Source organism: Balaenoptera physalus (assembly GCF_965194825.1).
Source record: "Balaenoptera physalus genome assembly, chromosome: 9".
Classification (NCBI taxonomy): Eukaryota; Metazoa; Chordata; class Mammalia; order Artiodactyla; family Balaenopteridae; genus Balaenoptera; species Balaenoptera physalus.
This window is the reverse complement of record NC_138888.1, coordinates 389,067-458,991: the sequence shown is the minus strand read 5'-3', so window position 1 is coordinate 458,991 and position 69,925 is coordinate 389,067. Positions and strand designations below refer to the sequence as shown.

Sequence of the window (69,925 nt, the reverse complement as noted above, 5' to 3'; positions counted from 1 at the left end):
GTTAGGCCCACCCGCCCCAAGTTTAGCCCCTAACCAACCCCTCAGTGCTACTTCCAAAAGGCCCCGAGAAGCCTCCCCTTCTCTCTCTGCAGCCTCCGCCCTGATTCCTGCAGCTTTGACCTCCACCAGACCATCCTTAAGGAGCTCCCCGCTTCCTGTCTCCCCTTCTGTGACCCACGACGTGCACGTGCAACCACAGTCTGTGTCCTAAAAGTAACGCAGGCGTGGCCGTCTGCCTTCTGTGTAGCCCTTTGTACTTAGAACAAAATCCAGATCCCAGTGGCCATGCAGGGCTGGCCCGCCAACATCTCCAGGCTGGCCAAGTGTCCGCGTCCCACCTTGCTCTCTGTCTCTCCAGCACACCTGCTTCTCCACACCCTGGTCAGCCCGCTCGTCCCTGAGGGGCCAGTAAACGGCAGTTCCGTGGCGGGCCCTCGACCTCACGCAGTCCCCGGTACGAAGCCTGTACTGTTAACCACACTGTTACAAACGCATTTGCTTTATTTGCCTATCGTCTGCCTCTCCCGTTGGGCCAGAAGCTGCGCAGGCAGCCAAGGTCTGAGCTGTCCCCACTGTACACCCAGGACCCTTCCCAGCGCCTGTGCTTGGCGAGGCGTGAGCGGTGACGGGTGACGGGGCTGCAGCACGGTGGACCCAGAGCTGACCGTGGGCGGGACGCTTCCCTGGCGGAAGCTCGAGATAGAGCTCAATTCTGTAAGGATGAGAAGAACCGACTGACCCTCTCCAAGGGTGCACATTATATTATGCAAAGTCTTGAACCAAACAAACAAGAAGGCACTGTGGTTATGACAGCAGCACTTGGGTGCATTGTTCAGGACTTGGGTGTATTGTCTCAGCTAATTTCCAAAGCACCCTGTGAGGCCAGTGTGAAATAAAGTTCACAGTGAGGAGAAACTCATAGGTGGGTATCACTGACTCACAATCACAGATGCATGAAGAATTTCCGAAGGCGCTCGCTTCGACAGCACATAGGCTAAAATTGGAACCATACAGAGAAGATTAGCATGGTCCCTGGGCAAGAATGACATGCAAATTCGTGAAGCGTTCCGTACATTAAGTCCCCTACACACAAATCTTCAAGTTGTGAACTTTCCAAGGTGGGAACGTGCGTTTGCATGTCCAGTTATGTAAGTTAGTTCACGTGTCTGGTGTACATTGTCACATGCAAGTATCCTCTACAAGTGGTTGTGCTTTTGTGTACTTTACTGTACAGTAGTACAGTATCTTTATTTCAAGCCCAGGATGTCTGGAAGCAAGCGTAAAAGCAGCAGTGATGTAGCTGGTACTGCTAAGAAGCACCAAGAGAGACAAGAGGAAGAAGTAACTGAAGAACTGAAGAGATTCACGACGCAGGAAATGGCAAGGGGAATTTTCTTTATTTGAGGAGGCACTGTTAGTTTTCGAGGCACAGGACCCGAACCTAGAACAGTACACAAAGGTTGCAGCAGCCGTTCAGAATGCAATCCAGTGCTACCGTGTCATCTATGACGAGAAAAAAAGAGCTACTACCCAGACATCACTCGATCGTTTTTTCAAGAGGGTAGATAGAACTGAATCCAGCAAGGAACCAGAACCTGTGCCATCAACGTCAGGCGTGAGCAACATTGCAGCTTGCCCTCCGTCTCCTATTGCTGACGATCCTTCAGCTCTACCATCTCCCACCTCCTCTTCCTCCTCCAGTCAGTACCTCTTCTTGCCTGTTCACTCGATGCCAGCCCCTGTTTGCCAGCTGTTGTACTGTACTACTGTACTTTGCAAGGTGCTGTACTGTAAGATTAAAAATGTTCTCTTTTTTTTTTGTGTTTGTTTGTTTTTCATGTATTATTTGTGTGAAAAGTACTATAAACCTATTACAGTACAGTACCATATAGCCGATTGTGTTAGTTGGGTACCTAGGCTAACCTTGTTGGACTTATGAACGTGCTCTCTGAATGAAACATTTGTATGTAGGGGACTTACTGTATTTAAAAAAAAAAAAAAAGAATTTCTGAAGGGAACTGATGAGATGCCCCCTCCTCAGCCTGAGGCTGTGTTACTTTGTGTTCCATGGATTGCCCTTTTGTCCGGGGCACTTGAACTTGAGTATAGATAAATTAAATAAATCTTAAGAGATAAATTTGATAGCTTTGTACATATAAATAGATCTGCTTTTCTGCAAAGAAGGTTGACTGTTTCCTGGGTGTCAAGACAGAAAGACAGGTACAGCAGGACCAGCCCCCAGAAAGCTCGCATCCACCAGGGGGTGAGCATGTGAATAAAGGATTAAAGCACGGTGGGGGACGCCCAGGAAGGGCCAGCCAGGGCTCAGAAGTGGGCAGAGGAGGGCAGTGGACATTAAGATTCATCCGGTCTTCCGCTACCCTCTCTCCTCCACAGCGCCCGCTGTCTCCCTGGGGACGACGTGCGCTCTCGCCGGGCAAGCCTCGGAGGGACAGTGGATCTGGGTGTCTGCCCTCCCCCCGAAGCCTCAGCGCCACCAGCTCCTTCTGGAGTGCAAGCCTGCCCCGCGAAGGGTCAGCACTGGACCATGTCGCCCGTGCCCAGGGCCATCGTCCCCCAGCCTCTGGGTCAAGGCCACCTCCAGGCTGCTCGCACCACAAGACCGCCCAGCTCCCCGGGGCTCGGGCCCACCTCCTCCCAGCTTCCGGTCCATTCTGCGACTGCGAGTGTCCCGCCGACAAATTCCCTTTCACTTTGGTGTCTAAGTCGTCTCCGTTTCGCGCAACTAAGCCCTCTAATTATTAAGGGGGTTGAAGTGCCACGGAGGATTTGGGGAGGCCTGTGCTGGAGGCCACGCCGGAGCAGGGCTGTGCGGGGAGGGCGCACGGGAAGGTCTTGGACAGCGGGAGGCGGGGAGGGACGCGGCTCGGGAGCCCTGGTGCGCGGGCGGCTCCGGCGTTGGCCTGGTTTCCGTGGGCAGTGGGAGAGAGGAACCGCGCTGGGCTCGTTTCAGCTCAGTGTCTGTGCTTCTCCCCCGGCCACCTCCCAGCAGCGGCTCTAATCCTTTGTGCATTTTTTCCAGCCTTCAGGAGATTCTCTCCATGAATCCCATTCCCCTGCCAACAGTCATGACAAACGGGAGCCAGCCTCACTCCCGTGAAACGACGGCTGCGGGGGGCTCCCTGACCGGCTGCACCTCGAGCTGGCGGGGCCTCGTGCGGCCCCCGCAGACCTGTCGCCTGTGCGCAGCCCGCATTTCCTGTCGGCCCCTCAGCCGCCCCTCAGCTCCTGGGCGCCCTCCCACCCCCCACAGCTCCCCGTCCCCGCTGAGCATCCGGAAGGCAGGTGTGTGGACAGGCCTGCGCCTGCGATGAGGGGACCGGGCAGGCGCGAGGGCCTCGGGAAAAGGGAGACCGACCCTCTGCAAGGTGCTTAAGGCACCGCCCCGTCCGAGGGGGTCGGTGGTGGGCGCAGGGCTCCTTCCTCACCGCCCCGTCCGAGGGGGTCGGTGGTGGGCGCAGGGCTCCATCCTCACCGCCCCGTCTAAGGGGGTCAGTGGTGGGCGCAGGGCTCCTTCCTCACCACCCCGTCCGAGGGGTCTGTGGTGGGCGCAGGGCTCCATCCTCACCGCCCCGTCTGAGGGGGTCCGTGGTGGGCGCAGGGCTCCTTCCTCACCGCTCCGTCCGAGGGGGTCGGTGGTGGGTGCAGGGCTCCTTCCTCACCACCCCGTCTAAGGGGGTCTGTGGTGGGCGCAGGGCTCCTTCCTCACCGCCCCGTCTGAGGGGGTCCGTGGTGGGCGCAGGGCTCCATCCTCACCGCCCCGTCTGAGGGGGTCCGTGGTGGGCGCAGGGCTCCATCCTCACCGCCCCGTCTGAGGGGGTCTGTGGTGGGCGCAGGGCTCCATCCTCACCGCCCCGTCGGAGGGGGTCTGTGGTGGGTGCAGGGCTCCATCTTCACCGCCCCGTCCGAGGGGTCGGTGGTGGGCTCAGGGCTCCATTCTCACTGCCCCGTCTGAAGGGGTCTGTGGTGGGCGCAGGGCTCCATCCTCACCGCCCCGTCTAAGGGGGTCCGTGGTGGGCGCAGGGCTCCTTCCTCACCGCCCCGTCCGAGGGGTCGGTTGTGGGCGCCGGGAGCTGGAGGGCTGGGCGAGGGGACCACTGTCTCCAGGGAAGCAGGGTAGTGGAGGTGGTGGGTTTATGTGCTGTTTCCGCGGCGGCCCACAGGCGCCCTCAGGAGCCACGGCGGTTCTCGCGCATCCGGCCCCGGCCCGGCGTATATGAGGACGAGGCTGGCTGCGAGGCCCAGACTCTGGGCCGGGGCTGCTCGGGGGGCGGGTGGTTCACGTTGTGCTGTTGGGAGCGGGTCTCCCCAAGGCCCCAGCCCGGCCCCTGGGGTTCAGCTGCTTGTTTCCAACATTTCTCGCAGGCTGAACCCGAACAGCTTGTCTGCACACCGAGGCAGACCTGCCGCGTGGGGGTCTGAGGGCCTCACGTCGGCTCGGGCAGCTCGCTTTCCAGCGGCCTCGGAGGGTGCTGGCCGCCGGGTGGGCGCCCAGGCCGGGCGCCCAGACCCCGAGTGCGCCCGCCTGGAGGCCCTGCACTTCCCTCTCCCTCACCTCGGGCCCTCCTCTGGGGTGCGGAGTCTCTCCCTCTCTGATGGACTTTGGCCGTTGGGACCGTCTGCTTGTCTCCAGCAGCTGCTTTGTGGCTGATGGCCGCCCGGGCCTGGGCCCCAGCCCCCGCCCCGAGCTGTACCCGGAGGCTCGGAGGGACTCCGGTGACCCTGGGGCTGGGGCTCCCGCCACCTCCCCCGGACCAGGAGGCCCATGAGCGGCCCCGCGTGATGCCAGCCCCCCCGCCGAGGGCCAGGCTGTCTGCTGTGTTGCTCTGACGAGGACTGGGGGCCTCACCCAGGCCACCCCAGTTGCTGAGTCCCCAGTGACTCCTCACTCCCGCCCCCCTCCCCACCCAGTGTCTGGCTTCGGGCTTCATTCAGAGCAGCCATTCTCCTCGGCCGTCAGGCCGGGCCGGTTCCGGGCTCCGGGGAGAAGGGCCCCTCTCGTGGGGGACGCCCCGAGCCCCAGGAATGGAGGAAGCAGGGCCGCGGGGTCAGGGGAAGCTCGTCCTCAAGGGCACGGCCTGATTTTTACCTGACCTGGGGGTGACACCACGTCGAGGCCCACAGGACGGGCACATGTGGCACCTGCACAAGGCCTGAAAAGCGGGTCCCAGGAGACTGCAGAGCGGGACCTCCTTCTGCAAAGTCTGAGGCCAAGCAGAATAGGTGGCGATGGCCGAGGCTTATGTGCGTGTGAGGAGACCACGGGCGGAAGCAAGCAGGGGCTCATGCGGACGCCCCTCACTGGCCGCGAGGGACCCTGGACTCTGCCGGCAGGCGCACAGGTGTCCTTGGTGTCACTGACACAGACATGCAGTAGGAGTCAGGGAGAAAAGGCCACCGGGAAGGGCAGTGACCCCAAGCTGCTGCCCACGCTCTCGTCCCAGGGAGAACTCTTTACTCCTAGGAACAAGTTTGGGATTCATCCCCAGGTAGGGTGGCCACCGGCCAGGAAGCTGGTGGGAGGTTTCAGCTGGGTCCCAGCAAGAATCGCTGTGTTAGCTCCCGGCCCAGCGGCACGTGGAGGCTGCAGGGAGCGTGCCAGACGCTGGGGGGCCTGGGAGTGTCCCAGCTGCGGGCCTGTGAAGGCTCGCAGCCGCCAAGCCCCACGCGGAGTCCCAGATGTTGTCGCGGATGCGGAGCCGCAGCCTGAGGCCTTCCCCGGGCCTGAGCCTGGGTGGTCAGCGCATTCCAGGCTGGGCTGGAGCTTGTGTCCGGGGCAGAGTGAGAGGAGCCCTGTGTCTGCAGAGCCGTGGTGGAGTGGGCTCTGCCTGGGCTGGGACCTGGGATCTCCCACGCAATGTCCCAGCTCCGCTGGGACCACGGGGTCAGGGCCTGAGGGACCCGAGCACTGACAGTGTGTGCGGTGGGGCCTTTCCGAGAGGCAGGGCCCTGGGGAGGCGACGGGGAATGGGGTGGGGGGCGGGGAGGGAAGCCACTAATTTCAGAGCAAGCCCGGCGTGAGCACACTTCCCAGAGTCGTGTTTATTCTCCAGGAGCGAAGGCCTTGGGCTCGGGGCTCGCGGAGCCCTCAGGCGTGGCCTCCGGAGGGGGCTGTCCCAGGGGACAGGTGGCAGGCGGCCACGCTCATCCTGCGTGCACACCGCAGCTCCCCAGGGCAGGGGCAGAAATGTGGGCAGGGTCTCAGACCCTCTGCCAAGTCTGGTGCTTGCCCCGGTCCTCCCGGAGGGCGTCCTCCCCTGCTGTTGACGCCCGGTCATCCCCTTGGGCCCTGGGCCGGGGGGCATGGAGCCACCATCCTGTGTCCCCCTTCACCCAACTGCCCCCAGGCTGCTGGACCTGGCCACTTCGCAGGCCTCCAAGGTGGGCTGGCCGTGGCCCTGCTCTCGCCTCCCCGGGCCCCCAGCTCCTGGCCTCTCCTTGGCTGTCCTGTCTCCATCCAGACAGGAAGCCGTGGGTTTGTGGCAGCTCAGCCTGCGTCTTCATGGACAGCGCACCCGTGTCCCTGCATTTGCAGCCACGGATCCGGGTCCTGGATGGGCAAGCAGCGAGTGAGCTGACGCTGCAGCCTCTATTCTGATTCTTTGCGTCTTCCTGTTTGTTTTTGGTGAATGAATGGAATCTTAGATAATTCTCTTTTTTCCAGCACGCGGACGTGGCGCACTCCGGGCGCGTCTGTCTGCTGCAATGTCGGATCCACGCCGCTGGTGACGGTCACGGGAGCCCTGAGCCCGCTCCGGGGCCTGTGCCTGCTGTGAGCCCATCCCTCCTCCCGGCCCGCGGCCTTCCCGTCCGGGCAGCGGATGCACTCGGCCTCGCGGGCTGCCCGGCTCTGTCACAGCTCTCGACTCTGCCATCCTTGAAGCAGCCACAGAGGAGACACGCAGGTGCAGGACTGAAGCTGTGCCAACAACACTTTATTAACGAAACGTGCGGTTGGCTGGTGCTGGTGCGTCCACAGTCGCGTGGCGGTGGGCATCCAGCTGGCGCCGAGGCCGGGTCTCTGACCGCAGGCCCAGCTCCCTCCAGGGGCTGGCAGAGCTGCATGGGCATCCACATCTTGTTTTCAATTCGTGCCATTTGTGGTCCCATGGGTGGCCCGTGGCCTGTGAGGTCTGGACTCTGTCTCAGCCGTCCCAGCGAGTTCCCAGCCGGGTCTCAGGCAGGGAGCGCCTGTAGTTTATTTCTCACACCCGACAGGTGGGACCAAAGCTGGCCCAGGAGACTTTCTTCCTACAGACCAAGGACATAGTCTCTGCTCCCAGCACATCGCAGGCACTTAAAAAATACAGGTTTAATTAATGAAAAGGGTGTTAGCTAAATAGAGCCGTCTAGTTTCACAGCCTATATTTTTCCTGGGAATTGTTGCCCCAGGCGGGCCTGGAGGTGGCAGCCCTCCCCTTACTGAGGGTCTGGGACCCTCTGCTGAGTCACGACACCTGGACCCACGGGAGGAGACTGGGGCACCCATGTCTTTGACTCTCGGTAACACATTTTGAAACAAACAACAGCTGCCTAGTAACAGCTCCCGCTGGGCAGGTGACCTCTCGCTGTTGAACCGCCGGGGAGGGCCCGGGAGCCGCTCCTTCCTGAGAGGACCGAGCCACACGGACGTGGCCGCTTTCAAGACGTGCGTCCAGCTCACGTGACCTCTTGTTCTCGCCCTTTCTCCTTCCTGAAGCTGTTGTCTTCCTGATGAACAAAGTAAAGAGAAGTAACTTAGTGAGGCCGAATGCAACACAGGGACTAACTCAGATCTCACAGGATGCCTCACCACCATGCCTCCCCGGGGACCCTGCGGCCTTGGCCTTCCTTCTCGTCCCTGCCCACTGGCCGCCACCTACTCTCGGGGAGCAGGTGAGGAACCAGCCCCTTGGGCGGCAGCGTCTGGGGCAGGAGCAGCCGTGAGTGACCGTCCAGTGGACGAGAACTCGGAGCCCAGTGAAGCCCAGATGCTGGGCCGAGTCAGCCGGATGGGCATCAATCAGGTGGTCCAGGGCGGGCTCCCAACCCCTCCCGCCGGCTTCGGTGTTGGATTCCGTGCTGGAAAGAGCGTCCTCAGTCCTTCGATCTGGGGTTGATCAGCTGTTCCCACCTGACACGACTGTCCTGCTCTATTTGCCTTCGAAGGGGTCATTATTTTAGTCTAGTTTAACTTTCATCTATTTTAACTTTTCATCATCTAATGTGAGGAGGATGTAGTAACTGCATACTGATGGCCAGATAATGGATAAGACAGTAAGTTTATCATGAACGTAATACAGCGTCTGCTAAACACCAGCCATCAGGCTGGAGGTTTGTGCATCTCATCCAGCCCGAGAGCAGCCCTGGAAGAGGAAGTCCCTTTGGCTCACTGATCGCTAAGTAAGTAGGGCTTCCTCAGTGCACAGAGAGCCCCAGGGACCCTGCCCGCAGGTGTGTCTCCCAGGGGCCCCGCCCGCAGGCACTGGGTGTTCTGTCTGTCATGTCCCTGCGTGGGCCGTGAGCACGGGGCCGGCGTCCGCCAGCACAGATGCGCCTCTCACCCCCTCCTCACAGTCTTTGCACACAGCAAGGTCTGGGGTGACCGCACTTTGGCACACAAGCACCCAGGCCAAGCGCGGGGGCCGGGGTCCTGTTTAGGCAGGCGGTGATGCCGAGAGGCCTCGGGCAGCGCTGCACCCGCACTCCGCCAGCCCTCCCGGCCCCGCTCCCAGAGCCCGTGGCCCTGAGCGGGGGGCTCTGGCCGTTCCCCTCACCGTCCTGTCACATAACCTGCTTTATGTTGAAGACAGAGCCGGACCGAGTGTGCCCCAGTCGCCCCTGCAGGAGGTCAGCCGGCTGCCCAGCATGGAGACCACCAGGAGGGCTGTCCCCCACCTGCGTCTGTGGTTTATGTCTTCAAAGAAAAGGATATTTTAAGAAGAAAAAGAGATGAATCTGGGTGTCTTTGCCTTCTGGACAGAAATAGTTGTTTTTAATTTTGACACAATAATAAGAGAATAGACTTTGGGGAAGAAATAGACATGAAACACTCATGCCTCCTGAGGACGATTAAGGATTCGGTAACTTCTCTTGGTCGACAGCAAGGACGCTCCTCTGGATATGGTTCCGGGGCTCGGCGACCCAGAGGGCGCAGTCGTGTCCGGACTGGTCGGCAGGCCGGGCTGCCTCAGGCTTTGCAGGCCAGCTCTCGGGTGGACGGGCCGGCGTCTACCTCCTCCGCTGGCGGGACCTGGGGGTCTGAGGGCAAACTGTGCGGGGGGGCAGGTGCTCATCCTCGACGTCAGAGGGAGCCCAGGAAGCAGGCGGCCAGACAGGGACAGGAGGCCAGGAAGGACCCCAGCCCCCTTGTCCCCTAAACAAGCATGACTTAGGATCACGAGCTCAAGTCTGGGCCCAGGCAGCCAGCAGAAGCCAGTGTCCACGCCCACCCAGGGACCCCAGTCACCTCCGGCCACGAGCACACAGGCCCACCCCTAGGGTTCCCTGACCGCTCCTCCAGCAAACTCCCCCACAGAGCTTCTGGGGGAGACTGGTAGGTCGGCTCCAGGGAGACTGTGTAGACGGAGTGTGTCCTGCGTGACTGTGTAGACGGGGTGGGTGTTGTCTGTGTGGCTGGTGGTTGTGCTGTGAATTTACAATGTCCTCCGTGCTCTTCCCCAGCAGGTGCTCAGTCCTGCTCTAGGACGGGTGACCCCGACCCCAGCGTGTATTTGGAGCAGAGGACGGGAATATTTGGCACCTGGAGACGCACCAGTTTGAGTGAGGTGTGTGAATGCCCATCTACACACCTGAATGCTGTGGGTCCTCCAGGCTGTGTCTATGGAGCCCGTGTCCCCACACAGATGCTGGTCCCTGACGATGTTGAAATGCTCAGCTGGTACTTGTTCGCCTCTGTCCTTTGCGCCCTGGATCCGCCGGAACTTTTCCTCCTGAGGATCAGGGGCAGCAGACGCTCCTCAGGACCAGGAGGGTGGAGACGTGCAGACCGGCTGCTTTCCTCTAACGGGATGCGGATGGGAACACGGCCCACGGCCCCTGGATTTATACCTGTGCACGCGCACGTGCGCATGTGCACAGAGGAGGGGCCTGGGAATGTGTCCACACGCACACGCACACACACGCACATGCACACGCACACACACTGGGTGGCAGTGAAACCCAGCTCCCAGCTAATATGTTTGAGCCCCTTCCTGGCAGCTACCCTCTCTGGGTGGCTGGCCCACACGCCCTGCAGGGTGAAGGCAGCCCCTTTCTCAGGATGTCGGGGCCTCTCTGTGGACCTGGGCCATGGGCATCATCTGCCCCGTACTGGCCTGGATGTGTGGTGAGTAATTCTAAGCTGAAAGAGGACTGTTGGGCTGCACCAGGGAAGCCAAGGCCCCTCCCCTGAGAGGTCAGAAGGGGCCCCGTGGGCCTCCTCGAGTGGAACTGCCCCTTAACACGGGCCTGGGCTGGGCTCCGGGGAAAGCCCGGCCCACGGGCTCCTGCATCCACGCTGCTTCTCCGTTTCCCCACCGGTGAGCACAGGTCCGCCTGGCTGGGGGACGGCGGGTTCTGATGGAGGCCCCGGGGGTGGCAAACGGCCTCCTGGCCTCCCACAGGCACCTCGGTGCCCAGATCCTGGCCAGGCCACGCGTGGGCCCTGCATGGGTGGAAACGCCCCTTGGCCAGAGGCGTGGGCTCTTGCTCTGCTGTTTGGGGTGCCGGCAGGGACCCCGGGCTCCACAGATGCTGCGTGAGGCCGGGCAGGGACGCTGACCCCGAGGGGCAGCTCCAGGGCGCACCCCTCCTGCCTGAGGCCGAGGCAGCCCCACTATCCGCCCTCTGCACCTCAAGCAGCCGGCTTAGGATTTTATAGTCAGTGTGAAAGTGCGTCTTTGCCTGTTGCTTCCTGGAAAAAGCTGGTCTGGGGAAGCACTGGGGTTGGAGGGAGACAGCTCCACCCACGGGCGCGGAGGATGGGCCCTCCGCTTGCAGACGCTTCGGTGACAAAGGCGAGATGGCCCCATGGGGACAAATGGGCCCTTTTGTGGGAACGAAGTGTCGTGGCACCCAGGCGTGTCCTCTAGGAAGGGCAGCCACGGGGGCCCGGCAGCCACTGCCCAGCTGCTGGTTCGTGTGCACCCTCTGTGCCTCGGTTTCTCCACCTGTGAAGAGGGGGCACAGGGCTCCCCAGGTCCCCTTGGGCTCTTGGAGGGAGCAGGAGCCCTTTGAGGTCTGGCGGGAAAGATTCCCCCCTGCTCGCCTCTCCCCTCCCCCCACCCCTGCAGGGCACAGTGTGTCCTTCAGGAGCGGCGGAGCTGGGCCACGTGGGCCCCGACCTGCACGCTGGCAGACTGGGAGCGCACTCGCACGTGAGCCCCGCGGTCCCTCGGGAGGCGCGTTCCCGAAGGTCGTGCTGCGCGTCCTGCAACAGGTGGGTCTGAACTGTGGGTCAGCGCACGGCTGGTGGCCCTCTGACCACCTCCTCCCGCCTCCTCTCAGTCGAAGGACATTTTCGATCTTACGCTGTATGACAGGCCCTCGTGGGGACTCAGGTGGAGAAGGGAGAGGGGTCAGGAGGAATCACAGGTCGCAGGGAGGAGAGAGGTTGGACTCGGGCAGCCCGGCGCGTCCGAGCGGGCGTTGGGCAGAAGGGCGGGCCGGGGCGGGGGCTGTGCGTGGTCGGGCTGCAAGTGTGCAGGAGGCTGCGGGGGCCCCGAGTCTGGACTTGACCCCTGGGCTGCAGGAGACCAGGCGCGCTTTCGGCAGAGGTGCCTGCTGTTTTGTGAGGTGAGTGGCAGGATGGCAGCCAGACAAGGGGGGCCCGTGGTGCCCCGTGGCCCCAGCTGCCAGTCAAAGGCTCCTGCCTGGTCCGGGCCTTTTAGGGGACGTGCTTGGGATCATGGGGGGGCAGGTCCCAGTGTCCTCAGCAAGGAGGCACCTTCTGGGAAACCTCAACCCCACCATGAACAGCTGGGCTTCTCCGCACACCCCAAGAGACCCTGATGCTGAGAGTCCCGTCAAAAGTGCTCTTAAAAAAGTGGGAACTCAATAAACATGGTAGCAAGTGAACGGAATGTCTGATTTCACCCTGCTTTTGGTGCTTTTCAGGTCGAGGACAGTGTCAAAAAAACTATTCAAAAATTCAGCAGGAAGTAATTACAGTCAAAGATATGAAGTAGCTTCCCTTTAAAAATCTTGCTTAATTTGTCCTACTGCTATTAAAGGATTAATTAATTCCTACTTATTAAAAATGCTTCTTCAGAGCTATCAAGTACTTTGGTTAATTAAAGGAAATTTAAATTTGCAAAGAATCAGTAGAGAGTCTTACTAAATAGTATTTCCACCAACCTGCTGCTGGATCCATTTGACTACAGCTGCATATTTAGGAAAAACTGTTGAAAAGAAAAACAGCAGGTAACCTTTCATTTAAGACTGCGCAGAAGCTGTCCTTGAGCAAGCCAGAGCATGGCTGGGGCAGGATCCAGAGATCTCACCTGTGGCCTCCGGGCAAGGAAGAGGCCTCTCACTGGGAAGGGGCAGCACAGGGTGCAGAGCCCCTACCAAGCCTGCCGTTCATCAACTCTAAGCATGACTCTGGTTTTCTCCTACCCACAAAGCAATGACTCACACTCTTTCCAGTTGCAAATAATCTGTGTTCCCAGTGACTTCGCTGCAGCACCAGGAGGGGCAGGTGGGCGTCTGGATTGCGGCTCTGGGATCAGCCGTGGTTTGCTGGAGCGACGGTGCGTCAAGACCCTCCCCTCTCGCCTGCTCTGCTGTGGCTGGTCCCCTGCTGGCCCCAGAGCTTCCCCGTCCAAGTCTGAGCTCAGGGACGGTGCCCCGGATGCAGCATCTCCTGGGGGACCCCCCTCACTGCACAGACCTCTCCTCTCCTTTTTCCACGGAGCCTGGTGGTGGGTGGATGGATCCCTCCTCACCCCAGACACAAAGCCAGATTCCAGACGCCTACGGAGATAAACACATAAACAACAAACTCTCACCACGGGAAGATTAACACCGGCGAGACAGTGACCTCGGCACATGAAACGCACTGAATATGCTGGACCCATGAGTTCACGGTAACACTGGACATAGAATCGGTGGCTCTGATTGTTGTCATTTGGTATTATGAACAAATCAACATTTACAAAGCAAGTAAAAACAATAACACAATCAATGCAAATAATGATTATAAAACTTATAAATATGTTAGAAGAGCCGTTCTTGGTAAGCAATATCAAAGGAATTCTTAAAAATCTTTAAGAAAAAATATATAATTGGTTATTCTTGGAGGATGCCACTGAACAAAGTTTTTTAAAAATTTTAACAGATGAACACAGGTAAAGAAGCAAGTGTTAATCTTGTCTTTCTTAGATGGACGGGACCAAAGGGTGGGTGGGGTCCCGGGCGGGCATTGCAGCTTCCCCTTTGTCCCTGACCTTGGCTTACCTTGCTGGGTGGACGCTGGGTCTCCAGGGTCGGGGCCTGTGTTCAGCTCTCCGGGGCCTCCCCTGCGACCCCGAGATGCCGAGCACCGCTGCCCCACCGCTGCCCCACCGGCTGACCCATGTGTGGTCCCACGCGGGTCTCGCGGCTTTCCTCCACTGTGTTTGGTTCCTAGGGCCCGTTTCCTGAGGAATAACTCACAGGCCTGGCCAGACCAGAAGCCCGCCTGCAGCTCCTGCCTGGACAGGGTTGGCCTAGCGTGAGGTGGAATTTCTAATTTGAATCACTGGCCCGTGTTAAAGCTTGGCTGCTGCAGACAGAAGCCTGGAGCTCTTGCTGGAAGCTTTGGCAACAGTTGGTCCGGGCTCCTGCCTGAGGATGGGCCTTGCCGAGCAGTGGTGGCCCTGGGGTCGGGGATCAGTCTCTGCACACACGCAGGTGCTGGGCGGTGATCGCCGCCCCCAGAGCGCTCGCTCCCCATGTGCCGTGCTGCCCGACAGCCCTGCCAAGGGCGCGGCCCCAGGAGATAAGGGCGGAAGCCGCAGGTGTGTCTCCCGCGAGACACAGAGAAGGAAGCTCCCGTGCGGACCCTCTCTGGGCTCCGTCCTGGGGCCAGGGCAGGGCTGTGTCTCCAAGACAGGGCGGTGGACACTGCAGACACTGCAGCTTCCCTTTTCCAGGTGGTATCCAAGGCCTGCCTTCACCCTAAACGCCTGCCTAGTTTCCCAGGCAACAGGCATCACTAAGTGCAGGTCAGGACGCTGAGCGCCCGGAGCGAAGCACAGGGCTTAGCCCCGCCCATGCGGCTCCGCCCCAGGAGACGAGGAGGACACGCAGGCCTTTGAAAGTGAGTGGCCGGTGGGGGCCGGGCGGGGACGACAGCTGGTGAGTTGTGGCCACCTCGTGGAGCACCAGCCGGAGGGAAGGAGGGAGGGAGGGATCCCCTGAGGTCAGACGCTGGAAGGCCAGCAGAAGCCCATGTGCTGTCATCACTCAAGGGCCCCCGGCGCCCTGGAGGGAGTGGAGGACACAGGGTCTGGCCGCCTGGGAACACGAAACCGGCAGGAAGCTGCTGCAAGCGGTGGCTGAGTCCAGGGTGGGATTTAGATCAAAGGCCTGCAGCTGTGACAGCCGCGGGGGGGGCCTCGCAGCCAGGGCACTCGACGGGGCTGCAGCAGCTGAGCGGGGGCGCCCCCCAGGGAGAGGCCTCCGGGCCTCTCCCCTGGAGCCCGTCCCGGGGTCCTGACGGGGGTCCCTAGTGTGTGGCACACGGGTTTGTTTCCCCAGGAACCTGGGATGCTCAGGTCACCCCTCCCTCCCATCGAGGCCCAGAAGCCCCTCGCCCCTCAAATGCCCGCTGGCCTGGCGGCAACGAGCTTCGGTCCTGGGGTGATTCTCTCCTGTCAGAAGCGGCTGCAAGCTCGGGGAGGCCCAGGGCCAGTGAGCTCCAGGCACAGTCCAGGGCGCTGAGGACATAAGCTGCCCCCTTCACCGATCAGTTCCGGCCTCTGTGAAATCGGCTAATCGGGACGTATCGAGTGACCACCTCCCAGGAGCAGAGAGCTGGGTGCGGGGCCACCGGGCAGACCCAGCTCTCTCTGCTGGAGCCACAGTGACGGCACGACTTAGAAGAGATGCAGGCTCCCCTGTCCACCTTCCCCAGGGACGTGTGTGACCAGCGGGTACCGCACTCAGGCCGCCGCTCCGCCGCGTGACCCAGGCTCACACTGACCTCTTCCTTGCTTGCAGCGGGGACAGCGCCTGCCCCTCGGGCCTGGGGTTACCAGCCTGCAGGCATAGGTGCTGTGCGTTTTCCAGAAGAATTTCTTTACTTCTGCCCCATTTGATTCCAAGAAGAGAAAAGTACCCTCAGGTTTACCTTATTTCAGAAAAAAATGCCCTCGGCCTTGAGCCCCTGCCTGGCCCCTGGCTGTGCCCTTTTCTAGGAGAAGGCCTCTCTGAGGGGGGTTTGAGGATTTGGGGTCCGCCCACCTAAGCTCCTCTGAGCAGGAAGCAAACCTGCTACAAAGCCCTTGGCCTGGCTGTGCTGCCCACGCGGTGGCCCTGGGTGCTACCCAAGTCCCCCAACTCGATGGACCCGACCACCTCCCTGGAGGAGGCGGCAGGAACCAGACACTCGGAACAGGGTGAGCTTGTGGGCAGCCTGTGCTCCGGCCTGTGGTCCCCTCAGCCCTGCAGCCCGGCTGGGCGCTGGAGCCGCTTGGACTGCAGCCACCCCAAGCCCCTGCGTCCCAGGCTGCGTCCTTGTGGCATCACCCATGACCTCCAACCGCAGGCCCACCACTGCCCAACTTTCTCCCCCCACCTCCAGCTGCTCCTGCCCTCCTCCTGCTGAGCCCCAGGAATCCTGGGTCGGTCCGCCTCCCCTCCTCTCACCCACCACCTCCCACCCACCAGCAACCCCCAGGCTCCACTTTAAAAATACAACCCAGGTCTGGGAGCTCCTCCCACAGTGGGTTGAGCCACGCTCAGCCTCATGGGGGTACTTCGGCCTTCCCACAGCCTGTAGCATGGGCCCCAGCCTCACTCCTCCCCCAGCCTGCACCCTCCTCCCAAGCCTGCACCCCTCCCCCAGCCTGCACCCCTCCCCCAGCCTGCACCCCTCCCCCCAAGCCTGCACCCCTCCCCCAGCCTGCACCCGTCCCCCAGCCTCCCCCCTCCCCCAGCCTGCACCCCTCCCCCAGCCTGCACCCCTCCCCCCAGCCTGCACCCCTCCCCCAGCCTCCACCCCTCCCCCCAGCCTCCACCCCTCCCCCAGCCTGCACCCCTCCCCCCAAGCCTGCACCCCTCCCCCAGCCTGCACCCCTCCCCCCAAGCCTGCACCCCTCCCCCAGCCTGCACCCCTCCCCCAGCCTGCACCCCTCCCCCAGCCTGCACCCCTCCCCCAGCCTCCACCCCTCCCCCAGCCTGCACCCCTCCCCCAGCTTGCACCCCTCCCCCAGCCTCCCCCCTCCCCCAGCCTCACCCCTCCCCCAGCCTGCACCCCTCCCCCCAGCCTCCACCCCTCCCCCAGCCTGCACCCTCCCCCCAGCCTGCACCCCTCCCCCCAGCCTGCACCCCTCCCCCAGCCTCCACCCCTCCCCCAGCCTGCACCCCTCCCCCCAGCCTGCACCCCTCCCCCAGCCTGCACCCCTCCCCCAGCCTGCACACCATACTGTCCCCTCGCCCGTTAGCCAGCAAGACCCCGCATGAAACGTAATTTAGATCAGGAACAAACCAAGGGTCGTCGTCCCAGAACCTGCTGGACAGCGGGGTCCCCACGTTTCTTCCAAGGAGCCACCCGCACAGGTATGAGAGGCCAGGTGTTCAGATTCCTCACGCTCAGAACAAGCCCAAGCTCCCGTCCTGTCCAGCCCCTCCTCACAGGGCCCAGTTTCAAACTGGGGGCCCCACATTCCAGAGCTCTGGGCGCCTTCCTCCGTCCTCAGCCAGAAGTGTCCTTCCCGCGCTGCCCACTCTCTGCTTCTCTTTCTGATTCCCTCTGCCGCTTCAGGACCCTACGATTGCATCAGGCCACCAGGAGAATCCGGAATGGCCTCCACCCGCGTCCTTCGCCAGCACCGTCCTTCTGCCAAGCAAGGGGCCACATCACAGGCTCCGCTGTGGTCACCTTGGGACCGTTACTCTGCTGACCTCATGATGGGCCATGTTTTCTCCCAGGAAGGGCTGACACCACAGGCCCCAGGGCTGACCAGGGGCAGGCGGGGCACGCTGGGCACCGCTTCACGCTCTCCTCGCCTAGCACACCCGCATCTTGCGCCCCACTCTGAGGAGGAAGAAGTGCCCGGGACCCACACTGATTGCTAAAAGTCTCACCTCCTTTTAAGGATATTTCCTGGGTTTCCTTACTTCTTCAGAGTTTTTATTTTTTTGCCTTGAAATTCATGCAACCTGGCTATTTTGAGACAAAGGGTGTTATTTTGCAGACATTATTTGGGGCAAACGGTGTAGCCCCCAAGAGACTTTGGAGGCAGACCGGTCAGTGTCTGTGCAAGTAACACATCTCCCAGGAGGAGCAGGAAGTGCGACCGCCCAGAACGGCGGGCAGAGAGGACCTCCCCCTGCTGACCACTGGCTGGGTCCTGCATGCCTCTCAGAAGAAGAGAAAGAAAACTGACCCTGGCGGAAATCACCCGGGTCCAGGAAGTGTGGGAACAGGGGAGTGCGTTGTGGCCGGTAACTTTCAATGCTAAACGCACAGTTTATCATCTGGGAGAAAAGAAGGGGCCAGACTCTGAAGCTCAGGGGTCTCACAGGCCCAAGGAGGCTACCCCCGCCGTCCTCCAAGGAAACCCGCCCAGGGAGACCCCCGACGGCCTCTGTGGCCTCCCCTGCCTGGAGGGAGGGGAGGAGTTGGGCCGCGTCCGCAGCTCAGCCAGGGGCCCCGCCGGGTGTCAGAGCTGCCTGTGGAGCTTCCGCTCTGCGAAGGTCAGGTGTGTTTCCTCCGAGAGGCCGCACACGGGGGAGGGGAAATGACCCCTTTTCCCTCCAATGAACTGACTCCTTCACCCTGGGGAAGCAAAACCGAGGCCAGGGAGGAGGGGCTAGGCCCCGCCGCGCCTCGGTCTCTGGTCCCGAGGGTCCGTGCCTGCCAGGCAGGTGGGACCAGGCAGGCAGCCTCTGGTGGGCGGTGGGTCTCTGGCCTCTGTTAGCCCGGGTGAGCGGGGTGGAGAAAGAGAGCAGCAGTTTGTCTTACAAACTGTAGAGTTTGGTGCCCTCCGAGGCCTTTCCTCCCTCCTCTCAGGGTCCGGATGTGCTTGTACGCAGGGCCCTTACTCCATCCTGAGATGTTTGGGGGGCCGGCAGTCATGGTGCCGGTTCCCCCCCGGGCGCTGGGGTCCAGGCAGCGAGAGGCTCCCATCTGGGTTTGGTCCAGAGTCCGTCCTTCCATGCTGAGGTGATGGCTTCCACCTTCCATCAGGGCCTCTCTTCTTAAGGTAAACAGAGCAGGCATCCGTCCTTCACAGCCGGGGGCCCGGCCATCTCAGAAGGGCTAGGCGGTGGGTGTTGCGTGGGTGACCTTCCCCCTCGGAGCCCACCCCTGCCCTGTTCTCTCTCCTGTGCCTCCCACCCTGGGGAACCCCGCCCCGTGCTTTGCTCTCTTTCCTTCATCTCAGGGCTCCGTCTGACCTGGTGGCACCCTTGGCGGGGGCCACTTCTGAGAGAATTGCATCTTTAAGGCCAAACATGGCGTCTTGACAGGCTGTTAAATGGAGAGAACAGCTTTGACTACAGGGGTGTGGGAACTTTGTGAGTGACCCAAGTTATTCCCTGTGCCCACAAAAAGCACTAGCCCAGCCTTTCCCGTGCCCTCAGCTTCCCACGGGCCCCGGGGAGGAGCCGAGCCGGCTTTGCCGCTGGGCTTAAGCCTCCAACACATCCCCCAGTGCCCCGACCGCTCTGACCACTCCCCTGCAAAAAAAACGAGTCCTGTGACCACGGCAAGGGCCCCAGGGGTCGGGGAGCCCGGCCAGCGTGCCGACGGAAGGGGAAGATGCCTGCCCCAAGACGCAAGCTACGACCCCTCCAAGACGGTAGCCTCTGTCCTTCCAAGCCGGGCAGGAAACAAAGAACAAAAAGCTGCTGCCGCCTGCCCCACGGCAGAGGCTCCGGAGGCCAGCGGGACCCCAGTGTTGATTCCGTGCAGGCCTTGTGAAGGTTTAGTGCAGGAGCCACGGGCCTCTGGGCAGGGCACCTGGGCTCTGCTGTCGAGTTAGATTCAACAGCTCACAAAGGAAGGAATCACTTCTTCAAGAGCCCCTTTCGTCCAGCCGCCCGTATCTCCCAAGGACCTTCCTTGACCTGTGGAGCAAGGCTCCCCCGCGACCGCAGGGCCGGCGCAACGGCATTGGCTTCTCGTGGCCCCCCGATGGACCGCCGAGCCTCAACGGAACACGCGTTCTCTTGGGTGGATCGCCGCTCCTCGCTGGTTTCCACAGCCTGCGAGTAATTTTCCTCTGAACCAGGCTTGTGTGATGTGCTAAAGCACATTAGGTTTTATTTGTTTGTGTTCCTGTATTAAAAACAGATGAAGCATCAATTGATCCGCTGGCCCTTTGGGGTTACAGACAAAATCACCTGAAAGGTCTTCTAAAAGTTTTTAAATTAAAGCTGCTATGGTGGTTAAAGATGTGTTGAAGGGGTTCCGTATAAATCAAAAGGAATAACAACAACAAAAGAAACCCACGAATGAATAACTGTCATGATTCATTTATTCAGTAACTAACGCAGAGAACACAGGCTCTGAGGCAGGGCTGTCAGGGGAACATCCCACGTCTGGTACCTATGCACTCTGTAACCTGGGAACGCCAGTTTTCTCCTTTGTGAAATGGAGAAAATGATCTCTCTTGCAGGGCTATTGGGGCCTTTAAAGAGATAATGCCCCTCTAAAAGGAAAGAAAGGTATTATATATAAGATCAGGCTAGAAACTATGTAAAGGGACCTGCACATGATAAGTGTTCGATGAATGTTACCTACTGTTATTTCCAATAAGACCAAGGCAGGTATTATGTTTGCTTAAAAATTACTGAATGTCTGTCCCACAAAAAATACTGTCAGAACCAATTAATGTATTCAGCAAAGTTTTAGGATACGAAATCAAAACACAAAATTAATTTGCATTTCTATGCTAACAGTGAGCAATCCAAAAAGGAAATAAAGAAAAACGTCCAGTCACAATGTCATCAGGAAGGAATAAAATACCTAGGAATAAATTCAGACAAGGAGGGAAAAGACTCATACACTTAAAACGACAAAATGTTGCTGAAAGAAAGTAAAGATAACCTAATAAATGGAAAGACATCTGTGTTCACGGATCGGAAAAAGTGACATTGTTAAAATGTCAATAATACCCAAAGCGATCTACAGATTAAATGCAATCTCTATCAAAATCCCTATGGCATTTTTGTGGAAATGGAAAAATCTATCCTAAAATTCACATGGAGTGTCAAGGAACCTCAAATAGCCAAAACAATCTTGAAAAAGAACAAAGTTGGAGGTCTCACACTTCCTGATTTCAAAACTTATTACAAACATAATAATCAAAATAGTCAAATAGACTTGGAAGACGGACATCTAGACCAATGGAATAGAGTAGAGAGCCCAGAGCTAAATCCTCGTGTATATGGTCAAATAATCTGGACAAGGGTGCCAAGATGACTCAGTAGGAAAGAATAGTCTCTTCAATAAATGGTGCTGGGAAAACTGGATATCCACATGCAAAAGAATGAAGTTGGGTTCTTAACCTTACCCCGTATGCAAAAATTAACTCAAACTAATCAGAGACATAAATATAAGATCCCAAACTGTAAACTTCTAGAAGAAAACATGGAGTAAAGGACATTGGATTTGGCAAGAATTTCCTGGATATGACACCAAAAGCACAGACACCAAAAAGTAAAAATAGATGAGATGAGTTGGATTTCATCAAAATTAAATTTCCCATCAAAGGATACTATCAACAACGTGAAAGGCAACCTGCCGAGCGAGAGAAAATATTTGTAAATCATATATCTAATAAAGGGTTAAGATCCAGAATATATAAAGAATGCCTACAATTCAACAACAACAAAAAGTAACTTTATTTAAAAATGGTTAAAGGACCTGAATAGACATTTCTCCAAAGAAGACATACAAATGGTCAACAGACACATGAAAAGATGCTCAATATCACTAATCATCAGGGAAATGCAAATCAGATCCACAATGAGATACCACCTCACACCTTTTAAGATGGTTACTATAAAAAAAAAACAAACCAACCAAAAAATAACAAGTGTTGGTGAGAATGTTAAGGAATTGGAATTGTGCACTGTTGGTGGCATTGTAAAATGGTGCACATGCTATGGAAAACATAGTGTGGCGGTTTCTTGAAAAATTAAATATAAAATTGTCATATGATCCAGCGGTTCCACTGCTGGTTATATACCCAAAAGAAATGAAAGCAGGGTCTCAAAAAGATATCTGTACACCCATGTTCAGAGCAATATTGTTCACTATTGCTAAAATATGGAAGTAACCCAAGTGTCCGTTGACAAATGAATGGGTAAGCAGAATGTGGTCTATGCATACAATGCAATATTATTCAGGAATATTAAAAAGGAAGGATTTCAAAAACAAACAAACAAACAAGAGATCAGAGTTGTGGTTACTGGGGGTGGGGAAATTGGATGAACATGATCAAAAAGTACACACTTCCAGTTATAAGACAAATAAGTACTAGGTTTGTAATGTAAGACATGATTAGTATGAGTAACATGGCCGTAGGTTATATATAAAAACTAAGAGAGTAAATCCTAACAGCTCTCATCACAAGGAGGAAATATTCTTTCTTTTTCTCGTGTTTTGTATCTATATGACATGATGGGTGTTCACTAACCTTACTGTGATAATCACTTCACGATGTATGGAAGTCAGGCCATTATGCTGAACACTTCAAACTGATAAAGTGCTGTTTGTCAGTTATGTCTCAATACAGCTAGAGGAAAAAGCAAATTAAAAGGAAGGAAATTCTGCAATATGCTACAACATGGATAGACTTTGAGGACATTATGCTAAGTAAAATTGGCCATTTACAAAAAAAACAAACACTGTACAATTCCACTGGTCTGCGGTACCAGATCAGTCAACCGCACGGAGTCATGGTGCTTGCCAGGGGCGGGGGGCAGGGGAAACAGCTGTTGTTTAATGAGGACAGTTTCGGTTTTGCAAGATGAGCAAGTTCTAGAGATGACTGCACAGCAGTGTGATGTACTTAACATTCCTGAGCGGTACACTTAGAAATGGTGAGGATGGTTCTATGTTATGCATTTTTCACCACAATAAAAGGAATTACTGAGACCCTGTGATAGGCACCGGGTACATATGATGACAAACCGTTCTTGCCTTCAAGGAACTCACCCCTGCGAAAAGGTATGAGCTTCCGGGTGAGCAGACCTTGCTGCCTTGGGACACCTCACATCCCTGTGGAGGCCGGGCCCGTGGGAGAGGCTCGGGGCCTCCCCGTGGTGAGACCACTCAGCACAGGACGCTCGCGGGGCCCACGCCGCTGCCTGTGTCCCACCGAGTCCGGAAGAGTTTGTTTAAATCGTGGCCGTGAGAGAGCTCTGTACCGTGTTTGTGATTCACTGTTTTCAGGGCGTTACGTTCAGTTCAGGGCCAGCTCCCCTCACGGGCAGGCGGCCACGAGCCGCAGGACCTGCATCTGGTCTAACACTCTGCGTCACATCACGCTGAACCAGGAGCCCGCGTTGTCACTTTGCACTGGGCTCGCAAACTGTCCGGCTGGCCCTGCTTAGATTCCCGCCCTGTGCCTGGACGGAAGCAGCGCCTGTGAGGAGAGCAAGAGCTCCCTCGAGGGACCAGAGCAGCCGTCCTCGTGGGGATGGTGCCCCCGGGGGTATTTGCCAATGTCTGGGGACGGATTCGGCCATTGCCCCAGAGAGTGACCGGGCCCAGGGCCACGGTGTCCAGTCCAGACCCCTGAGGGCAGCCGGTGGGTCGTGCAGGCGGCCCCAGCACCGCCTTGTGAGCTGGAAGCAGCCTCCAGCGGTGTCCTCAGAAGTTCCCTGCGTGAGGGGACGCTGAGCTCTCTCCAGAGCCCGGCCCGAAAAAATCCTGCTGGACAGCAAGCCCCTGAGCCCGCCCTCCCCCAACACACAATCCTCGACCCCTCGTGCACTGGGGAGTGGCCTCTGGCCAGGCTTGATTCACTCAGGCCGAGGGTGTCCAGGCCTGGTTCGGAGGCTGCGGGGCAGAACCGGGCGGATGGGGCGCTACCCACACCGAGGCTGGGTCCTGGAGGAGCAGCCCGGAGGGGCGTGTTCTGGACGCACCAGTGTCCCGGGTGACTGGCATCCCAGAGGAAAGACACCAGCATCCCAGGCTCTGGCCTACGACCGAACCTAGAAATCAGATGTTCACGTGTGCGACAGGCAGATGGTCACAACCAAGTAGTCAGCGTGCCAGGTGCTTTAATGAGCCTCGGCCCCATGTCAGGACCCCAAGTCGCCCGGGACACTCCAGGGTGTCATCTCCGCTGCCTCAGGTGAAAGCCGGGGAGCTGCATGGACATTAGCATGACAAAGGGCCACCACGTGGGCCCATACAGCTCCCCTCCCTGCTACTCAGAAGGTCCTGCCCTGCCTTGTTTTGTTCTTAGGGAAGCATCCAGCAGACGTGCGCTCCAGCTTGTGACTAAGCAGCAAGAGTTTATGCTCCAAATAGATGTTGTTTATAATCCCGCCCCCCAGCTACCCTAGAAATTTCTCAAATGATTTCTTTATGCAAGCTGACGCCTAACGCCACCACCACCGCCTGGGGCCCTGCTCCTTAGGGGGTAACAAGCCAGAATCGTCCGTGTCCTTCTCACTGATTACTGCTTATTAAGCTCCAGCACGAGCGGAGCCTGTGTTTTCCCTCAGCCTTTTGCATCTCCTAGTGTGTGTGTGCTGTGCATATAATGATAAGACGATGTTAATTTATACTGCACTGCAGAGCTGCCAAAAGAAGCAACGCCCTGCACGGGGACCCTGGGGAGCCGAGTGGGGTGCGAAGGGGCTCCAGGAGACCCCAGGAGAAGCAGACAGAGGTCCACAGGGGCGTGCAGGCCCGGGAGATGGTCTGAAACCACTGAGGTGGGGTGTTTCCAGGAGTGAGGCAGGTGTGTCTGAAACCAGCTGCTCCAAGCCTAACACGTTATTCTGTTCTCGGCAGAGTTTTAGGCCAGCTGGGCTCCTCCCAACACCATGGACACAGCAGACGAGTCCTTTCCTTAGAATATTTGCCTCCAAAGGTCTTGCTCCCGTGCCTGCCCACTTGCTCATTTGAGGAGATGGCTACAAAGAGGGTGAGGAATCCACGTTCTCGGTGTCACTTGCTTGGAACCCCTGGAAGGAGACTCAAGGGTGTTCAGAACAGAGATGTGGGGACCCTCGTGTGGTATCCATGGCAACTCCGTAATCGGACCACCGCCGGCCTCCATCATGAAGCGTGACGCGGTGGCTGTTCATATTTTTAGCTCCTCGGAATGTTGAGGGTTTCATTAGCTGAGTCAGTAAGACTATAGGAGGAAAGTCACAACTGGTGAGAGTCGCAGGAAGACAGCGACCGAGCCATCCGGGACACCCCTGGGTGAGTGTTGGCAGTAACAAGGGCTCAGGGCTGTAAAACTGACCTCCCCATACCCCCCTTGGGTATTGCTTTGATCGCTGAATTTGTAATAAACATAATAAAGGTTTTTAAAATTAAATCTGTTAATACATTGAATTATGCCCATGAGAAAAATTTCTTTTAAATTGGATTAATGTGCCACTTTTTTTTAGATTAAAATATAGCAATTTGGGAAAATTTTGAATGAATCCTTAAAAAGCAGTTAAATCACAGTTTAGCATCTTGAGGGTTAGAAACAGTTGCAATAGAAGGTACCAATTTTTTCGTTGATATTTCAAAAATTATCTGTAAGCAAAAATATTTTGGCATCAAATATATTTCTCCTCCTTGTAATCTGTGTTTTAGATCCAAAAATGGCCAAATTCATAGCTACCAGAGTATAAATTTCATGAGAACAAGAGCCTTGTCATTCTTACTCAGAGATGTAGTTTCAGTTCCTAAAACAGTGCTTAATGCCTAATAATTACTCGATGGATATTATTTTTTTTAAAAAAAGCATTTTTAAAAATTAATCAATTAATTTTTTTGGCTGCATTGGGTCTTTGCTGCTGCGCGTGGGCTTTCTCTAGTTGCGTCAAGTAGGGGCTACTCTTCGTTGTGGTGCGCGGGCTTCTCATTGCGGTGGCTTTTCTTGTTGCGGAGCAGAGGCTCTAGGCACGTGGGCTTCAGTGGTTGCAGCACACGGGCTCAGTAGTTGTTGCTCCGCGGTGTGTGGGATCTTCCCGGACCAGGGTTCGAACCTGTGTCCTCTGCATTGTCAGGTGGATTTGTAACCCCTGCACCACCAGGGAAGTCCTCAATGGATATTATTAAATGAGTAAATATACCCAACCCATCACACACACACAGACACACACAGACACACACACACAGACACATACACACACACACACACACACATAGACAAAGACACACACACACACACACACACACACACACAATGTGACTTGCCTTTTAACACCCGGGAGGTTCAGAGAGTGAATGCTATTTGTCTAACCCATTTTGTGTAGATTTTTATAAATATGTGTGGCTCTTTGACTTCACACTAAATTTCCTCTAAACGAAATGCAGTTGTCAAGTCGTTCATGATTTATTACCAAGTGAAAATATTATCTCACTCCACAGGTCAGAAGGCATGGTCCTATATTGCTTTAAACACACCCCCCCCCCATCCCGGGAAAACAATGGAAGGATGTAAACCTAAGTGCTGCTGGCAGGGTTTGGTGAGTTTTCTTCCTCTAATTTCGCATATTTATATTTTCTAATTTTTTATCCGTGTGTATGCACTGCCTTTGTATCGAGAAGCTGGCCGTATTTGATTAGGAAGAAGGGTTTGGGCTGGCCAAAAAGTTCGTTCGGGTTTTCTGTAAGATGGGCCCAAAACTCGAACGAACTTTTTGGCCAACCCAGGTGTCGGCCCTCTTTTCCGCGAGCCATGCCCTCTCCGAGGTCAGCAGGCCACGCCTGACTCTCTGAGCTGCCGGCACCAGTTCTCCTCGTGTCCCTTTAGGGACTTAGGTCATCGAGCTCGCAGAGGCCAGGCCTCAGCCAACGCGACAGTGCCTGGAGGCCCTGAGGAGAGTCACTGGGGGCTCTGGGGAGGCCAGACACGGATCCCCGGGCACAGCCTCTCCTCCCCCCGTGGAGGTGGCTCCGGGCGGTCTCCTCCGGGGTCTCCCCTGACCTCTCCCCACCCCGCCAGGACGCGGACGCCCTGCTCCGGCCCCGTGCAGACCCTGCTCCCAGCGACAGCACCTCCATGTGCGCCGTTGTCACTGGTCCTCCCTCCAACCTTATTAACTAGGACAAGACTGGGGAAGCATGGGAGGGGGAGGGGAGACGGAGGGAGAAGCGGATGAGGGGCAGGAGGAGGGGAGGCGGAGGGAGAAGCGGATGAGGGGCAGGAGGAGGGGAGGCGGAGGGAGAAGCGGATGAGGGGCAGGAGGAGGGGAGGGGGAGGCCCCGCGGAGAGCCGAGAAGGGTCCTTTCCCTCCACGATGCTCCCGTTCCCGCCCTGGGGGTGCAGCGCAGAGCCACTCAGACGCGCCCCAGGAGAAGCTGGAATCAACCGGCTACCTGCTTGATTAGTTACTAACTACACCAGTGGTACCACCCCAGAGGAGAATCACGGGGCTGAGAGGGGCCCAGAAAGGGAGGCCCTGGGCCAGAGGTGGCCCCAGCACTGATCTGAGCCCCGGGTCTCAGCCTGCACAGCTTTGCCAGCTGGAATGTCCAAGGAAAAGGAAAGGACTGCCCTTCATTCCCTGCCTGGGAGGACAGCAGGCCACTGCTGGGCAGCGCTTCCCGGGAGGGCGAGGCCTACCCGCCCGGCAGCTGACCGGGGCCCTTCCCCTGGACGCACAGCACACCAGGAAAGCAGCTGGAGGGCAGAGAGGTCACAGGGCCCTGGGCCAGAGGTGCCCCGGGCTGCCCTGACGGAGGAAACTGCCCCCTCCCAGGTGCCTCTCCCCAGAAGACATTCTTGATTTGCTGCTGGCAGAGAGACAAACAACACACGGGTCCTGCCAACTGGGAAGAGAAGAGGCCGAATCCAAGTGACCAGGCAGCACCTCCACAGGGAAAAGGAGAGGACTCGGGTTCACTTATTCTTTCACGTGGTGAACACTACAGGGGAGCTCTGGAGCCCGAAACGGAGAGGAGCGGGAACTAACAGAGCACGACGGCACCCTGCTGCTGCACCGTGACCGCGTGGCCAGGGTGCTGAGCCGGCAGCAGGCCTGCGTCATCCCTGGGGGTGACATCATCCACGTCCGGGGACGGCCAGCACATCCGATGGGGGCCCACAGGACACTGGGATACATCCGACAGCGTGACCTCCCTAGGCTGCAAACGGCACGAGGGATCTGCTGACACAACCTGCGTCACGGCGCCTCATCAGGCTGCAAGGACAGACCTCCTCCCCGGCAACTAGAAAAGGATCGATCCTCCCCGCTCAGGGCCTGTGGAGTAGAAGGGATTGTCCTCTCTCAGTTCCTGTACAGTAGTGTTTCTGATGTGTCTGAAATGCAGGCGTTTCTGTGCAGAGCATCAGGGTCATACGTGTACCTGGTCTCGTGGGAGGGAACGCGTCCCCTAGTCAGCAAGGCACTTGGGAGGTGTTGTCATTGCTGTCGGTCTGGGTGTCCTGGGACTCGGGAAGGATTCGGAAAGGAGAGCAGCGTTTGGAGGTAGGAGCGATGGGGCTGGGCGGGCTGTGGCTCCCGAAGGCCTTCTGCACAGGTCACGGCACTCCCACCACCTCCCGCCACCTCCCCTTCTCATAGCTGTGAGGATGAACTGAGGGAAACAGATGCCGTCAGACCCCAGGCGAACGCAGCGTGAAGGGCCTGCGAGAAAATCAGGGTAAAGCAGCCCCCACCAGGGAGGGCAACTTCCAGAAAACCACACTTAATACCTGTTTAAATACTAAGGTCTTAGTCGAAAATCAAGCTGTTTGAGAGACTTACAGAAAACATGACAATGTGGAATCATGGATAATTAGGGACAAGGCCTCCTGAGTTTGAATTCTGGCTCTAGTACTTACCAACTGTGTGACCTTGGGCCAACTAGTTACCTTCTGTGGCTTCAGCTCGCTCAGCTGTAAGGTTGTGAGGACAGAATTCCTTGTGCCATAGGCTTGCTGTGAGAATTAATAAGATAGATAGTGCGTGTAAGCACTTAGAACATTGCACAGCACATCGTAAATATGCAGTAAGGATCAGTTATTAAAAAAAATTCCTGTCCCCCAGAAAAGTTGGTTAGATCATGATGAACCAACAAAGGGACACAGAGGCCCCTTTCCTTCATAAATGCTGCTGGAGGCCTGGCCTAGCTTTCTAGCCAACCAAGCTGCTAGGTGGGCATAATTTGAGGTTTGCTCTGCTTTTGTTCTGTAGCAAAGCTTACTTCTAAATGTGAAAATTCAGAGACCAATGTTGCCAAAAAGAAATCTCATCATTCCCTGAAATGGCAACCCGTTCCTACTTACTAATTTGGGGTGTTTAGGGAATTCCCTCAGAGGCCCAGTGCCCTGTTTTCCTCGAATTGCCTCCTATTATAGCTCTTTGTGCATCACATAAATCATTAGTATCACAAAGTCCAAGACTCTGTGACTCATAAGAACGCTTCTTGGTTTCCCTAGGAATCAGAGAGGAACAGAAAGTCATTTTTTCATCCCAAATTCTTTCCTTTCTTGAGCTCCTTCCCATAGCTCAGGTACTGTGTTGGGTGCAGGTAACCTAGACACAGGTGCAGGTCGTCACCTCCAGGCTCTCGCAGGCTGACGGGATGGTCAGGCAAGTGAACTTGCGCGTGTCTGTCTGGAGTTTGCAGGCACCGGGCCTGATGGAAAGAGAGTGGGCACCTGGGGAGCCTGCACCCAGGACAGAGGGGAGGCGGATCCTGAGGGTGAGAGAGGAGGGGAGGGTCTTCCAGGAGAAAAGTGTGTGCAAAGGTCCAGGGCGAGGGAGCATCTCGAGTTCAAGACCGTGAGAGAGTCCATGAGGCTGAAAGCAGCTTCATGTGGAGAGTGGGGGAGCTGAGGGGCAGAGCTGCACAGGGGCACAGGCTGGTCACGAGGGGCTTCACTGGACCTCACTTTAGGCCCAGGGGCCATGGCGGGCCACTGCAGGATATTTGGGTTGAGAGGAGGCACACTGGGTCCGCGTCAGAAGTGCCTCTCTGACAGCCACGTCGGAATACCTGGCAAGGCAGCCAGTCGGGATGGGGCTGGGGGTTGAGGCCGCGGTGACGCTGAAGCAAAGGTGGGAGAGCTGAGGGTCGGGGGGCAGGCCACCCTTAGGACGGATGGGCTGCTCTGTGGCACCAGTGTCCGGGGGACTCGGGGCAGACGTGGCACTGGCCGTGGCCGCGGGTGCCTTCCCCCACGGGAAGAGCCTCTCTCCCACTGGGCTTGCCTCCGACCAGATCTGAATCCCATTGGGCCAAGTCCTAATTCTCAAGCTGCTCCTGCTTCGGGGTCCTTGTACGCGACCTGTGACCGTCCCTCAGCCTAGGGCGTTCAGCCCTCGGGCTCCACCAGACTCTTGCCAGCAGTTCAGGGCTCTGGGCAAAGGCCGTGCCCACCCCAAACCTAAACCAAGTCCTGCTGTTACAATGCCCACTACCTCACCTTCACAACGTTTAGGGCAACGTGCAATGAAGTATTTGGATGCATGGTTATTTGGTTTATATTTAGCTTGCTGTAGACTGTGGTCCCCATGGGGCAGGGCCCCGTGCCGGGCCCCAGCAGATCCCAGTAAGCACTCGTGCGGCGTCAAAGGCAGGACACAGCAAGAGAGAGACCAGGAGGCTTCCGGGGTTCCAGGACTGAGGGTGCCATGCCGTTCAGCCCAGGGAGGGGGACAAGGAGAGGGGAGCTTACAGGCTATCCGGCCAGCCCCGCGGCCGCGGCCATGAGGACCCGCCCTGATCCACACCTCACCGCGTCTTCAAGCACAGTCTCCGGGGTTCACGCCCCACACACAGCCCCGTGCAGGTGAGGACCTGGGCCCCGCCCCTTCCTCTTGGTGCCTTTTCCCACCGGGGGCCTGGAGAAGCATCCCCGAGAAGAAACATGGTGAGGAACCACGGGCTTTCCTCCTGGGCCTCAAGGAAGTGGGTGTCTGGCAGTGTCTTCAGCTGCAGAGGTTGTTTGCCGTCTGGGTGAGGACGTGGCACTCGCGCTAAGGAGGGAAAACCAGAGCTCGCGGCTCTGCGGCACTGGAGGCCAGGGCAGGGGTCTCCAGGCCGATTCTCCACCTCCCGCTCTTCCCAGCTCTGCCCACTTCTCCTCCCTCACATCACTTCCTCTCCCTGAACTTCCGTGGCCCCCGCTGCACTCTGGTCAAAGTCCAGACCTGGTCACGACACGCCTCCTCCAACCTCAAAGCAGGCACCGGGGGCCCGGACGTAAGGCCCGCAAACAGGCGCTGCGGGTGCATGAAGGCCTGTCCGGTGCCCGCGATTCCTCAGTACCGTGTCCACGTTTCCAGAGCGTTTTCACGACGTTGCTCTTTGGGGACAGCAGTTGTGTTTGGGCCCCAGGACAGAGCTGGGCCGATGCCCTCTCCGTGTCCCAGCACGTCCTGCCCACGTCCGTGAGCTCTGATCCGCAACATATAGATGAGGATGCCGCGGCCTAGGGGACGGATGGCGCGCCGTCTGACCCCAGAGACCGAGCCCTAAATTACCAAGGACACCACCTTCCCCAAACACCCCGCCGGAAGATCAAACCAGACGTCCCTGGCGTCCCGGGTACTGATCTGAAGTCTCACTGTGACGGCGGAGTCAGTGTTTGAGATCCTCCCTCCCTCCTTCCTTCCTTTCCTCATCAATGACACAAATGTAAAAACCCATGAAAGCAAAGCCTCGTGCTGTGAGGGACACTGGGAGAGTCTTCCAGAAACCAGGAGCCACCAGGGTTATTTTCAGTTTGTGTGGGTGTGACATTCCTAGTAGAGTGAGAAATGAAGCCCCTCAACAGATTTTTAACAGTTACGACCCATTTTAAATTTTTGCATTTAGCAAATTAATGCTTTTATATATAATTATGACATTCACAAGATAATTGTATGATTTAGAAATGTATCAATTCCTACTATTTTATTGGCAAAGTCTGATAATGAGACACATGTTTAAAAAAGTATGTACCTTTATAGAAACCCAGAGAAGAAAAATGTCACCTCTCAACCGTGTTACTGTATTTTTGTGATAGTTGGTGAGGCCACACTGGGAAATAACATTGAAAATCAAAATCTGAGTGTCTTCACTTGGCTTAGGCCCAGGCTGAAGGGCACTGCCACGCCCAGCCCACTCCCACCCCTGGAGAGGCCCTGGGTCGGAGGGGTGGGTGGTCTCCGCCCGGGAGGAGCCGAGTCCAGCAGGTTTACGCGGCTCCCCGCACAGTGCCCAGGCTCTCCCGCCACCCAGCTGAGGGTCAGGTGGGGCAGGCACAGCCCCCCGCCCCAGGCTTGGCCTCTGCCCACCGTGGGTGCGTGATGGGCCCAAAGGGAATGTGTGTTTTGGGGAGGTGGGCCTGAGAGCCTGGTGGGGTGGGTGGGGCAGCCGGCTGCATAGAGGCAGTGAAGCACCACCCGCGGGCAGGCGACCACGGAGCCGGGGAATGCGTGCTGGGGTCGAGGTTCCCTCATGCACTGCTGAGCGCGTGGCTTTCCTCTTGTCTGTTTGCAAAGCACCTCCATTTGGGAAAGAGATTCAAGCCCGTCTGCAGTTCAGTCAGCAAAACAGGAACGTTGCACAGGTTTTGTGGGAAGATTTATGGAACCAATTGCATGTCGCTAGTGAATCTGAAATGGCCCAAATGGTGCAGAATCTGAGACTAGTTCTGCGTGCACAGGGCTGGGGCACAGGCAGCCTGCATAGGGCTCGTGATCACCCGCTTCAGACATGCCTGAGAGGACAGCAGATCTGCCTGCAGTGGTGTCTGTGCCGTCCCTGAGCCAACACAAACGATCCACCTCGCCTCTCCGTCCCTACGTCCACGGCTCATCCGTCTACCCAGCCACGCGGCCATCTAGGCTTCTGTACGTCCACCCACCCATCCGTGTGTCCGTCAATCCGTGCAACACAGACTTACAGGGCATTTTCCATGAGCAGGTCTGGCTGCTGAGGACACAGAGGAGAACTTCTCCACCCTCAGAGCTCACATCCCAGAGCAGGGAGGGTGCAGGCCAGTCTGCTCTGACGGGGCCGTGCTGGGCACCACAGATCTCCGCGGAGGGAGATCGGGGGAGCCCTTCTGGTTCAGATGGGGCAGCTAGGATGTGACCTGAAGGACAGCCTGTCCCTCCAGGTGATTGGAAGCCTCAGAAGTAAGAGAGCACAGCCCGCCGCCTGGCTGCAGGCGCGGCCCTCTCCCCGCGCCTTCCCTCCCTGCTCTGCCCGGACTCCCTCCCTTCCCACAACCTTCTCAAAGGTGGAGGCACAGCCTCCATGCGCTGGTCGTGGCTGGAGGAGGAATGAGGGGGTTGAGCACAAGGGAACGGTGCCGGTGCTCGTTTGGAAGCTTTAAGTCTAGCCCCTGCGCTGGCATTTTCCCAGGAGCTGCTGTGCGCAAACTCGTGCAAAGAGCCCTGCACGTGTAGAGGACACGGCTGGGGCAGGACCTGCTGGGGCCACGAGTCAGACGCTCGGAGTGATGCCGCCCGCGTCCACCTCCGCCTGCGGGCTCCCTCGGGGCTGAGCAGCTGCGCGGATGGAGAGCAGGTGTCTCTGAAACCGGCAGTGCTGGCGGCCGAGCCTCCAGTGGCACCTGCAGGAGGAGCCCCCATGGACGGCTGGTGCTTCTCTGCCCTTTGTTTTCCACAAAATAACACTCGCAGAGGTCAATCGCAGAAGACTGTCATTTTGTAGATGAAAGCAGCTGAATATTGACAATTTAATGCGGTTCACTGAGCACGAAAGTCTAGGGTTTACCAGGAGCTCCCGGTAAAAGAATCACTTTGCCTCAGAGACTTCAACCCTTGAACGAGCCAGTGTCTGATCAGATGGGCACTTTTCTTCCCACCTCGCGGACCGGGAGATGGATGCTCAAGCCACACAGCCCACACGTGGAGAGACAGACCGAGGTTTCCTGACTCCAGACGCGGGGCACCTGGTCTTCTCTCTGGCAGATGGGCAGCCTCTGGCTCCGCCGGCCCCAGGTGGCCCGCTGACCTGGGCGTCCAGGATCTACGGCCAGCCCAGCCTCGGGCAGCCCGGGGGCCTGGGGGCAGCTCACCTTGCCGCTGCTCTGACCCGACCACGGGAACGGGGCCTCGCGCTGGCCTCGCGCTCCTGGCTGGGCTCCCCCTCGCCCAGCGACACATCTTCGTTCTGCCAAACTCCACTCCTGAACTGGGGTGCGCTGCCCTGGGCATTTCCTGCCCTGAGCTGCGGGTCTGTCCTCCTGGGTGGAGGGGATCCCCTGCCAGGACTAGCCCCTCCTGAGGGTGTCGCCTGTGCCGCAGTGAGTAGGGCTGGGCGGTGCTCCCTGCCAGTCCTCTGCCCCCAGACTCTCCCTCTTCTCACACAGGCTCCACGGCAGCGGTTGGGCGGACGTGGGCATCTCTCTAGCTGGTCCTCACTTGAGTCCCGTCTCCAGCGGGCAACCTTCACAGACTCTTCCTGTGCTGCACGGACCAAGAAAGCACCAAACGCAGAGGCTGTGGAGACCAGGAGTGTTTTTAGGGGCTACGTGGTGGGTTTGGGTGAAGAGGAAGGGAGGAGGGCACGGGAGGCGGCCCTCAGGGAAGGGTGCGAGGAAGCCTGGCGGCAGCCTGGATGGGGCTCAGGGCCCGCCCACCGCCCAGGTCACGGAGGTGACTGGTGAGGCTGGCCTCCCCGCAGACAGTGCCGACCATGGGTGAAAGCCCCCCGGACGGCCTTTGAGACCTGGCTTCATCCGTGCGGGGGCACCGGACTGCCCTGAGGATGGCAGGTGGCCCACAGCAGCCAGCAGGCCCGTGGCCCGCGGGCCCTGCTCACCGCCCCCGGCCCATCACACAGCAGGCCAGGGAGACATGCCCCTCTCAAGTTCCAGAGCACGGTCCTCTGCAAGACGCACGCGTATGTTCACGCGCACACATGGGCACACGAGCACAGGCTCACAGTGCTCACACAGGCACGCCTATGCATGCTGTGTTCTCGCATATGCACGCACACCACCGCCGCCGAGTCGCCCTCGTCGCGGACACCTGAGGGTGGGGCCTCCCTGCAGCCACGTGTAAACCCCTAAGCGCAGCGGCCTGTGCCCCGTGGGGCAGCGACCGGCCTGCAGCCCCTCCCTGAGCCCCTCAGGTCTGATCCCAGGCTCCCTGGGGGCGGCTCCTGGCTTGTAGGCCCAGGTGTCGGTGGACGGCTGGCTTCCTGCCTCTCCTTTTCTGAAGAGGGCCCTTAGGAGGCCTAATAAGCCACCAGAGCCACGCCTTCCGATGGGGCTGGGGTGGGGTGGACACCCGCCCCAGACGCACGAGCGCCGGCCCAGGCCCCACTCTCCCCTCCCAGGAGGCCTGCACTCCTCTCGGCCAGGGCAGCCCCAGCGCCGCACCCCTTGCAGCCAGGAGTCAGGGCCAGAGCAGGGCCTCGTCCACCAGACCCCTGCCCTCCTCTGACGCTTAATTTTCGGGAACTTGCTTGTTTTTTGATGTGGCAACAGCCTCCAATCCTGCATCCTGGACGCCCAGTAAATATTTACAGAGCAGCGGAGAGGCACTCGCCTGGGTGCAGCTGGCCTGCTGGAAGTGGACGGGGGGAGGGGGGCAGCCCAGAGGCGAAGACGCCCTTCCAACGGGCAGGGCTGGGCCCCAAGGCTCTGCGTGGAGGGCGCTGGGTGCTCTGCTTGTTCTCTGCGAACGAAACATCTCAGCCAAACAGAAAGCAATCCCCGTCCTCAGTCCCTGTCCGTGAGGGTGAGGCGCCCGAGGCCCCGTGGGGTCCCGCCACCTCCTTGTTCACTGTCCTGCTTCTGAACATACTTTGCTTTTACCCCGTTAACTAAGTCGGCCCCTCCCCTCACCCACCGCCGGCCCAGCAGCCCAACACCAGGTCTCAAGGTCTGCGTCCTTGTCCAGAGGGACAGGTGCCACCTCCACACGGTGCCCTGAGCCACGGCGGCCCCAAGCGCATCACCCAGAGTGAGGGGAATGAGACCCCAGTCCCCTTGCGGGCCAAGCTCCAGGGACGCCCCCGGTGTCCCTCCCTGAAGCTCTGTGCGTAGAAGTGTGCTTTTGGGGTGTGCGGTACTGACCTGTGCGCACACAAGCGCTCGGCCCGAAGCGGTGAGTCCAAAGGCAGAGAGCGCCGACCACCGTGGAGGGCAATGCCGACCCGTGTCACTGGGGTGCCCTGGAGGAAGGACGGAAACAGCCACCTGCGAGCTGGGCGTCCCCCGAGGGCCACACCTAGCCGCCGAGACCCGAAGGGCACAGAGGAGGGCGTCCAGGGCTCATCCGCCCTGTGGGGTGTGGCTCAGGGTGTCCAGCGCTCGCGGGAGCCCTGACATTTGCAGGAGCAGAAGAAGCAGTTGTGCTGATGGCAGCTGCTTCTGTGGGGAGGAAAATGGCACAGTTGGCACCAGATTCGCAGGGGGGGCTTTTGGGTCAGGGGTCCCAGAGGAGCGAGTGGCCGTCCCCTGTGGGCTGTCCGCCCCTGCCCTGGAGAGCACAGGCAAGGGTCCAGCGCCCACAGGCCTGCAGCCATCAGGGAGGAAGCATCTCACCCACTTGGTGGTCGGGGGAGGAGGGACACCCTCCGACACCCAGGGGACCAGAAGCGGGAGTGACCGCAGGGCCAGCGAGGAGCTGGAAGCAAGCCCCGCCCTCTGTCCTGCACACCAGACCTGGGGCCCGAGAGGCACCCAGGCCCACCTGGGTCGGGGGGAGAAACAGGCAGGACCTGCAGGGCGGAGGCTCGGCCGATTTCTAGGCCTGCCCTTGAGTGTCCAGGAAAAGGAGAGAAAGAAGGAAATGTCTGTCCCGTTGACCCCCTCCCTTCAGGAAGACCCGGGCTCTGACAGCTGAGGGCCCAACCGTCACCCCGTCGCCCCAACCGACGGCTTCTCCCTGCTCCCAGCGGCCTCCTCAGGGCCAGGCCCTGGGGTGGGGTGGCTCCTGGGCAAGAACCTCGTCCGCAGCGGGGCAGCAGGCGACTTCTGTACGTCTCCTGGGTCCCACCCTCTCCCGTCCTGCGCCCTCCAACTTCAACACCTGCTCTGACCTCCCCCAGGCTCCCCGCTGGAGCTCCCTGAGGCACCTCACTGCATTCTCCTAATTATCTCCTGGACACACCTGTGTTCCCTCTTCCCACCTGCCCCTGGCACCAAGGTGTCCCCATGCCCCAACCCCTGGGGGTGCCACTCGGTCCCTCTTCACAGGTCACCAGTGACGGCTCCCAGACGCGCCAAGGCACTCAGCTCTGCCTGCAGGGAACCTGACCCACCTCCCCTGAGACCCTCACAACCTGGACAGACTGGCCTCGATTTCCCTCCCGGCCCTTTGCCTGAGCAGCTTGCCACCTGGAATGACCGTCCACCAGCCCTGCCCATAGCCGCCGGTCCCTGCATGGCGCTGGGTACTCTTTGTCCCAGCAGTGACAGCGCGATCGGGACTCAGCTCCCCCCGCCCGCGGTCCGGTCGCTGCTGTCTTGAGGTGCACGTGGTTGAAGCAGCCCCATAACCATTTAACCGAATGCAAGAGCTTGTTAATTTCAGGCAACTCTAACGGTTACCAAATTCTTCCTCCTGCCCCACCGCCCCCAAACAGGCCTCCACTGACCTTCCCACCCACCCCCATGGAGTCTGGAAGCTGACCCTCCCCCTCTCCCACCCCCGGGCCTCACCCAGAGCCTGAGCTGTCCGTAGCCGGCCCCGTGGGCGCCCCTGCTCGCCTCCTTCTCTGAGTCTCGTCCTCCGGCTCGTCGGGTGTGAGGCCCGCAGCCTCCAAGTGCAAATGAGCAGAGCTTCTGTGCTCGGCACCCCGGGGCCGTCCCCGTGCCAGGGGAGCACCCCGCCTGTGCCTGACCCGCACTCCCAGTACCGAGGGCAGCCGCGGGCTCGCATCACCAGGTGGTCGGGGTCAGGGTCCGCAGCCACGTTCAAAGCGCAGCCGTGTGGGCTGTTCTGAAAGCTTCTGGAGGTCCTGGCTGGTGGCTTCCATGCAGGACACCCTCGCTAGAGAATGCTGGACAATTGGGAGAGGGGATCGCAGCCCGGCGAGGCAGACCGCACAGGGCGGGGCAGGAGTGGGAAGTGCCTTCTAGAAAGCTCTAGAGCGTGCAGTGCCCTCCTAGTGCTGGGCAGTGGGCCTCAGACCTCCCTCTCTGGGCGCTGACTGCAGAGGCCCTGCGTTTGGCAAGGGTGGCCGGCTGGCACCCTGTCCCAGCGGAGGCCTCTCCACGCCCCTGGGCCTCTCGGCTTCCCCATGAGCTGCGGAGTCTGTGCAGCTCCATCTCCCAGGCCGGAGGGAGGCTCGAGGAGGCTGAGCGCCGTGCAGGGGACGCTAGGGCCAGGTGCTGCCAGCCAGCCTGTTTGCAGCCATCCCGAGCCAGGACGCGGTGCCCGTGCCTGCTGCCACCAGAGTCCCAGCCGGCCACAGGCAGACTCTGTGCACCTCTCACTGTGCACCTCACGGATATTCTGTTTCTACAGACTGAAGGTCGGTGGCAAGCCTGCATCGAGCAAGTCTATCGGCGCCATTTTTCCAACAGCATTTGCTTGCTTGGCGTCTGTGTCACACTGCGGTAACATGCAACATTTCAGCTTTTTCATTACTGTTGCATGTGTTATGATGACCTGCGAATCATAACACTGAAGGCTCAGTTGATGGTTAGTGAATTCTAGAGTAAGTATTTTTAAAGAAGGTGTGCACACTGTTTTTTAAACATAATGCTACTGCACACTTAATAGCTACAGCTCAGTGTAGACATTACTTTCATATGCGCCGGGAATCCAAAAACGCCGCGACTCGCTTGACTGCGATGTTCTCCTTATTGTGGTGGTCTGCACGCAAAGCTGGAGGAAGGACGCCCAGGCCCCCTTCCCTCCAAGGTTGGCGCTCTGGTTCTCAGGCCCAAGGGCTTGCACAACTGGCCGCCAGCCTGCAGGAGCCCCCAAAACCGTGGGAGCAGACCCCCCCAGTAACGCACTTAATGATGCATCCATGTATACTGTTGGTTCTGCTTCGCTGGGGAACCCTGATGGATACAGGAGATGATGAAGGTTAAGTGGGGCCATAGGTGAGACGTAATCTGACAGGACAGTGCCTTGTAAGAAGGGACGAGATCTCCTCACTTGCGTGCACACCCGGGAAAGGCCATGTGCAGACACAGCAAGGAGGCGGCTATCCGCAAGCCAGGAAGAGAGCTCTCACCAGGACCCAAGCACGCTCCAACCACCTCCAAGTCCCAGCCCCTGACCGCGAGGAAACACCTCTCTGTTGTTTAAACCCCAGCCTGTAGTCTGTTGTCGTGGCGACCTGAGCTGCCTCAGACCGATTTGGTACCCAGAAGCCAAGTACTGCTGTAACCAACACCAACAAAGTGGGAGCAGCCTCGGGTCTGGGTGATGGTCGAGGCTGGAGGAGTTTTGAGGTGCATGTTAGAAATATGGACATTAGAGGCGATTTTGGTGAAGACTCAGAAAGAAAAGAAGAGAGATGGTGAGAAAGCTTCTGTGTTCCCGGAGAGTACAGAAATAATCAGGGCAGGATGGTGGCAGAAATACAGAATAAGACAACATGTTCAAATACAGCTGAAGAAAAGGAAATGCAGCTTTGCAAACCGCCATTGGCGTGGCCTCCTTTAGGGAAGGTGGGGAGCTTCCTGGGGGCTTGCCCCACGAAGATTGCATCCCATGAACGACAAAGGGACATAACAGTAAGCACACCTTAGAGGAGCACTTCCGAGAAACCAAGGGCTTGATGCACACGGATACGCCTTTCCAGGAGTGAAGCACGTGCTGTGCCGTGCTGTGCACTGCATGTGGGGTGCATGGCAGAGGGTGCTGGTTGGAAGGGTCTCGAGCTCCCGCCTCCCCCCCCGTTTTACGGACAAGGAGCTCGAGCCCCATCTTTGCATCCAAGACTGCAAAGCAAACTCGTGGCGGAGGCCCAGCCCTCCTGCTGCGCCCAACTCCCCCTCCCCGCTCTGCTCCCACTTGGCACCAACGTGGCTCAGAGCCCTTTACACCCCAGGAAGTGATCCTATTGAATCAAAATTGAGGTTGCGTGGGACCACGTTCCCAAGCGTATAACCAGCACCCAACAGCGTGCCAGCGCCGGGGCTCAGCGGCTCCCGTCCGGAGCGGCCTGTCTGGGAGGCCTGGGCTGCCCTCAGCAATCTCGGCCTAGTGGGCAGAGACTCAAGTTTAAACGAACATGTCTAATAAGGGTCTTAGCTGCTAATGCTTTCCTGGGTCAGAGGGGTTTCACTGGCTGCCTCTGCAAAAGGCATTTGCTGTTTTAGATTCTTGGTGAGCAGGGTCGAACCTGACACACCCTGGCCCCTCTTTTTTACTCAGGGACTCTTTATAGTAGTATATGATCTCCTAGGATTTATCACAAAATTCCATCAATTTTGAGTGGTAAAAACAGCTCTTAAGTAATAAATAATTTCTTTAAATGTATGCACTGTTAAAGTTATGTATTATAAAGTTCATTTAAACATGAACCTCAATAATAATTGTGAGTTACTCACTTAGCAAGTAATATATATTTTCTTTGCATTCAATTAGTAATGTAAGAAAAACCCATGATTCATCAATAAATTTAAGGTAAATTATTGGGTGTATTGAGGGACTGGATGTATATTAAAATATGGAATTACTTTCACGTATTATACCCTCAAACTATGATTCAAAATTTAGAATTTTCGTCTTTTCAAGCTTCAAAAAACCCAGAAGACCTGCTTCTCTATGGGTCATGTTTTGTTCCCGAATGACACAAGGGCCTGCGGATAGTCCTGGAAGCTCCTCTTTGCGAACAGCATGTTGATGGTGTGAGGACCTGTGCTATCAACAAATGAAAAGTGGAATCGGTGACTCGGTGACAAGGGTCCTTGCATTCTCCTTTTGTCCCGTTGGATCGGGAGGAAGTCCCCCTGCATCTTTAAACACCCTGACATGTCTGTTGTACCGGGATTTTGGTATGTGGATGCCCCTCATGCTCATCCTGAGGTTCATTTCCAGAACTGCTACAATTTTTTCAAATGCCTGTCAGCTGTTCGTATGCTTCCTAAATAACCGCTATCAATTTAAGTCAAATAATGTATGATTGTCATGGAAACGCCGTAGAACTGAGTAAAAGAGAAGATGATCCTGTGGCCATGGTGGCCCCCTGCACGAACAACCCCCACACGCACCAGGTCCCCAAGAACTTCTGCCCTTGGAGGCTCTCAAACGGGCCTCTTTAAAAAGGAAACTATATTTTTAAATGGTTGTTTCTTGATTTTTAAGTGGAGAGTGAAACAGTCATTTTTCTTTCCTTTAGCACCTTGACCCCCGAGCATGGGTTCATCAGCCCGGCTCCTGCTCTCCTGGGGCTTCACACGCACGTCCTTTTTTACGTTTGATTAGAGCACAGCTCCAATGTTGAAACGTGGGCCTCGTGAGAGTGGGGCGGGGGGATGCTTGGGGGCCCACCCGTCTGCCCAACTCTCCATCCTCAGGCCTCCCCAGCAGAATTCCACGCCGCCCACACCTTCGGCCCTCCTTTCAGCTCGTCCCTTCCTCTGGGCTTGACACCGATTCACCACCTTCAGCTCTTCAGGGTCAAACCCTTTTGGCCTTCCCCACCTGGGGAGGAAGCGTCTCTGCACTGAGCTGCTCCTCTGCGTCCACTCTATCCAGCTCCTGGTGGACGTTTCTTTCCAGTGCTGTGATTTCTGTCACTGCTACTCCTCCCAAGTTCTCCAATCTCCTCATTTTTCAGCAAATGAGACATTGTGAAAACTCTTACTTGTCTTAGCCAAATATCCCAATTAAAATGTTCCATTCCAAAAACATGACCCCGAGTTTGGCACCTTCGTGGTTGCATGAAACAGCTTCTTCTCCTCAAGAGCCACCAAGGAGCTGCTTCCTGCCACTTTGTCACTGTTAGGAGGTGACAAATGAGCCCAGGCTGTCCCCGTGTGAACTGAGCAAGCTTCTCACAGGGGAGGGACAGCCCACAGGGTTCTCCCCACGCTGGCCCCCAAGGGGGAGACCCTCAGGCCACCCGCATCCGGCCTCTGAGAGCTGGCGCTGCCGGGAACCGTCCCGGGGGGCCAGGCATGTGCGTGACCCAGAGCCGGAGACATCTCCCAGGAGAGCGCGGGCGGAGTGTGGTTCCTGGGCCGCCATGGGGGCTGCGCTGAGAAAGGAACCAGCAGCGCCCCAGGGTCCCTCATGGGTGCTGTCCTGGGGCAGGGAGTGGACGCTGCCTCAGACAGGCCGAGGCAATGTCCCAGCGCTTCTGACACACAGATAGGAAGGGCTGGAGCGGTGGGCAGTGGTCACCTGTGATGAGACAAAGACACAGCTGGGGGGCCTGGGCTGGGACCCTGGGGTCAAGGGCAGCTGTAGAAAGGGAACCCAAAGGTCTCGGGGGAGGAGAAACCAGGAGAGCGAGCTTCACAGAAGCTGAAGGAAGAGCGCCTTCCCCAGAGGCGCAGTCAGGGGCCTGTGCATGAGGCCGCGGTGCCCGGGACAAGGGGAGCAGGCGGGGCTCAGCGGGGACAGGGCCTGCTCCCGGGTGATGGGTGACGGGCGTGAGGACCGGGGAAGGCGCCCCCCTCCCAGCGCACCCCCCGCCTCCCCCCGGGCGCACGCTGGGGTGGGGGCCTCACTCATCTCCAGCGTCGTGGAGGCCTGATCATCACACCCCGGAAATGGGCGTGGAAACCACCATCTTGAAATTAAAGTCATATTTTAATTCTTTAGTGAATTTTCTCGAAGGGTTACAGCACATTTCATAAGACAGGTGTCTGCTTCCTTGTGTCACCTTGAGAAACTTACGAGAGTAGGGCTGCTTCGCGCCCCCGAGGGGAGGCCCAGGAGAGGCTCGGGGACCTGCCGGGGAGGCTCCGCCATCCTTCCTGTCAACAGTTGGTCCAGGACGGAAACACTCGCGTCGGTGTTCTGTAAACTCGGTCTTTGATGAATGAGGTTAACCTTTAAAAGGTGCAGGGAGTTATATGTCCTGTATGTTTCCTTCTGTTTCCCGTTGACGGGCAAACAATTTCGAATGATGTCAGACAGGTATTTTTTTCCCTAACTTTTTATTTTGAACTAAATTTAGCCTCACAGAGCATTGCCCTGGGGTGAGGAGCTCCCCCGGCCAGAGGGCGGCCCCAGGATCAGGAAACTCACTACCTGCTGAGGCCCACGGTTCCCACCCCCTCGGCCCCATGCTGTGCCCGCCTCCTCCAGTCTGAGATTTCCCTCGGACTCTCCTTTCCCCTCACCACCTGACCCTTTGGAAGAGCAGTAATGACGTGTCTTGTGCAGTCTCCACAGCTGGGGTCTGTTTGGCGTTTTCTCACCGTCGGCCTGGGGAAGGGCCTTCTTTGTCTCTGTCCTGTGTGCAGGTTGAGGGGCTCACGGCCTCCACACAGTTCCTCTCTGCGAGGCTGGCCTCCTCCCTCCTGAAGGCCGTTCCCTCCAGGTTTCTCCACGTGAGGTTACAGAGCTAGCACCCCATGCGGGTGCGCAGGCGTGAGAGCTTAGGTTAAACACCTCCACAGGTATGAGGAGAGACCCAGCCCCTCCACCCCCCGCGAGGAGAGGGCTTCATCAGAAAGCCACAAGGTAGTGAGCTCGGAGGGGGCGGTGGCCGGACAGCCCAAGGCCTCGGGTCCTGGTCGTGTGGGTTGTGGGGACGGCTGGTGTGCCAGGCGTGTGCACCGGATCGTTACTGAACACGGCACCTATAAACAAGTAAGTTAAAACATTGCTCAACTCCGCGTGTTGACAGGGTCCCAGGTCGGGACCGCAGGGGAAGTCTGTGCAGGAAGAATCACCCCGGAGGAAGGGAAGCCGCGGTGGAGAGGCTTCAGTTCTGCACGGAGAGACGAGGAGCAGAGGCTCTGGGGGTGGAGCTGAAGGCCTCGGCCCAGCGCAGCGCGGCCTTCGGGAGGAGAGGGAGACGGGACGCTCATACCAGGCCTTGATCGCCTTCGCTCTAACTCATCAGCACGCCCCCTGCTCTCTCCACCACAGGAAGTTCCCAGGGATTCCGTGGGGACCCAGGTGGTGGGACGGGCTCTCCTGTCAGCAGAGCTGGGAGTCCTCAGCCAGGCAGCTGGTCGCCAGGGTCCCAGGCCCACCCCAGGCTTGGGAATCAACCTGCCATTCGGGGGATGGGCGAGGTAAGCCGTGTGCACAGTCTACCTCGACATGCGCCACCTTCACCACAGCCACCAGCTCCTCGAGCTCAGCCGCCACAGACGCTGCTCTGCCGCTGCAGTCTGCAAGGTGAGAGGAAGGAGGGAGGAAGGAGGGAGGGAGGAAGCAGTGGGGAAGGAGGGAGGAAGGAGGGAGGAAGCAGGGAGGGAGGAGGGAGGAAGCAGGGAGGGAGGAGGGAGGGAGCAGGGAAGGAGGAGGGAGGGAGCAGGGAAGGAGGAGGGAGGGAGCAGGGAGGGAGGAGGGAGGGAGCAGGGAGGGAGGAGGGAGGGAGCAGGGAGGGAGGAGGGAGGGAGCAGGGAAGGAGGAGGGAGGGAGCAGGGAGGGAGGAGGGAGGAAGCAGGGAGGAAGCAATGGGGAAGGAGGGAGGAAGGAGAGAGGAAGCAGGGAGGAAGGAGGGAGGGAGGAAGGAGGAAGGTGAGAGGAAGAAGGGAGGAAGGGGGGAGGGAGGAAGCAGTGAGGAAGCAATGGGGAAGGAGGGAGGGAGCAGGGAGGGAGGAGGGAGGGAGCAGGGAAGGAGGAGGGAGGGAGCAGGGAGGGAGGAGGGAGGGAGCAGGGAGGGAGGAGGGAGGGAGCAGGGAGGGAGGAGGGAGGGAGCAGGGAGGAAGCAGGGAAGGAGGAGGGAGGAAGCAGGGAGGGAGCAGGGAGGGAGGAGGGAGGGAGCAGGGAGGGAGGAGGGAGGGAGCAGGGAGGGAGGAGGGAGGGAGCAGGGAGGGAGGAGGGAGGGAGCAGGGAGGAAGCAGGGAGGGAGGAGGGAGGGAGAAGGGAGGAAACAGGGAAGGAGGAGGGAGGAAGCAGGGAGGGAGCAGGGAGGAAGCAGGGAGGGAGCAGGGAGGAAGCAGGGAGGAAGCTGGGAGGAAGGAGGGAGGAGGGAAGAAGGAGGGAGGAAGCAGGGAGGAAGCTGGGAGGAAGCAGGGAGGGAGGAGGGAGGAAGCAGGGTGCAGGCAGCATGGGCAGCAAGTAAAGCCACGGAGAGGACTGTTTTCCAATAAAACTCTACTTACACGGAAGGGCAGGTGGAGTCAGCCAGCCCTGCTCTAGACCATTTACTGCCCAGAGCAGCTCTGTTCCACCGGCAGGTTTGAAGGGAAAGGTCAGGTTTCCAAATGTGGAGCGCGTCCCCCTGCTGAACTGCACTGGGCAACTCGATTCCGGAGGAAGGGCTCACAGAGTAAGGGAGCCGCCCAGGAGCCACGTGAGCTGGAAGTCCAGGCCCTTCACACCTCTGCCCTCAGCTTCACGATAACCTACGCATGTGCTGTGTTATTCCTTCTTTTGCAGACAAAATTGGGGCTTGAAAGACTTCAGTTTGAACGTGCTCGTTACTAAGCGGAACTGGGGCTTCAGCCAAGACCAACCGGCTGCCCCTGAAGCAACAGCGCGGCCAGCGTGCATTAGGTGTGCTGACCCGGGCTGATTCCTCACCCACCGACTCTGGGAGCTCATTCCCACTGCGTGGCTTTGCCCCTTCAGCCTGCATTATTTTGACATACAGTCAGCCAAGAAATTTAGATGAAATAATTCCCTTTTCATCGTCTGTGAATTTTAGACTTCACTTGGTACAACTAAAAATCTTACTTGAAATCCATAAGAATTTGGTTCAGTTCAGTCTGATTCACTGTGTGCAAGGCAGCCTCTTAGCTGGTGGGGGTGTGACGAACCAGCCCCCCTCTGACCACCTGCAGAGACTTGCAGTGCCACAGACTGAGCGCTTGTGTCCCCCAAATCCATGCTGTGAAGGGGTAACCCCCGTGTGGTGGTGTTGGGGTGATGAGGTCACGAGGGGGGACCCCCTTGATGGGATCGGTCCCCTGACAACAGGGACCCCGCACAGCTGCCTCTCCCCATCTGCCACGTGAGGACAGCCCCACCAGACACGGAACCTGCCCTGGTCGTGGACGTCCTGCCTCCAGAGCCCTGAGAGTCTGTGTCTGCTGTTACGAGGCCCCCAGCATGGGGTGTGTCACCGCTGTGGCCTGAAGGCACTGAGACACCGTCTGGTCAGACGCTTCCATCTGTCCTGGCGCTGGAACGGCAGACGTAACCTCCACCTTTACTGTGAAGTGTGTGCTGATCTCCTTTTCTAGCACTTTCTCGAATCCTCCAGGTCTTTGAGAAGGTGTCACGGAACAAACAGAGGATGGAAGATGAGTGCCCCCCTCGGCCACGGCAGCCTCACCCCCCAAAGCTGCAAGCTTCCAGGACGGCCTCTGTCTCCACCATGTTTTCGCTTCTGCCCTTTGTACCTTTCCCCCAACCTCGCCCGCATGTCTGGACAGCCCCTCCGCGGGTCACTGCCTGACCCCTTGGGAGGATGCAGAAGTGGGGTGCGCGTGACCCTCACAAGAAGCCACGCCCCCTCGCGACAAAGCCACGAAGGGAAGGTCCTCACGGCGACTGGTCCCAGCAGTGGCCTCGTCCTCGTGGCTGGGCTGCCTTCCATGTTGATGAGAACACCCTGGTGGGAGAGAATCGAGTGGCCCAGACTTGCCCCGAGGACAGGAGCGAGAGCTCTAGGATGAACCCTGCGTCTCCAGGGACCCGTCCCGGGACCGTCATCCCAGAGAGAAGGCAGGTGATGGGTCCTCCACGCAGTGGCGTGGAGATGCCCCGTGAACTGCTTAGCTCTGCCCCTGGTACCCAAGAAGTCCAAGAAATGCCGGCCGTTGCTTCCCCAGAAAACAGTGACTAATGAATGCTGCCTTGGTCCCCGGGTGTCCAGGGAGGGAGTCCGAGGAGGGACCTTCCTCAGTGAGGCCCTTCATGCTGGGCCCTCTGAGCCGAAGCAACCACCAGGTGGCCATGGCTGGGGAAGGGGTGAGGGCAGGGTCTGGGAGCGGCCTCCCGAGTGGATGCAGGTGAGAAAGCTGCTTGCACAACAGGCAAGATAAATAGCTGTTGTCCAACCTCCACCAAGTCTGCAGGTCACGTCCGCTGCCGGGTGTGTGTGTGTGTGGATGGCTTTTTGAGTAAAGTCAAAGCGGAAAAGACAAGGGGCTGATGTTTCCAGGAAAGATGATCATTGATTTCGGCCCTGTTTCACGGCAACAGTCCATAGAGGTAACGGATACATTTCTGGAAGGAGAAAGGAGTGAGAAGTGGGGGAAACAGCCGTAAAGGGCTAGGGGTGCAGCCAGAGGGGTGTAACCTCACTCCTGTGAGGCCGGAGTGTAGGCTTTACATGTGAAAGCGGTGAGGTGAGGTGAGGTGAGGTAGGGTGAGGTGGGGTGAAGTTGAAGCGTAGTTGGTGGATGTTTGGTTCAGTGAGTTGGAGTTGAGGTGGTGGTAATGGACAAAGGAACAAATACACAAATGGGGCCGCTTCATCGTTTTGTATCATGATGTCCTGCCATGGCTGGAGCCAGGAGAATTGCAAAAATACCAGGGAGGCGCTAGAAGTTCAAGCTCAGCCTGGGACAGCCCAGCCTAGATTCTTAGGGCAAAAAGTGCAGGTTAAACAAGCACTTCAGGGACTAATGTCCAGCTGGCTCTTTTCCCTCCAGGTCACCTGGGTGGCTCCTGCTGGGAATGGAACTCTGGGTCCTGAGGGGCCTTCGAGTCCAAAATATGAGGAAGGAAATGAGGACGATTGATCAGCCAGGCAGCAAAAGAGGAGAGGCTGACCAGCTGCGTAACAAGTGCAGGACAGCCAAGCAGAGAGAAACCAGGGTGCAAAATCAGATGTATTTATCGACAGGTGAAAATGTAGAAAAATGATTGGAGAGCCCAAATGCCAGGGACCCAGAAAAACACCGTCACAGTGTCTGAGGGGCGAGTGCAGCCTCTGGAGGACATGGCCAGAGTCCTGCATCGATGCCACGTTCCCACAGAGAAAAGGGAGGTTACTCACGCAGCTCCCGTCACTTCAGGGAAGCTCAGGGGCCTGAGACCTGGGAGCAGGCTGGGGCCAGCGCAGGGGATCCCACAGGAAGCGCCCGAGCGAGCGCCTGGGGGACAAGTCTGCTCCTCGTGAAGTTTCTATGGCGCAGTCTGCACGGTGGCTGGAAGTGAGGAGGATTCCATGAGCGGGAAGCCCGGTTACGGCTCCACAGATGAGCCACAGACGATACGCAAATCCTGGACGCTTCTAATTTGAGATCTTGCAAAAGTTACTATTACAAATATATGATTCACTAGCTCCGTCTTGAAATTGTAACCATGTGTTTATGCACCATTGCTCGCCTGTCGCAAGATCAGAGAAAAGCATTGTTTTATGGATTCCTTTCCCATCACAATTTTATGATACAAAAGAAATGGCCCGCAGTCGAAAGGAAGGGAGGGAGAGAAAGAAAGAAACAGATGAGGAACAAAAAGAAAAAGAAGGAAAAGAAGACTTTTCTGAGTTGCTTACAAGTATTAAAGTGACTCACGGGGAATAATCTTAAACTGAAGCTACTGACAAACATCTGGCAGGTCGTGGGTTAACTCAGAAGGAAGAGGAAGAGCGGCAGACCAGCACCAACGAAATCCTGGAATTCTGAAAGAGGATTTCCTGGAAGGAGGGCTGCATACTGGCATGGAGGTCATCTGGGTGCAGCTTACATTCTTCACATTAACTAATTTTGACTTTTTACTATTACAAAAGCACACCATGTCCATTGCAGAAAAACAAAAAAGATACAGATCAATAATGAAGAGAATTAAAAAGTCCCATAACCTTACCACCCATTACAAAGTGGCCATTGTAAATATCTTTCTAGACATTTTCTGTATGTCTATCTACATCTATCTATCATCTATAGATATGATTTATATATATATATATATATACACACACACACAGTCTTCTAACGAGTGTGTCATTTTAAAAACAGAAAATTGCACGTGTAACATCAAGAACTGCCGTCCCTTCGCCAGGCAGGAGCGGCAGGGCCCGGTGTGAGCCAGGCCCCGTCGTACGTGCTCCCTGTTTACTGAACAGTCGCTACCTCCGAGGTGCTATCACGATCCCGCTTCGCCACGAGGGGTGGGGCATGGGGGGGTTACATGGCCTGGCCAGGGTCCCTTGGAATTATGTGGTGGGGCTGGAACTTGAGCCCAGGCCGTCGGCTCCAGCCTCTGGAGCCTAGACTCCTTCTCAGGGAACTTTATAGCATTTAGTGACTCTGGAGTATTTCATCATGTTGATATGCCATAATTTATTTAAACATTTATTTTTCTTGTTTCAGTGTTTTCCCTATTATAAAGCACAGTGCAAAGAACATCTTACAGCCCAATGTTTGTCTGCGAACTAAATGATTTCTCCCAAATCCAGCGGTTAATCCACTGGACCGAAGGTCGCTGTGCTCTTGAGAGCCTGGATCAGTGCTGACCAGCTGCTTCCCAGAGGGGACAGAGACCCTCCCACTCCAGGCAGCGGCCAACATGCCCCCCAGCTCCGTTAACGGAAGCGTAGGAGCGTGTTTGGGGGAACTCTTGGCACCCGTTCTCATTCTAGAGGCCACACTTCCCTGAAAAGCAAGTCCCTTTTTCTCTCCAAGGAGACCTTCAACCAGGCTGCACCTTTCAGTGCAGAGTCAGGCGGGAACGTGACGAGGCTGTGGCCCGTTAGCGCCACACAGACGCCCACCTGGTCCGTGGTCTGTCCCCACGCACGTCAGGCAGTGTGGACCCACCCTCTACACCCCGGCGTGCGAGACACCGCGCGCTCGGCTGCACGGGGAAAGGCATGCTTGGAGGGGCAGTGTCGAGGGGCGCTCTGTCCCCAGGGGGCGAGGCGAGGCCACCGCACCCCCGTCCACAGGCTGCGCCCTGGGCGTTGCCCTCGTCCCACAGCCCCAGCAGGGCAGCAGGTGCCCCTCTTGCATCCCCCTGGCCCCCCCTCAGTCTTCCGTCCTCTGGGCGAGACTCGGGGCCGGAGGCTGGGCGGGCAGTGTTGGGGGGCGGCTGAGGACCCGTCATCCCCACGGCGCCCAGGGGGCAGGGCGGGACCTCAGTGCCTGTCCCCTCCCATGAGAGTGGCTGCTCTGCTTCCCTTCTAACAAAGTCGGAGGCAGAATGACACCAGGCAGCGACGCAGCTCCCAGAGCCTGAGCAGCAAGGGCCTCCCTCCATCTTTTCTTGATTCGCGCCCAGAGCTCGCTTGGCCAGGGTTGTGTGAGTTCTGAGGACTGCCTTCCAGGCCCTGGAGACAGCTGTTTACCCACCAGGTGGTGTGGAGCGTGGAGGGCGTTACTGGAGGGGAAGCCACGGGCCCCCATTAACTGCTTCCCGACCCTGTCTTCTTGAGACGCAGACGGAGCCTTCCCTTGTAACCGCGTGGGATTTACCGAATCCGTCCTGGACGGAGGACCTTCCGCCTGCAGGGTCTTCCTGCAATCTCACGCCCCAGCCCCGAGCGCCAAACCCTCTCAGGCTGGCTGGCAGCCCCACCCTCGTGCAAAGGAGCTTCTCCACTTATGTTTCCTGTAGTGAAGTGAGCTCCAACCTGGGGACTTTGCATCCTGTTTGCGAACAAACTAAAAGTTTGGGTTTGGGTGGGAACTGGCCTTCAGTTGCAGCAGCTGAGTGTCCAACCCTCCTATGGAAGCTGTAATTCTGTAAACTTTCTACTGTGGTCCACATGGGGAGGCAGGTAGGTGTGACCTCCCCAGGGTCCCCCATCCTTGGCGACAATGGAGAATTGGAGGATATTTGTCTACAGGTCAGTGCAGGTCCGGGCCGCTTCCCCCCACCCCCATCTCCCCTCCCCTGGGCCAGAGCATCCTTCCACCACACCCGAGCTCAGAACCTCCCAGGAGTTTTGGCCACGGACACAGGTAGACCCTGACTTGTCCACTGGCCGCAGGGCCACAGAGCCACAGAGACGGGAGGTCTGACAATGCGCACGGTAATCTGGAGCCCTTAGATCCCGCGATTCCTATTCTGGAACTGTCGCAACAGCCAAGAAAAGTGCTGAGAGACGCGTGGGTGCCCAGCTGCGTGGGGACTGTCAGAACCTAACCAGAAGTAACCTGACATCTCCAGGGCCCAGAAGGACGACGGGGTGTCCAGCTGGCCCCGTGCAGGTGGGGAGGTGGAGGTGCGCCCCCCCCTGCCCCGTCCCCGGGACGGCCATGACCTTGCCCGAGAGGGTGCCCGGTGTGGAACGCCTACTTTCTATTTTAAACCTTTTGGAATTACTTTTGCTTTTTTCATGCCAATTTATGTACTTGTATAATATAGAAACCAAGCATAAGTTACTTAAAATAAGACAAATGTTTAAGCTGCCAAAACTAGTTTGATGTGCCCACCCTGCTGGACAGAATCGTTGGTGCTCGCGTGGGTTCAGCCTGGGACACTCCACACAGGACAGGCACCCCCTGCCCTGCCCGCCGGCGGCGCCCGGCCTCACTCCGCCCATCACCCCCTCAGGCTGCTTTCTAAGTTTCCATTTTCTCTGTGTTTTCACCCGTCTTTTCTTTCTCTGTTGTCACGACACAACTCACTCTCGTGGGGAAAGGAGGCCGTGAGGGCAGCCAAAAGCCTCCTGATCTGGGCGGCCAGCGGTGTGTGGAGGGAGCCGGGTCAGCCGTGGAGGAGCCGGCCCCGGGCTCCCGCCGTCTAAGCCGTCACGGAGTCTCCGATGCTGACGCCAACCTGCGCGGTGGGCGCCCGGGTCCCCGTTTACTGTGGGAACTCCTGCCAGCGAAGGGAACGGCCCTCAGTCCCCAGACGCTCTGACTTGCAGGCTGTGGGCAGCGCTGCCACAGTACAAGCCCTGGAGTAGGTCCAGGCGTGGAAACCGCGGGGCCCTCCAGGCTTCAGGGCCAGAAGCCCAGCCCGGTGTTTTCCTGAATCTGCCGTCGCAGCCTCTGGCGCAGAGCTGTGAGGGGACATGTGGGCGGGTGGGCGGGAGGCAGACAGAGCGGGAGTCGGGCTGCCGGGGCTGCCGAAATCTAGGCGGCACTTTCTCAGGCGTGAGCCCACCCGAGCGCGGGGGCAGAGCCAGCCGAGAGGCGACCGAGAGACAGCAAGCGTGTCGGTGGAGACGCTGGCGCGCGGGCACGTGGCCACAGGTGTGCAGCAGCTGCTCTGGCCGAGGCAGCACAGCCTTCCTGGAGCCTTGCTGGCACAGTCACTGCCGACTCGGCCGGGGAGGAAGGGACAGGGGCCCACAGACCACGGCCACTTCCCAAAGACAGAGATCCCGAAGGAAAACGGAGCCTGGGGGAGGAGGACGGGAGAGGCCCCCTGCCGTCCCTCGGCAACGCGCTCAGCCGGGCCGCCCACTGCAGAAACCCTCCGCCTCCCTGGCTGCCCTCGTAAAGCTGCTGGCTGCCGACAGCAGGCTGAGGGCCGGGGGCCGGGGCACTTCACAGCAGGCAGCTCGTGTGGCCTCGCGGGGCCACCGTGAGGCCCAGTGAAGAGCCCGGGCAAGGGCAGGTGCCCTGCGGTGTTTAATGGTCTGCACCCGGCTCCCAGGTGAGCCCTGATCCCCAGACGCCGCGGCTGCCGCAGCTGAGCAGACACCCAGGGCCCACCAGAGCCCAGACACCCTGAAACCAAGCCCCACGCGGCCCCCGGGCTGCCCTCCGGGGCCCCTCTCCCTACTGGGGAGTCTCCTTGCGGGCACCAGGCGGAGGACGGGCGGCGAGGCCACAAGCGGCCCCCAGGCCTCAGCTTCCTGGTGCAGAGCCAGCGGCAGGCGGACCCCGGGACCCTTCTCTGCCCAGGAAGGACCGTGTTCCACGGCGACGCCGCAGCACACAGACCTCCAGGCCAGGCCGGCCTCCGCCCGCGGACGAGCCCCTGCTGGGCCTGGAGGCCCCAAGGGAGCGCGTGGCAGGTTCTTGGCCACCCAGCCCAGCAGCTGCACCCCGGGCCACTCCTGGCTCCTGAGACCTGCAAGGACGGCGAGGTGCCCAGCAGACAAGCGGCCTGTGTGGAGCAGAGGTCAGCTCTGCCAGCGTCCACTCTGTTCTCTGCACCTTCTTCATGGCTCCTTCTCGCTGGTCAGCAGGGCCGGGGAAAACCACGGCGGCGCCGCCCCTCGGGAAACACAAGGCCCCGCCCACTGCAGCGGTGAGCAGGGCAGGAGGTTGCCTGGGCTCTGGTGCTGCAGGCGGCGTAGGGTGGGGACAGCCCCCCTCGCAGCGCCACTGGGCCCGGGACACTCCGAGTCTCCCATCCTCTGCGCCCCAAGCTGGTCCCTGAAGAAGGTCTGCAGTTGGGAGCAGATCAGAGGCCTTGGCCCTGCTGGGCGAGGGGCCTGTGCAAGCCTGCAGAGCGGAGGGAGCCCGGGGGAGAAGCCAGGACTTGACCAGGAGACACGCCCACCCGAACGGTGTACCTGGCTCTGGAGTCTCTGTGGGCCTTTCTGGATGGGGCATGGGGAGGGGCTCAGGGGGCAGAGCCTGGATCCAGCCCCAGACCTGCAGGAGGACACATGGCCCCATCCCTCTGGCTCAGCTTCTGACAAAACAAGCCGCAGACACTTCAAGCCCTGAAATCTGTCCCAGGTGTGGCCTTCCCGGAAGCCAGAGGTGCGGAGGCCCCAGGCAACCCTCACCCGAAAGATGAACGTGTGTGGGTGTGCACCGAGCACCAGATGCCCGAGTCAGCTTGCCCCGGTTTCCTAGTCGCGTGCGTGTGTGTGTGTGTGTGTGTGTGTGTGTGCCTGAGCACGCTTGAGTGTGTTTACAGCTGAGACACTTTCTGCCCCTGCTTTACTCCCGGGGTCCTTAGGGGTGTTGCTGTGTTGTTCTGACGCGTGAACATTTGGAGTTGGCCGGTGGTGCCATCACCAGCCAAGACCACACAGGAAGAAGCTGCCCAGAGCCGTGGCCCCTCCCCCGAGACCCCAGGTCTCTTTTCCAGCCAGCACGGGAGGCTTACACAGAAGGGCGGGTGTGGTAGCCCCAGTGTGTGCGGGCGCCTCCAGAGCCGACCTGGAGCCAGGCTGGAGCCAGGCGGCGTCAGTGCCCCACGAAGACACTCCTGCCTGCAGGCCGGGGCGCCCCACCTGCCCCCGAACCCAGGGTAAAGAGCTAGCGCTGTCCATGAGGGCCCAGCGGAGCACCGGCACGAGGCGGGTCCTTAAGTGTCAGCAGCGGGAGGCGGGGGGCCCCCAGCCCGCTCGGCTGGGCTTCTGTCTGAGCCGCCACCTGGGTGTCATCGCCTCTAACTGATGGGAGGAGCCCCTCCTCTGCCAGCTGCCGGTGTGCTGGTTGGCCTCGGTCCCACCCTCACGGCCCCTGTGCCTCCTGTTTTGCCAAGTCACGGACCCTTCACCCCCGAGGCCTCGTGGCCCCGTGGCCGGGCTGTGGCCGGCCGTGGGGTTGGGGGGTGTCCCTCCCCGGAATCTGCCTCACTGGGACCCGGACGCACGGGAGCGCGAGGCAGGAGGGAGCCCTGTGCTGGGACCTGCTGTGTGCCGCCACTCCCCGCAGACGGCACTCGCGGCATTGAAGTGGGTTTTAGTTGTCCCCCTTTACGAATAAGCGGGTCCAGGTTGGCAGATGCGGGTGAACAAGAGCCTCGGGCCTGGGGCCAGGACTGGCCAGATGCTGCAGCGAGAGCAGACCCGGGCCTCCCTGCACGAGGCGGCCCGTCTCCCTCCTGGCCCGACTCAGGCTGGAAATTCAGCGTCTCTGGGAGTGTTTCCGGCCTCTGTGACGCTCAGCAGCGTGTCCCCTGGCACAGGTCGGAAAGCGGGTCAGCGGAAAGGCGGGACTCGGCCGGAGCCGTGCAGCCAGGCCGCCCCGTGGGAGCCACAGGAACAGAAGACCGCACGGCTGGGGGGCTGCGCTGGGAACGGGGAGCCGGGCCTCAGGCTGCTCCCAGGGGAAGGACGGCGCAGGGCTGGCCGTGGCTGGAGCTCCAGGGGAAGTGCGACCGGTTCTCTCTGGGCCGAGCTCCAGGCCCCTGAGGGCTTCGTCGCTTAGGTCGCTGACCCGACCACCTCAGCCTCCCGGGTCCCACCTCCGTCCTGCACACGCTCGCGGCAGGGGCCCCCCGCCAGAGGAGAAAACGGCGCAGGGGCCCCTCTGAGAGGACCGGCCAAAGCAGCTTCGCCCACACTCCTGTGCCCCGTGCTCTCCGGGACTTTGCCCTTTGTGAGACTCTTTCCTTTGACCTCAAACCCTCCTCTGAATCCTGGAGAGCCTTTTTGTCACGGCTGGTCCTCTGCTAGGGGCACACACAGCTCCACTGTCCTGCGAGCCGCCTCTCCCGTCCGGTGAGGGACTTGCCGGTGACTGACCTTGGCGCACATGAGGAGGGACAGGGCCAAGCCGAGCCCAGCAGCCCCGGGGCGGAGGGGCTCCCCTGGCTGACCCAGCCCCTAAATAGAGACCTCCTCCTCGGCCGGGCACCACCACAGGCCACACAGAGGACAACGCCCCACTGTCCCCATTAATGGCACGTGGAGACCACCCCTGGGACAGCGCCTTTCCTGCGTCTGCAGACGCCCCAGAGTCCAGGAGCCGCAGTTCTGCTCGGTGGACGGCGTCCCTTGGCCAGCGTGATCTGTGTCTGGACAGAGGCCCACCTGGAAACGGGGGAGCCTGGTTCAGATATCTCTCCATAAACGGCATCGCAGGAGCTCATTAGCATGAAGCCGTACTGGGAGCTAAGGGGCACCAGTCCGTTTTCTTTTACGGCTCCAGAGCTCTTTGCCAGCTTGGAAGCATTTATTTTCCCCAAAGGTCACATCTCATTCCTCATCACCCCATCCCACTGCAACTGGAGAGGCTCCGTCAGGAACCCGGCTCTGGGAACCGAGCCCTAGATCCGAGTCTGGGGGCCCCGGGAAGAAACGGCCTCCGTGCGTTTACACGCCCTGCCCTCTGGGTGGGCTCCGCCTGAGCGCCTCCCCCCTGCCCCACCCAGGCAAAGCCCGTGCTGTGGCTTTTGTCCCGACGCTGCTGGGACCCAGCGCAAGGCCTGGCTCTGCGCCGCGCTGCCCCGTCTGAGGACGCAGACCTCGCTGACCTCAGCTGAGGCTGAGTGGGTGTCCGCTCCCATCTCCCCGGCCCACCCTGCTGCAGGGCGTCTCCCCAGCCTCTGCCTGGCCGCCTGCACCCGACAACCTGCTGGTCACCGGCCGAGTCTGGCCTGCTCACTACCTCAACATGGGCCACCAGGGAACTGCAAAGGAAAAGGGGACCCCAAGGAAAAACAGGGCCCACTGCTCTGCAGCCCTCAGCATCCCCCAAGCTCAGCTCGTCCCCCAGAACCCCAGCCTGCAGCCTCACCGGGATGTGATCAGTTGAGACGAGCCATCCCAGGTAGGCTGGGCCCAATCCAAGGACTGGTGTCCTTACAAGAGGGGAGATACAGACACCAGGGAGGGGCCAGGGGACCGCTTAGATGCACCCAAAGCCAAAGAACAGCACGGCTTGCTGGCAGTCACCAAGGCCAGCGGAGGACACGGGTCAGAACTGAGAGAAGAAATTCCTGTTGTTTAAACCCTCGGTCTGTGGAGTTTGTTACAGCAGCCGTGGGAACTAACACAGCCCCACGCATGCTTTCTCTTCGTCTCCGAGAGAGGCCCTGGAACCGTCTCCTGTTTCACAGCTGCTGGGACCCCTGCTCGTGGGCTGTATTGAGGGAGCCCGGGACCCTGTTCTGCCCCGTCCAGGGATGCTCGTGTGTGAGGTCCCCTCTGTGGGTTGGCCCGTAATGGACCCCACAGAGGGAACACAGAGACAGGTCCACAGTGAGACCTGACCTGCCGCAGATATGAAGGTTACTTAGTTCCGGGATTTCCTTGGGAGTTTAGAAGCTCCAGGACCCGCTGGCTGCAGGAACACAGTGTGGAGCTAGAAGCTGGAGGAACTCTCTGGATTTCAACCGAGCTCCACCCCGTGCCTGCTGTGTGACCCTCAGTAAGCAGCTCAACCTCTCTGAGTCTCGGTTTCATGATATTTATTTTTAAAAGCAGTTTAACGTGACATACTACAAACCAGACATATGTAAAGTGTGTAATTTGATGAGTTTTGACAGCCGTATATGCCTATGAATCCATCACCACAATGAAGAGATTGAACAAACCCATTACTCACAAAGTTCCCCTTTGTGATACCTCTGTCCTGCCCTCCTTCCCCACACTCATCCCAGGCAACCACCAATCTTTCCGTCATGATAAATGACTCTGCATTTCATAGAACTGAATGCAGGTGGAATCATACGTACACACTCCCTTCATCTGGTTTCCTTCACTCAGCGTGATTTTGAGATTCACCGAGGCTATTACCACTTGTCAATAGTTGATTCCTCCGTATACTGAGTTTACCCCACACTGTTCACCCCTTCACTTGTGGGTGAACATTTGGGTTTTCTCAGGGTTTAGTTACTACAAATGAAGTTGCTATGAGCATTCACATACAAATCTTTTCATTGACAAATACTTCAGTTTCTCTTGGGTAAATACAGGGAAGAGATGACTGGGTCACATGGGAGACACGGGTTTAACTTTCAAAGACGCAGGCAAGTGTTCGCATCACTTTGTGCCCGACAGTGAATAAGGTCCCAGAGCCCCCACCCCCCACCAGCCTGGGTACAGTGTCCCTAACTGCACGTTCCAACGGGCACACTGGCTTTACCTGCATGTCCCCAGTGGCGGAGGGCGCTCAGGATCCTTTACGTGCTCCTTTGACATGTGTGTATCCACTTTAGTACTGTGCCAAGTCACACTTTTTGCCAACTTTTACTGAGTTGTTTGTTTTCTTATAATTGAATTGTAAGGCTATACATTTTTATACATTCTGTACACAAGGCTTTTATCAAATGTATGATTTGCTGATGTTTTCTCCCAATCGGTAGTCTTTTATTTTCTTGATAGTGTTTTTCACAGAGCAGTTCTTAATTTAAAGAACTATAATTCATCATGTTTCGCTTATAAGTCAGGCTTTTGGTGTTGTATCTGAGAAATCTTTGCCTAAAGTCACAAAATCTTCTCCTGTGTTTTCTTTTGGAAGTTCTATAGTTTCAGGTTTTACATTTAAGTCTATGATCCACTTTGAGTTCATTTATGTACATGGTGTAAGGTATTGAATTGATGTTCTTTTTTCAAATATGGATATCCAATTTTTCCAGCATCTTTTGTTGGCAAGACTAACCTTACTTCATTGAAATGCCTGTGAAACTTTGTCAAAATTATTCCTAGGGCTTCCCTGGTGGCACAGTGGTTAAGAATCCCCCTGCCAATGCAGGGGACATGGGTTCGAGCCCTGGTCTGGGAAGATCCCACATGCCGCGGAGCAGCTAAGCCCGTGCGCCACAACTACTGAAGCCTGTGCGCCTAGAGCCCGTGCTCTGCAACAAGAGAAGCTGCTGCAATGAGAAGCCCGTGCACCGCAACGAAGAGTAGCCCCTGCTCGCCATAACTAGAGAAAGCCTGAGCGCAGCAACAAAGACCCAACGCAGCCAAAAATAAAATAAATAAATAAATAAATTTATTAAAAAAAAATTATTCCTGGACTCTCAATTCTATTCCATTGACTCATTTGTCTATCAGGGTGCCAATACCACACTGTCTTAATTACTATAAGCTTCTAGTAAGTTTTAACATTGGGCTATGTGAGTCCTCCCATTTCCTTCTTATTTTCAAAGTTGTTTTGACTATCCTAGACCCTTTGCCTTTCCTTGTGAATTTTAGACTCAGCGTGTCACTTTCTACAAAAAAGCCTGCTGAGATTTCATAAGGGTTGCATTTAATCTATAAATTAATTTGAGGATAATTGTCTTCTGGCCCATAAACACAATGTATCTCTGCATTTATTTAGAATATCTTTAATTTTTCTCAGCAATGTTTTGTCATTTTCATTGTATGTATTTCACATCTTTTATCAGATTTACCCTTAAGTATTTTGCATTTTTATGCTATTGTAAATGATATTGTGGTTCTAATTTAAATTTCTGATTATTTATTGCAAGTACATAGAAATAAAATTGATTTTTAGATATTAGTCTCTTTTATCCTGCAAACTTGATAAACTCATTTATTGGTTCTAGTAACTTTTTGTAGGCTTCATCAGATTGTCTATGTAGACCATCATGTCCCTGGCAAATAAAAACAGTTTTACTCTCTCCCATCCAATGTAGATATCTTTTATGTCCTTTTCTTGCTGTCTTGCACCAGCTAGAACCTCCACTGAGACATGAGTAGAAGTGATAAGAATGGACATCCTTGCCTTGCCCTGATCTTAGGGGGAAAACTTCCAGTTTTTACGATTAAGTACGATGTTACCTATAGGTTTTTCACAGATGCCCTTTATCAGGTTGCTGACTATTTTTATCAGGAATACATGTTGGATTTCTTCAAATGTTTTTCCTGCATATGAGATAATCATATGATTTTTCCTTTTTAATATGTTGAACTACACTGATTAATCTTAATTAAATTGCATTCTTGAGATAAACCTCACTTGGTCATGCTATATTATTACTTTTATATATTGATTTTATTTTATAAAATTTTGTTAAGAATTTGCATCTATGTTAATAAAGATTTTGGTGTATAGTTTTATTTCTTATAATGTCCTTGTGTAGTTTTGGCATTAAATTCCCTTAATAGATAAGGGATATTCATGATATCTCTTTTTAAATGAGGTTTGGTGGCTTTTGTCTTTCAAGGAATTTGTCCATTTCAACTAGGTTGTTGAATTTTTTTAAATTTATTTATTTATTTATTTATTTATTTTTGGCTGTGTTGGGTCTTCATTTCTGTGCAAGGGCTTTCTCTAGTTGTGGCAAGCGGGGGCCACTCTCCATCGTGGTGTGCGGGCCTCTCACTATCGCGGCCTCTCTTGTTGCGGAGCACAGGCTCCAGACGCGCAGGCTCAGTAGTTGTGGCTCACGGGCCTAGTTGCTCCGCGGCATGTGGGATCTTCCCAGACTAGGGCACGAACCCGTGTCCCCTGCATTGGCAGGCAGATTCTCAACCACTGCGCCACCAGGGAAGCCCCAGTTTGTTGAATTTTTTACTTAACAAATGTTTTGTCATCTTTATCCCAGGTAATATTTTTTGCTTTGAAATCTACTTTGCCTAATACTGAGTTGCTCATAATATTCCCTTATTATCCTCGTGCTATCTGTGGAATCTGTAGTGATGTCACCTTTGTGATTCCTGGTGTTGGTGACTTGTGTCTTCTCTCTTTTTTCCCTCATTAGTCTGACAGAGGTTAATCAAATTTATTATTTTCAAATAACCAGCTTTGGGGTTTATTGGTTTTTTCTATTCTTTTTGTCTTTCAGTTTCACTAATTTCTACCCTTCTCTTTTTTATTTCTTTATTCTGCTTCCTGTGAATTTAATTTGTCTTCCAGTGTCTTCAGGTGGCATCTGCCTCCGTCCTGCTCCCATCCTCTCCCAGCCGCTCCCTCCCAGGTAAAGGAAAGTGCCGACACACAACCGCCTGTTAATGCCCAAGCCTGAGACTCAGCCTCGCTGCCCCCCCGGTGTGAGCCACGAGCAGACCTGCTGGCTCCCGCTCAGGTCAGATTCCAACTCCGGTCACGTCTCACCCTTTCCTCACGTCCCACCCTGCGTTTCCACTTAACCTCCACACTCTTCTCACAGCACCCAGAGTGCACCTCACAAAACATAAACCAGGGAGCACTGACGTTTAGAACCCTGAGTTATTGTGTCAGAAGTCCGGCAAGTCCAAGGCCACCAGGCCGCGAGGAAGCCCAAGCCACACGGGGAGCCCACGCGCAGGGGGAGGCCACGCGCAGGGGGAGGCCCGGCACAGGGGCTCCAGACAACAGCCCCAGCGGATCCTGCACTCTGAGTCATCCCAGGCAAGCCCAGACTTATGAACAAAGAGACTTTAAGGTATTGCCAACCCTCAGTCACCGGAGTCTTCTCAGCTGAGGAGACCTTCCCGAACGTGATGGAGCAAACCGTCCCCTGCCATGCCCTGTCCGGTTTTCTGCACAGAATCATGGTGGTTGTTTTAAAAAGACTGTAAATCATATTACATTATACCCTTGCTTAAAATTCTATCATAACCGTCTTACAGCTCCCAAAATGTAGGTACCAGTGGCCCACAAGTTCCATGTGTAGGTACATACCCAAGAGAAATGAAAACATACATTCACACAAAAACGAATACACAACGCAGCATTTTTAGCACTATTAGCAGCATTATTTACAAGAGCTAAAAGTGGAACAACCCAAACGGCCATCAACTGATGAATGGATAAATAAAATAAGGTGTATCCAAACAATAGAATTAATTTGGCAATAAAAAGTGATGAAGCACTGACACAACACCGGTGACCCTTGACAACATTACGCTAAGTGAAAGAAGCCAGTCACAAAGGCCATGTGTCACGTGATCCCATTTACATGGAAGGTGTAGACTATGAAAATTCATACAGGCAGAAACTAGATTGCTCATTCTCTAGGGCTGGGATTTGGGGAGGAAATGGCAAGGGATGGGCAGTGGATACAGGGTTTCCTTACGGATACTGAAAACTGTGAAATTAGATTGCCGTGGTGGTTTCACAACTCTGTGAATGTACTAAAAACCACTGAGTTACATACATTAACCAGATTGTACGGGGTGTGGATTATGCCTCCATGAAGTTGTTGTAATAGATTTTTACCTGTAAAGTGAAAGAGTTTTCATCGTGTTTACACAGGTTCGCCAGCTCTGGGCTGATCTACCGCGAACGCAGTTCCTTCTCCTCCCTCCCTCACACCCTGCTATGGCCCCTCGGCTTTGCCACTCGGGGGCGTCCGCACTGGCCCATCTCAGGGACATAACACTTGTCCTCTTTTTCTTACTCAGACCCTCGTGGACCAAATACTCCTTTGGTAGCGAGTGCTTCCCATAAAAATATGTCTTCATTTGAAGGCTGTTGTGCCCTCGCCCTGCACCGTGCTCTTTATCGGAAGCACCGCCCCCACCCGCACGTACAGGCCACGTCTGCTCCTTCCCCACTCAGATGGCACCTCCATGAGCGCAGGGCCGTGCCTGGCACAGAGCAGCCTCGAAACATTCACAGAGAAACGAAGGAACCTGGAGGAGACTGGAGAGAGCACTCACAGGCCCTCCCCGCCTCCTCTCTTCCTCCTGGGAAGCTGCTGCCGTCTCAGTGACGGCGCCTGAGGCCTGGCACCTCCAGCCTCTCCTGTCCTCCAGGGGAGAGCCCAGCTCATCCTTCAGGGGAACGCCCTGTGGCCCCTTCCAGGGCTTTGAGGTCCACGTGGCCTCAAGTCAGCCCCCGGGGCACCCAACAGGTGGGAGGAGAGGCAGCCCCCAGAGTTAATCTGGTCCCGTTTCAGTAGCTGCTCCTAAACGCGCTTCTCATGTAGTTGTAACGGCCTCTGAGGCCATTGTTCAGTGCAGACCAATTGGTTATTAAAAACATACGCACTGAGGACTGGCCACTGTGCAACTAGATATATATCTTTTGCAGGAAAAACCTCAAGAAATGTGTTTCTTACAAGTAACTAGTATTAATTGAGCAGTATAATAGCTATCCTACTAAATTAAAATGCAACACATGCATGTCCCTTTGGAGGAGTGGCGCTGGGAACCGGCATCCAGCTCCCTCTCGCTCTGCCCCTGCCTGGCCTCCCAGGGCCCGGGCCGCGTTGGCTGTCGGGAAGGTCTCAGAGCATCGTACAGAGGGCAGTGGATGCCACGTCCAAGTGACCAGCGTCACTGCCCTTCAGTGGCAGACTCCCAGTTCGGACCGTCAGAATCCTGGGGAGGCACTGGGGAAGGGAAGACCTGGGCTCCTTGGGCGTCCATCCCCTGGGCCATGTTGTTGGAGATCAAATGTCTAACATAACAGGCGTGTGTTTCATCGTCTCAAGGAGGATCCAAGAAGGGGCTCCCCCCTCCGCCTCCTGGTCCTTGTCACAGACCGCTCGCTTCAGGGGCCTGACCCCCAGGTCAACACCACACAGCTCCCCAGACACACTCAGCACACACATTCACACAGCACACACATTCACACAGCACACACATTCACACGTACCACCTACACCACACACATTCACACGCACCACATACATTCACACACCACATACATTCACACGTACCACATACATTCACACGTACCACCTACACCACACACATTCACACACACCACATACATTCACATACCACACACATTCACATACCACACACATTCACACGTACCACCTACACCACACACATTCACACGCACCACATACATTCACACGCACCACATACATTCACATGTACCACATACATTCACACGTACCACATACACCACACACATTCACACACACCACACACATTCACACGCACCACATACATTCACACGTACCACATACATTCACACGTACCACATACACCACACACATTCACACACACCACATACATTCACATACCACACACATTCACACGTACCACACACATTCACACGTACCACATACATTCACACGTACCACATACACCACACACATTCACACACACCACATACATTCACATACCACACACATTCACACGTACCACATACATTCACACGTACCACATACATTCACACGTACCACATACACCACACACATTCACACACACCACACACATTCACACGCACCACATATACCACACACATACCACATACACCACACAGACCCACACATGCCACACACATGTATACACCATACACTTTTACACACACGTTTACACATCCCACTTACCACATATATTTACATACACCACACAAACACATGTTTAAACATACCACATACCATACGCACACAGATACATTCTTAAACACACACGCCCACGTACACACACACAAGAACCTAAAACAACCCCAGACATGTAGACAGAATAACTTGTTCCTAGTTAAAATAGCTTTTTATTGAACATCTGCCTTGGGCTAAATACTCTTTTAATAATTTGGTATGCATTATTTTATTTACTCGTCTCAGTAAATTCCAAGAAGAGGGCGCCGGTGTCCTGGCACTTTATAGGGTAGGAGATGGAGCCCCAGGGTGCAAGTTCCCTGTCGAACATCTCAAACCCCGTGGTGACTGAGTAACGGCTCTAGCGCTCAGGCCACACCCGCTCAACACCTTTCGGGACAGTCAGCTGATGAAACACACAGAATTATCTGGAGAGCTTTTTGGTTCAGAATTGACCTGCCTCTGGTGAGTAAGGATGGAGGAATGCCCACCTGAGCATCTTGTTCCGGCTCGATTTTGCAAACGGGAAATCATGTCCTGGGGAGGAAGAAACACAGAACTGATGGTTCGGTTGCAGGCTCTCTCGTTTCCAGATCGTCCGCTGCGTTTATCCCCCCACTCTCACTCCTGAAGGCCCCCACTTTCTGGTCAGAACTGGGGCCAGGACACTATCAGAGGGAAAAGGAAGGGACGTTGCCCAGAAGGTCACCAGATGCGTGTCCTTCACCGCAGCTGCAAGCCAGAGCGCGTGTACTGAGGGAAGGAAAGCACGTGCTGACGTCTCTAAAGGGACCTAGGAGAAAGGCAGACCCACTACCGGGTGCTGTCAACGTGCCCAGAGACAGGGCACTGCTCCCGCCAACAGCCCACGTTCCCGCATTCCCTCCACCTGCACCCGAGCAAGCGGAGCGGGCCCTCCCTCAGTCGCAACCCTCCCGGGGCCTCCCAGCCCGGACCAGGCTCCAAGCCCCGGGCCCCGCACTGGCCGCTCCTGTGGCCGGGCGCCTGCCCGCCGGGCTCCGCTCCTGCCCCGAGGCCCTCACACCCAGGAGCTCTTGACCGTCCCCCGCTTCCCTCAAATGCACCTCCTCCCAAGTCAGACACTGGGCCCCTAGTGCCCTCAGCGTCTGGCAATGCCCCGTTACAACACTGACCACGCCATTTTTATCATCACTGTCATTGTTATCTGTCTGTTTTCACCTTTAGTTTGTGAGTCCATCAAAGTCAGGGACCAGAGCTCACTTATTTTTCTGATCTGAGCCGTCCTCAGTGTATCACAGACACTTAAACCATCTCTGCTGAGTGGAAGAACTGATGTCCACACAACATGTGGAATTAGGGGTTTAAGGCCCAGGCTGACCCAAGACTGTGGATTGTCCTTGAGATTCACTTCGTGGGCGTCCGCACCTTCATTTTAAGGAAGAGGGTTTATACTCCAAAGGCTTCTGTGTAACTCTCACCTTATCCTAAATGCCTGAGGTTGGTAGCATGCCGGGACGGCGTTAGGTGACGGGGTCAGGGCCCTCACTGTGCGGTCAGCGTCCTGGAAGATTGTGGAGGGGGCCCAGCCCTCAACAGCAGAGATCACAGACGTGCCGTCTGCACCCAGGGCACGGGTCTGTGGGCCACGTCGGGGAGAGGCGGCACCCGGGCACCAAGGGGGAGGGCACCGGCAGGCGGAGGCTCCAGGGCCCAGGTCCAGAGCCTCTCGAGGTGAGGGCACTGCCTCCAAACACCGGCACGTGGACTTGGGGGACACGGGACGAGGGAAGCAGGGTCGGGAATGTGACGTCCCAGGGATCTCAGCGAGGGAGCCCGGGGGGAGGGGGTGGGGGCGGGGAGGATGAGAGCTGGGGACACCGCTGCAGGGGGCGGCCCGGGGGGCAGCCGGGGGGCAGCACGGGGGGCGGTCGCCCTAACAGCCCACTCAGGACGGCCACCTCCCCTACTGAGGGCAAAGGCAGGACGGGCCCCTCGGGCAGACGTGGTGGGGAGTCCCCCATGTGGACCCTGGGCTGAGGCTGACCCCCAGGGAAGAGGCCAGGCCGAGGGAGGAGGCGTGGGTGGGAGGCGCAGGGTCGAGGGTCAGAGGTCAGCCTAGAGGAAATGGAGCCGAGTGCAGGGCGGCCTCGCGGGAGAAGGAGGCCCACGGCTTAGACCCTCCCGAGGCCGGAAGAGCCAGCAAACTCCCGGAACAAAACGAAATGAAACATCCCTCAACCTCAGAACCAACCGTCCGCTTGTGCCCTTCTGGCCGGGGGTCAGGGGGCGAGGCTGGGGTTTCTGGGTCCTGCCTGGACGTGCCGGTCTGTTTCTCACGACTCCCTCTGAGGAAGTATCTGGGACTATTTTAGAACTGGTAAAGCCTCCTGGGTTTTGAAATCTGGACCCGTCAGGAATATTTTAGAGTCTGATCTGGTTTATTCTCAAGAGAAAACAAAACTCAACTTCCTGTTTTGAAATAAACTCTTTCATAAGCGCCCGTGAGGACACTTAGAAACCATTCGTCCCGAGTGTCCCAAAGGCGTCTTGAGAAGGGCCAGTGCAGTGGGCAGCCAGCAGGACCCGGTCCGGCACGTGCGGCCCCAGTGACTCTGGGTCACAGTGAGATGGAGGGGGGTCCCCAAGCCCCACCCAGAGGTCCCCTCAGCCTGGGCTTGTGCAGAAGCCCCCTGCCCCTGCTTCGCGGAGCCACGGGGAGGCTGGAGGCCCTGGCGGACGCCCTGCTCAGTCTGCAAGCTGCCCGTGAAGTCCGAGTGGTTGTCCCCAGGCTGGAGATGCGGAAACCGGGGCTCAGAGGCTGGTCCTGAAAGTGACAGTCACACCCAGGGCCAGCCTTCCCCGTTGAAAGAAGGATGGTCTCTGCCTGCTTCCTCCCGGGTTCCTAGCCCTGCGCCACGGCCGCCGCAGGGCCAGCTGCGGACGGTGAGCAAGGCCGTGCAAGCGCCGCCTCCACCCAGCACCCCGTCTCCTCGGCCCACACCTTGAGCGCTGCCCGTGTGCCGTGTGGACGAGAGGACGCTGCCCGCCATGTCCGTCTGCGGCTCCCAGGCCTCCACCCTCTCCCCGCCGAGCCCGCGGGGCCACCCGGACGTGATCGGGCGGGCACCCGCCCAGCAGACCAGCACCCACCCCCGACGGCAGCCCCAAGTTCATAGAACCTGGAACCCACATCTTTCTGTCAGTTAGTTTAGACTTAACTGTAAACTTGAATAGAGATCATTGGAACTGGCTACAGATAAAGGATTGAGATCAACTTGAAAATAGAAAGTCTATTGCTTCACTTTGGATAAAAGTGTGACCATCCTAGGTTTCTGAAATTGTTTTAAAACTCTCTCCTTCCATCCCATCAGCACGTCAATGAGACCGTCCTGTCTACTACAGCTGCTACTAAAGCGAAACAGGACCAGGGGACGTCCAGTATCCCTGCCCGCAGTGGCGTCGCCAGGCAGGGAAGCAAAGAGAAGCTCGCTGGTCTCCTAAAAGTGCCAGCTCAGCGCAGGGTCACTGGGCGCACACAGAGGCAGCTCACGGAGCTTCCCGCAGGCCATTCTGTTTCCCTGTGGCTGTGGGATGAGCAAAGGAACGAGAAGCGAGTTCACACTTCCAGTGACCGCCCCAGAGAGTTTATGCAAATTCTTTTCTATTTTCCTATTTTTACTTTTGTTTTGATTTTACTGTTTGAAACAATTTCATGTCTGTGGAATATAATAATAAAATTTGTATTACAATAAAATTTGTAATACTTGTTGTATTTTCAAGTGTCTGTATTTTTATTTCTGCAGTAACTAATTCTTGTCATGTTTTACACCAGTATCAACCGACGGGAAACGGAAACGTTCGGCCTTCCTCGCAGGAGGTGGTGGTCGTCGTGGAGGGGGCTCTGGCGGAGGAAGGGAAGTCTGAGGCCCACGGTGAGCAGCGGTCCGGGCCCCGGCTGCCAGCTGGGAGGAAGCCCAGGGCCTCCGGCTCTTGTGCTGGAGCTGAGGGGACGAACGTGCGGCCGGCCGGGCACCGCTCTGGGACCTACGCCTGGGAAGTGAGGGCAGGCGCCTCTGCGGTGTCTCCAGGACTCCTCTGTGGCCTGAGCGAGCACAGGGCCTCTGGCCAAGGGGAGACCTGCAGCCACCTTCCCTCATCTGGGTCCGGTCCTGCGGCCACATGGGAAGGCGAAACCTCCCACGGGGCCACCCCAGACAGAGCCTGCAGGATGCTGCCTGGTCGCCACGTGCAACACCCCATCACCTGCCTGAGGCCTGGGCCCCAGAAGTAGGCTTGCTCCCCGGGGGCCGGGGGCTGGGGGCAGGGCTGCTGCTTTCCTAACATAGGCCACCTTCCAGGGACATACGGGCCATACCCGGGGAAGGATAATGGACGCTGCAGCAGGGAGAGAGGGAGGGAGGGAGATGGGGAGAGAGGGAAGGAAGGAAGGGAGGGAGGAGGGAGGGAGGGAGGGAGGAAGGGCGGGAGGGAAGGAGGGAGGGAGGAATGAAGGAAGGAAGGAAGGGAAGGAGGGAAGGAGGGAGGGAGGGAGGGAAAGAGCGGGGGGAAGGAGGGAGGGAGGGAAGGAGGGAGGAAGGAAGGAAGGAAGGGAGGGAGGGAGGGAGGGAGGAGGGGAAGGATGGAGGGAGGGAAGGAGGGAAGAAAGAAGGAAGGAAGAAAGGGAAGGAGGGAAGGAGGGAGGGAGGAATGAAGGAATGAAGGGAGGGAGGAAGGAAGGGAGGAAGGAGGGAGGGGAGCCCTCTGGTCCAGCCACTGCCGTCCGTGGCCGGCGGGGACGCGCCCTCCGAGCCCAGCGGCCCAGCGCCTTGTGCCGTAGCCGGCCCGGCAGCCTTGGTGGAGGACACACGTAGGCCCAGCGAGGAGGCCCGCTGACTGAGGGGCAGCGCCATCTCCAGGCCCGGCTCTCGCGGAGCCCCCGTGAGGGAACCGGGCGGCCTCGCTGCGCAGATGGCTCTTTGTCCCCCTGACACCTGCCATCTGCTTGTTTGTCTAAATGACGCTGGAGGGGCAGGGGGCTCCCAATCTGCTGCCCAGGCCCCTCCCACCCGCAGTGACCTCCTGACCTCTGGGCCAGACAGGTCCACAGAGTTTGTTCCTCCAGCTCAGGGGACCCTTCCCCCCACGTCCCAGCCTCTCCCGGGGCTGCTGCTGGCGCCTGGGAGGAGGGGGCGGGGGAGGGAGCAGCCTCCCCGGGCCCTGCGGCTCCAGGCCAGGCTGGAAGCTCCTTTCCAAAGCCCGTCCCTCACACCTGCCACAGGAAGGGGACTTCACAGTGGGGAGTCTCCCCAGGGCGAGTGCTGGAGCCCCTCTGGCCAGGGGCAGCGGCCGCTGCGGGGCTGGGGAGCGCGGGCCCCATCAGGGTCTCAGGTCCTTGCGGGGAAAGCCCAGGGCTGAAGTTGTGGAAAGTGGAAAAAGATCGAAGCCTCTGGCCTCCGGTCACCGGGGAGCCTTTCTGGGCCGCACCGGAGGCCGGGCTCTGGGGGGCTGGGCCCAGGGCAGCTGAGTGACTCCAGGACCCCGGCCTCCAGGAGGCCCGACAGGACGCAGCTCGGCTTCCTTCTGAGCTCAGGAGCGTCCATGTGACTCAGAGCCGCCGGGGCTGCCCACAGCCCCCCACCCCGAGCTCAGGGTCCGGGTGACCCCGGCGAGGGAAGGCTCCACTTGCGCTGCTTCCCCTGCAGTCCACCCGTGACCGGCACTGACCAGTCGCCCACGGCTTCCTCTGAATAAGAGTCAAAACCCGTGCGTCAGGAGTGGACGGCGGCCGGGACGCTGGCGTGAGCCGGGCCGGCGCAGCTGTGCGGGGCTCCGTGGAGAACGCACGCTGGCCGCGCTGGCATCCCTGAGACTCGGGCACTGGTTTCTCTGCCGGGTCATCAGAGGTGAGCGGCTGGCCAGGGAGGCTGGGGGTGACCAGCCGAGAGCCCCTCTGCTGGCCACAGGGCCCGGGGCAGAGGCCCCCTCCCCACGGGGCCGGCGCCGCGTCCTGACACTCAGCATCTTCACCAGACTCACGCCCCTTCTTCAGTCGCTAGACAGACAGGTCTGTTTGCTTCACATCTAAATCCATCTCGTGTAGGACCCTGGAGGCCTCAGGCCACCTGCAGCAGGACGGTGGGCCCTGCCGGGTTAGGCGGGCACCTCTTCCACGTCTGCGTCACAAGTGGGAGAGGAAACCATCGGGCACTAGAGCAGTGACGTTCTCACAGGTGTGGTGAGTCTCTCTGTAAAGAGCCAAGCAGCTGGCACCGACCTCACGCAGCAGCGGCGTTTGCTTCGTGGGTCTTTGTGGAGACAGTTTGGGGCCGGACGTTCGTGGGGCCTGTTTATTTGACAGTTTCCAGGGCGGGCAGTTGTTCTGGACCCAGAGCATAGTAGGAGCCGGGCTGGCGGCCTGCAATCCTCTGGTTTGAGGGCTGGCTCTGAAGAGACATTTCCTCCCACAAAATAAAGCTTAAATAAGTTATGAATTGTGTGGCTTAATATCAGCCCACAGAATTCTCAGGGTCAATTTAAGAGTAAAGCGCACACGTCTGTGAATGGCAGTGAGGTTGTGGACTGACCGATCCAATCAGGACTGGGGCTTGTAAGGCCAAGGGGCTGCAGACGGACGTGCAGGCAGCCTGAACTTCAGAGCCTCTAGCGCATCCCTTGATGCCCAGCCGCTAGAAAAGGAGCAGAGGAGGCATTCTGTGTCCTCACACCTGCCGCCATGTCCAGCACATAAACGCAACAAAACCACTTTTTACTGAATTCCTTAGTGTATTGGAAGCACGCTGCAAGTAAGCACTTGGATTACCTGGGTCGC

The 69,925-nt window shown here is 57.5% G+C and overlaps 1 protein-coding gene and 2 long non-coding RNA genes across 4 annotated transcripts; 1 reads left to right on the top strand and 2 right to left on the bottom strand.

Moving 5' to 3' along the window:
* Positions 1-6,613: 6,613 nt before the first annotated feature.
* On the bottom strand, positions 6,614-12,373 carry LOC309666573 (uncharacterized protein; the record flags this gene model as incomplete). Its single annotated transcript, XM_082474042.1, has 3 exons — positions 6,614-9,261; positions 9,813-11,546; positions 12,358-12,373. 2 exons carry the CDS (start codon positions 12,371-12,373, stop codon positions 10,222-10,224), a joined length of 1,341 nt encoding a protein of 446 aa, XP_082330168.1. The 3' UTR covers positions 6,614-9,261; positions 9,813-10,221.
* Positions 12,374-16,665: 4,292 nt separating this feature from the next.
* Positions 16,666-19,662, top strand: LOC309667332. Its single transcript, XR_014267714.1, has 2 exons — positions 16,666-16,764; positions 16,970-19,662. It is a non-coding gene; the product is annotated as an uncharacterized lncRNA (long non-coding RNA).
* Positions 19,663-37,985: 18,323 nt separating this feature from the next.
* On the bottom strand, positions 37,986-52,959 carry LOC309667373. Of its 2 annotated transcripts, none has more exons than XR_014267734.1 (3): positions 52,790-52,959; positions 44,523-47,519; positions 37,986-43,583 (listed from the first exon to the last, which is right to left on the bottom strand). It is a non-coding gene; the product is annotated as an uncharacterized lncRNA (long non-coding RNA). The 2 variants fall into 2 exon arrangements; XR_014267735.1 differs by lacking the exon at positions 52,790-52,959 and having other exon boundaries at positions 37,986-43,043; positions 43,137-43,583; positions 44,523-48,253.
* Positions 52,960-69,925: the final 16,966 nt, after the last annotated feature.